Consider the following 60,948-nt stretch of genomic DNA (forward strand, 5'->3'; position numbering starts at 1 on the left):
TCTACTACTTGATTTTCATCAAGTAGTCTAAGAGAGGACCCACAATAATGTATTCTTGTAACTCCAAGATGGGCCAGTGAAATGGCTCAGTGAGAAGAGCCACTTCATCCCAGGACTTATGACAAGACTTCAAGCTCCAGACCCTACAAGGGGGCAGGCAAGAAAAGCAACTCCCTAGAGCTGTCCTCAGAGAGGACAGCTATATCTACACACACACACACACCACACACACACACACACACAGAAACACTACATGGTGATGCTGATGCTGGTCCATCACCACAGTTTGAGTACCAAAGTGCTAGGGCAGAGTCTTCCAACTATGCTTTATGAAAAGTAATGTTTTGCAAATTACCAAGTACCAGCAGCCATTAAATGTTTAATGATACTTTAGTTTTTTAAAAAAATACTGTTGGGCCCTTTCTTTTGCTTTTGGAGAATTTGCTCTTAAATATAAGTACCAGACACTTATGTTTAATAAGATTAATAAATGTACAGTATACAAGCTATATATCATGGGCACTGTCAACACACCCTCTTAATTCAGATGATATCAAAATATGGCAGGAAAGACTGCTTGGTAACGAGCACAAGATGTTTGGCACTGTCCTGGATAAGCAGCACTTAGCAGCTGGCATCTCTGCCAGATTGTCAATTGCAGGGGCTGGCAAACTTTCTCCACAGGGCAGACCATAGGTTTTCTATCCTAACTACTCAGTTCTGCCAGTGCATCACAAAAGCTACCACAGACAACATGTATATGACTGGGCCTAGGAGGCCTAATAGAACCCCTAGTCTACTATACAACATCAGTTAACAATATTGTAGTTTGTCTGAAATTTTCCAGGGTTTTCAGAAATTGTCCTATCTAGGTATAGTGATACAAGCCTATAATTACAGCCTTTGGGAAGCTGTTAAATGTACCTAGATTCTTTATATCATTTATTTTGCCTGTTTTCAATTTCACAAGAGTACTGCCTTGTTCAACCTCAGCTCCCAACACAAGGTAACTTTCTAGCCACTCTGCTCCTTTCTATAAAGGAAAAGTGTGCAGTCTTCATCTGGAATGCACAAATCGGCCTTATCAAGCAAGCAGAATTGCAAGTCTGGAGTCTGAATAATGAGTCACCACCATCTTCTCAAGAAAGAATAATGGACACACTTTAATGCTAACAGCACTTAGGTTTTGAACATAACTATACAACACCAAAAAATATTTTCTTGCTGGCATGGTTAAAACAAGTAATGCTAAAAATGAATCTTGAAGATTTTAGATGTGTAAATGTTTTTATATTTAAAAAGGCAACTATTGTTGAGGTTTCTGTACACACAGCTATGAGCTCAATACACATTAGCTAATATCATGAGGAAACTAGACAGGCTTTGATCTCATTTCTAAAACAAAGAAAATGTTATTTCTAAGGTCCACGTTTAAAATTTCTTTATATTTTTTTCCAAAAAAGCAACAGTTTGGACTTCTAGATGTTCTCTTTTCCAGTTTTCTCCTTCTGATGTTTCCTATTCCAAGGGGGGAAAAATCCAATCCTTACATTATAAGCTGCTCTCACTGAAGTCCAGGGATCTTTTCTAAACCATGTTCACACATGCTTCAGCATATAAAGCACCCGTGCACACCTCCTCCTCCAACCTGAGCTACAGGTGAAGCACACGTGTAAAATGAGTGTACATCACAACACCATATAAACGAGAAAAGCTGGAGCAGGAGAGATGATGACTTTCAAGTTAAGAGCACTGGCTGCTCTTCTAGAGGACCTGGGTTCAATTCCCAGCACTCACATGGTGGCTCACATCCAGATAATCTGATACACTCTTTTGGCCTCTGAGGACACACATGTGGTGCAGACATATATGCAGGTAAAACATCTATAAACATGAAATACATTTTAAATTCACAATATAAAAAACCAAACACCTGACCTGGATCATTATATATAGAAAGAAAAGAGGAATTTTCTTCCCTTTTTTTCTTTCTTGTGTGTGAGTATGCTAAGAACAGACCCAGAGCCTTGTATATAAAAGTAAAGTACTAAACCTCAGAGCAACAAACACCCTCAACCACTAATTCTAGTTTTTCATTTTAAAAAGTCTCATACAATAAATTTTTATATTGTTTTCCCTCCCCAACTCCTCCCAGATTCTCCCCCATCTCTCTACCCATCAAATTAAAAACACCAATAAGACAAAAAAAATACCAAAACAAAGCAAGTACACACACATGCGAAAGAAGGGAGAGAGGGAGAAAGGGAGGGAAGGAAAGATGAAATTCATTTATTCAGGGGGCCTTCCCTGAAGTGTGGTTGAAAATTATTTTTTTTTCGCCCTTAAATAGTTGTTTATTGGCAGTGGGCTGGAAGGGATGGTAGAATTAGCATTCGCAGACAACACCACACCAGTCACAAGGCAGCAAGAGTGATGGATGGGAAAGCCTGAAGGCCCCCTCTTCAAAAGCAAGTGGGTAGGCGGAGGCCTGGAGTGTTGATGGGCAGCCTTGGATCACCTCTGCTTAGTAGGCATGGTTAGAGATGAAGAGAGATTCGCTGGCTGCGGCTCCAGACTGACCACTTGGGGTGTACTTTCCTTGACAAGCAAGGCTGTTGGCCAGGGCTCGCTTGATGAAAATTATTTTTTTATGCTCAGTCATACCACAACAGCATGTGCTCAACTATGTCCATAGCAACATTATTTGTCATAGCCAGATCCTGGAAACAACCTAAATGCCCCTCAACTGAAGAGTTTGGATAAAGATGTGGTATATTTACAAAATGGAGTACTACACAGCAGAAAAAAATGACAACTTGAAATTTGAGGGCAAATGGATGGATCTAAAGAACATCATATTGAGTGAGGTAACCCAGACCCAGAAAGACAAGAAAAGACATAAAGCAAAGAAAACCAGCCTACAATTCACAATCCCAGAGAACCTGGAAAACAAAAAGAACCCTAAGAGAGACACACATGGATCTAATCTACATGGGAAGTAGAAAAAGACAGGATCTCCTGAGTAAACTGGGAGCATGGGCATCATGGAAGAGTGTAGAAAGGGAGGGGGGAGGAAGGGAAAGGAGTGGAGAAAAATACATAATTCAAAAAAATAAAAACTAAAAATTATCATTTTAATGTAAAGTTTCCAATGAAATTAAAAACAAAACTGACAAGAAAAAAAAAGAAAATTATTTTCCATTCCCAGCAGGTATTAATTGAAATAGCTTCTTGATTAAGGTGGAACTTTATGTCCACCTCCCTTCTTAGTGTTGGGACTGTGTCTGGTTTGAATCTATGCGGTCTCGTGTGTGCCTCAGTCTGTCAGTCCTGCTGTGTCTGAAAGCCTCTATCTCTGTGAAGTCACTCATCTCTTACACACGGATCCCTGTGCCTTGAGGAGAGGGGTTTCATAAGGACATCCCATTTAAGGCTGACAGCTCTAAAGTTTCTCACTGCATTGTCCAGTTGTGGATCTGTCTTAATTACCATCTACTTCAAGAAAAGAATCTCTGCCTATATGTGAACTACACATGACGTTTTAAGTTTAGTTCACATTAGACTTTAGCAATGAGGCTTTTTTTTTATCACTTTGTTCTTGAATCTAAGAATATCCTTTCCCAGGATTATTTTTTTTTTTTGTCCTCTGTATGTTCTGGTATTCTAAATTTCCTTATGTAAGTCTACAAGTTTATATCAAATAGCACTCACAATATGCTCCCACCCCCAGGTACCCTCTATCCTGCTTGAGGATCAGGATTTACGTTCCACTGCTCCAGTGCCATGCCTGCCTGCTGCCATACTCCCAGCCATGATCACAGACTGAAAGTCTTCATTTATAAGCTGCCTTCTTCACCATGTCTCTTGCAGCAATAGAAAAGTCAACTAAGACAAGTAAAAATGACTTAGAAACACTTCTCTTGCTATTTCAAATTTGCCATCAGTCATCTGAGACTAACTAGTCTCTGCTGCAAGTCCATCTCTGTACCCTAGCTCATCTACCCTATACTTTAATTCTACCTTGGGCACCTTTCCTAATGCTGATGGCAGCATTCTTAGTGAAGCAGCACTGCTCAACCTGAAATTAAAGGGGAATGCTGCTTTTGTTTGCTTCAAAATGTTATTTTCCTGAATCAAAAAGTATACTCGGGTTTCTTTCTGGCACTGAGTGGCTGCTATGGCTCCTCCAGTTTCCACTTCCCCTGCTATGCCTTCACTCCACAGCCAAACATGTAGTAGAGGTCTCAATTGTGGGTCACACCCTGACCTGGGATGAGGGGACAGGATGGGGACACTAACAGACTCCTATCTATCCAGTCGCACACCTCAACAGATGGGAGCCTACTTCTACTCCTGGACTGCACTACCATTCAGAGAACTATCCCTGTGCAAGGCTTCAGTGAGGCCCTGAAGCAATGCAAATACAACATGGGCAGGGCCCCCTGCCCTGAAGAGTCCTAGGCTCTTACTCCAACCCCTTCACCGACAGACATAAGGAGGTTATTGGAACTGGGAGTAAGGAGAGGACTTAACACCCACAGACTAATGACATAAACATCCAATTAGATTACTTTAGAGTAGAGTGTGTGTTTGTGTGTGTGTGTGTGTGTTTATTCCACCTGCCACCAAGTGAAAGTCACTACCTGAGCTCAATCCCCAGGACCCACAGGGCAGGAGAGAATCAACTTCTATCGAGATCCCTGCTAGTTGCCTCTGACCTCTATATGTATTCTGTTGCAAGCACACAAACAAGCACACACACAATAAAGAAAAATTTTAAAAGCCTTATAAAGTATACAGTTGATATATTTATTGTATTAAAATCATATAAAACACCAATCTATACAGAGGCATTTAACACATAATATATACAATTAACTTTTAAAACTTAAAAATTTACAATGATTGTGAATATAAAATTGACATTGAAACAGTCTCCCAAAGCGATTTATTTGGCTGTTCTTGTTCGAAGTCGTCGTTTGAGAATCTGATGATCACTTTCTTTTACTTTCTGTTCCATTAAAATCTGAAATTAAGTTTTTCAAATGTAAGTAAAAATAATTTCCTTAAGTAATACACTTATGTGCTTAATCACTGACTATAATATATACATTAGAAATTCATTTTTCATCTTCTAAATAAACACATGTAAAAGAATACAGATTTGGGTTTTTTTTAAGAATACAGATTTTTTTTTTTTTTTTTTGGTTTTTCGAGACAGGGTTTCTCTGTGGCTTTGGAGCCTGTCCTGGAACTAGCTCTGTAGACCAGGCTGGTCTCAAACTCACAGAGATCCGCAAGAATACAGATTTTTAAGAGATTCATTCAACATTACCTAATTCAAGAATTAAAACAACCTACAGCCTACTGAATCCAATCCAGATCTAAGCTTGAAATAATTAGCAAAATATTTGTACACAAAATGCTTCAAATCAATTTTAGGAAATCACCATTTACAGCAATAAGGGTCTAACGTGAGAGGGAAGCACACTGTGCTCTAACTCAGCAGAGACACAGGTATCTGTAGATACAGGTATCTTTCTTCAGCCAAGAGGAGAAACCATACACTGCTCAGCTGGTGACATGTAACAGTACATGAAACAGCATGTTCTAACTGACCTGAATGCGTTCCAGCTGCCTTATAGTATCAGCTTAGGTTAGTTAACTACTATTGTGAAAACCAGTCTGTCTCTCTTCTTTCTCTTGGCCACTCTGTTAACATCCTTTAATTCTGTCTCTACTTACACTTTCATCCACTGAGAAAATGAGGACAATGAATCAGAGTGATAACAACCTCCTTTTCTTAAAAAAGCCTTTAATCCCAGATTTGGGAGGCAGTGGCAGGCGAATCTCTTGTGAATTCAAGGCCAGCCTGGTCTACAAGAGCTAGCTCCAGGACAGGCTCCAAAGCTACAGAGAGATCCTGTCTCGAAAAAACAAGGGGGAAAAAAAAGAGCCTAAACGAAGCTAGAGATGTGTGCACACACACCAATGATCCCAGCCAGGCATGTGATAACACACCAATGAGTCCAGCAACAGGGAGGTTGAGGCAAAAGGAATACTAAAAGTTTGAGGTCATCCTGGACTGCATAGTAAGAACGTTTCTCAAAAGTACAAAGAGGACTAGAGAGCCAGCTCAATGATTAAAAACATGAGCTGCGCTCACTACCCTCTAGCTTCAGGGGTTCCAGTGTTCTCTTCTGGCAGCCAAGGGTAGTGCACACATGATGCATATACATACATACATACATATAGACAAAATACTCATACACATTAAATACAAATAAATCTTAAGAAAAGAAAAACCTAGAAGGCTTATAGAGAAAAAGGTGAGAGAAAATGGTGAAATATCAGTTTTGTATTTCTAAAAAAGTACATGGGCTCAGATTTATACAACTCTTGTAATAATAAGAACACAAGAAAGAAAGCTCTTAGAAGTAAATAAATTATTAATTGTGGTATATCTATTGATGGAAATATATTACTCTGTTGAAACTTCAAATGCCACTACATGATATATGTGTGTGCGCACACACGTGCATGCGCATGCATGTGCATGTATACCTATTATCATGGTATTTATATTTAATTACTATAAGGCTAATATAAACCTGAGACCAAAAGTATAGCATCTGTCTTAAGAGAGTTACAGAAAGAAATTAAAATCATGTGTTGAATGGCACAACCATATCGGATAGGAATAGCAAAAGTCACAAAGCCAGCACACCTGCTTCACAAAGAGCAAGCAAAGCTAAACCACATAATGTCCAGCTTGTTTTGGTTTTGACCTCCACCTACTGCATACTTAAGGGACTTTTAATATTTGTACAATTTGGAGATATTGGATTGATGGAAATTTTCTTATGAATCATTTATGCCTTCTCCCAGTAGTACTTCTTCTAAGCTTCTCCAGGACAGTCCTAAGTATATACTACCCCTGCCACTTTTATAAATATCCTTATATACTTGAAGGTCTTCCTTACACCCTGAAGGCTGTGACGCACATAGAGAAGCCAGAGGTCTCTTTACGAGGCTCTGAGATATTCTTGAAACATCTGTCCCTGTACTTACTCAGGAACAAGATAATCAAAATAAAGTAAACTTTAAAAGGTCATGAAGGGTTGGCCACTGATCAGATTGCAAGCATCTTCCCACTATAGATCCAGGCCATTATGTGGCATATAGAGCAACAAAGTTAGATTAGCTGAAGTTACCTTGTCCTACACAGAGACTTATTATATTGATGAGCAAAGAATGAGAATCAAGAATTCCCTTTCTTAGAAAAGTTAGCACACGTAGAGCCATTGTGATGTCACATGAACAAAGAACAACAGAATGACAGGATTACATATATAAGCAAATTCTATAAATAAATGAAGTGCAAACACTGTATTGCACCAGAATTTATAAATTTCAGCAGTTTGGGGCTAAGGACTTTTCTTGGGCAATCTGCCTGGGCTGGCTTGGAGATTTGTTCTGGTCTGGCATCCTTGTAGTCACAAAAGATACTAGCCTGAGAACAAGTTGTCATATGCCTCCAGATTCTTGAAATTTGAGTTATGGGGTTAACGCAAAAAATGGTTATAAAAGATAACTTTATCAATGATAATTAAACTTGAGGGAAAAGATAACTCTGCTCTGTCACAGTTTATCAATAATGACTAAAAGATATGCAAGAGTAAGTAAAACACATGTCTCAAAAATGATACGATTTATGTTTTGGAATAACATGAATCTATCCCTGCTTACTGAATTCTGTATAACTAAATAAACATCTGGCTGCTAGTCAGGCAGGCAGCAGGATTCTCCAGACCACGTTGCCCAACTCACTTCTTCCCTCACCAACACTTTTCTTCTCAGGACCTGTCAACTGCTGCGGCTGCCCCCAGAGCTCGAGAGATGGTTCAAAGGTTAGGAGCACTGCTGCTCTTTCACAGGGCCTGGGTTAAATTCCCAGCACCCACATGAGAGCTCACAAACACCTGTGACTCCAGTTTCACAGGATCCAGCACCCTCTTTATAACTTCCATAGGTACCAGGCATGCATGTGGTGCATAAACGTAATCAAAACACCCATACATGTTAAAAATAAAATGATTTTAAAAAATTATAATCATAAAATTCAAGGTTACAAATACTTTAGAATTAAAAAAAAGTTTTATACTGATGAAAACTAAATAGTAGCTTACCACTTGTCCAGATATGTTGATGGGAGATGAAATCTCATTTCTGAATAATTTCCGTTTGCCTTTTTTTGGCTGAGACACATTTTCTTTACTTACTTCTACAGTTGAGAGCTTTGGAGAACTCATTGTTTCAATTATCTTTTTTGCTGTAAGTAAAAATGTTAATTCTTGTGTTAATTTTCTAACTGCAAAGGATTGAAATTCTTAATGAAGAAAAATAGAAATCAAGAAGAAAAATGTACTATACAATGCTGACAGGGCACGAATAAACAATTGATTAAAAATTCAATTAACATTTAACATGAAGTGGGGGGAAAAAGAAGGAAGTAACAGTGAGACCCTGGCATCTTTAATGGCTTGGAGGTCTCCCCACAGCCGGGTCCATCTGTGGTAAGCCTGCATTAAAAGCCAGGTGGTAAAGCCAGACCTGACACATCCAACCTAGGGTCCTGCTACCTGGGAGTCCTGCACCTGGGAGAAAGGCAGGAAGAGCTCAAGATTCAGACTAGCCTGTGCTGTATTAGGAAAACTGTCTCAAAAACTCAAAACACTAAATAAACCAAATAAATGAATAAAAAAAGTGGTAGATTTACTTTGATACTCATATATCAAGATGTTCATACGACATAATCACAAACCTTTTATATATGTATCTGTGCGTGCGCTGTATGCGAGCACACACACACACCACACACACACACAAAATTGTTAACAGTGGATAGATCTGAATAAGTAGAGACTAAACATTTTTAAATTTCCTGCTGAGACATTAAAGGCACTCAGTCAAGAAAGTCTGACAACCTGCAGTTAGCCTTGACAAAGCACTCTCTGTTTCAATTCAACTATGATTTTAGCCTTCCTTTACTTTCCCATCTCCCCCACTTCTGGTCTCTAATTTATCTTATTGGTGCCACTCAGATAATCCAACAAAACCTCTCCACACACTCTCCTCTACCTAGAATTACATGTATATTTTATACTGTTCTCTATTCTACCAGCATTAAAACTATGCCCTCTAATGAATACACACATCTGCATGTATACAGAAATACATAATACATATTTCAACAAAGACATTATACAACATGTCCACTTTATAGGTCACTGTTACTCCATGGGTCTCTGCATGAGTTCCTGCCCTAACATCCTTCAATGATGTGCTGTGATATCAAATTATAAGTAAATAAACCCTTTCCTCTAAGTTGGTATGATATATATGTGGATAGTTAATATTTACAGGTATGTAAGAAAAAACAAAATCATCACAAGGACACACAATACTAACAGTGATTACTTTCATAGGGTCAAAGGGTACAATTCTATATTTCTATGCCCACATCCCACTTCCTTCCTAAAGTTTCCCAGAATTCCTCATTATTATGATGGGTTTTCTCTCTTCTCCATAGTATCCAACCAGTTTATTTTACCTCTGCCATATTAAACAGCTTGCTCTATCTGAATAATTACTTAAATGTGAGCCTTTGTACTCCAATACATAGTGAACACCTAGGAACATCATCTTTTCATCTGACTTTTCCCACAGTATCTAGGATAAGACAATGGCTGCCTGCTCTAGGCATTAGACGAGAGCACATGCAACTAGGCAATAGAAACACCCTATGTGCATTAAAAAGGCCATTTAACTTTTCCACAAACCTTTGGATTGAAGAATTGTTGGAGAATGTTGCAAGAAGTCTCCAAATTTCTGTAGTGTTCCCTCTCTTTTTTTAGAGGTCATATCTGCACTAACTGTAGGTGCCTGGCTCCGTAAAGAATATGTTTTCTTCGATGATGGATGTAAGGAAACCTAAGAAAAAAACACTTTCTGTCACTAATAATAAAAAACACTACATGGAAACAGTTACTGCCACAGTTAAATAAAGGAACTTGGGATTAAGTTTGTGTGTTAAGATCAAAGGGCTAAGCAACTGCATAGTGAGTCTGATGCTAGAGCAAGCAGAAGTGACACAGGAAGAAATGCCCAAGTGGGCAAATGCTAAAGGTGTATCCAAATGTTAATTCCATGTGTATGAATGGAAGATAAATTGAGTTGTAATTGGACACAACTAAATTTTGGAAAACTACTATCATATCTTACCCCTATACCCCCACTTTATCAAGTAAACTACAGAGACGTTAACTGGAGCAAGGACAAACCTTTTGATCCTTTTTCAAAGAAGAATTGCTATGTTCTGAAGCAGAGAACTGCACATTATTTCTGGGTGTAGAATTCTTCTTATTTTCACATTTCACCAAGTCCTAGAAGTAATAAATTTCAGCACTGTTTACTTTCTTGATAATAATTTCTTTAGACTCCAAAAGATTTGTCTATAAATGCTACATTAGTAATTAGGATAGTTTTTCTTAAACCGAGGCAGTTTGAGGTCAAGAATTAATGCCAATGTTAGAAGATGCAGCATGGAAAGTTGAAGAGTAATCATGGGAAGCAAAAAAAAAAAAAAAAGATGGCAACTGGACCATGTTATTTGGAGAGCGCAGTAAAGAGCTTCTGGGAGTATTTACTGGAACAGAACACAGCACTTTTATAGCACTGCTGAACAGATTTTCCCAATTGCCAAAGGGCAGATTTATTATAACAATGAAGATGTAACAAAATCAGATAACATTTCACATTTCAACATTACAAAACTACAACAATCAGAAAATCTTTTCTGAGATACACATGAAGAATATATACCAGGGAAATAAATAAATTGTATTTCAGCTTTCCCTTCTGAATGCTAGGGAAAAATGTATCAAGAAAAAAAAAATCAATGTAGCTCAGAAGATAATGACATTCAAATATTTTAATCATAATAAAAATATGTCTATAAAATAAATAAGCACACAGATGTCTTCAGAAAGCTACACTAAGACTCAAGGCACTCCAGGTATCACAGAGAAGCTATGCTCACTAATACCCACTCAGGGAATGTATTGCCCGACAGCCAGGAATGGGAACTACTAATTTTGCTCTTCTAGCAGCGTGAAAACATACCACTCTTTAAAGTACAGGAAAGTTGGAGAATTTTTTTTTTTTTGGTCAAACATTTTAAGCTTAAAACAAGTAACTTTAAGGTAAATACCATCTATTATGTGCCTCTAACAGACAGAGAGAAAGCACTCATATGCTACTTTGGAGAGAACTGAGGATCAGAGTGACTCCCCACACCAATGTGGCTAAGATGCAATACCAAGTCTGGCAGCCCTACCACCAAGGAGTTGCACTAACAAGTTATAAACCTTTACCACTACTACATGAAGATCCAAATCCTAATACTGGCTGATGGAAAAAGAATTTATTTTCCAAAACTTCCCATGATCATAGACTTAAGATTTAGTTAAATGGCAAAGACACTGATCAAGCTAGTCTGTCATTTTAATTTCTCTAATTTCTTTATTGAACATTTCCCATCCCACTGAAGGTAACCTAACTAGTATGGTATAAACCAGTATACTAAAGTGTCTGGTAAAATTCACATTATCTGACCTACTACGGATGAAACGAAGTAAGGAACGAAGTAGTAAGCACAGCTTTCTGAGGACTATGAAGCTCTTGCATCATTCCTAAATATCCCTAAGTTGTGATGATGGGTCTCTAGAACAAGCAGCAGACTTAACTATAACAACAACTGAGCCTAATAACAATATTTACTTGCTAAGTTCACCCATCAGGTAACTATACCTCCTCCATTTCATTACTTTTCCTCTTCCGTGCCTTGGGAATCTTAATTGTGACGGGTGTAGCACAGCCAGGGTGCTTCACTGCCATTCTGTTTGGCTGCAAAGGTGTAAACTGAATCTCCAATTCAGGTTTTGGAAATCGCGTGCTTTGCACATTTTCTGTTGACACTTCACAAGAGTCGAGAACTACTGATCCACCCTACCAAAAGGAAAAAAAAAATGGAAAGGGTCATTTATTTTTCTAACATGGATTTATAAATGACAAAGAATTAATTTTCTCAAATTAATTGAAAGTTATTCAAGACAATGACTTGAGAAAGATAAAGGACCATGCATTACCCCAATTTTTATGATCCTAAGAGCTTTATATTTAAAGGATTATTGGATCTTATTACAAAACCTGCCAAGTCAGAAACCTCCAAGGAAGAATTTGATATTTCAAACAAACACTCAAATTACAACAGATTTAACTCTAGCAACAAATTCTTTTTGACTTTTTCCATTTAAAAAGGGAGTCTTTTATTTCTCCTTCTCTTTGATGATTCCCATGGCTACTAGACGTGACAGGAGAACATGATGGTAACGTACAATCACAGGAAGCACTGTCACTTGCATCCTGCTCCCTTGCCCACTTGGCAAGTTTTCAGGATACTTTTCCTATTGAAAATGTCCCAAATCCAAACCCAGCCACTATAGTATAAGCTCAGGCTATAAGCAGAGGTCACACATACTTCTTTTCAATTATCACTATACAAAATGAGTCACTTGGGCTTTCAACCTCATTGACAGATTTCACACAAACAGTAAAACTACACCAAAGAGAAAGTCAAATTTGACTCCTGCAAAACCATGAAATAGACAATAACTGCTACAATTATCAATAGGAAACTAAAACCAAGAGATTTTAGGACAAGTATATAAATTTATAGAGAACGTAATGTTCCATCATAGTAACTGTGAAGGTCTATTCCACCTTAACTGGAGGTCAGAGTTTGAGCTTATTTTTGTTCTTTCAAAGTTGACAACAGGTACTTCTACACACCCTGACCTAGGGTGTGGTTACTTGTTGTTTTGGATATTAAGATGGCCCATAGAGGTGGATCCTCTCCTCCCTGACCAAAGGTCAGAGAATTCAAGCCTATTCCTGCTCCTTCTTTTAAGATAGGAGGTTAGAAATAGGGAGTGGCTGCCTATAGGATACTTGGTCTAGAATGTGTTTGCTGCATATCCTGCCCAAAACATCAAAAGTTTTACTCAGGAAACAATGGTTTTATGTCTCAAGTATTGAAGCAAGCAAATGTTCTGGTTGTCCTTTGTGTTATATAAAGCAATCTTTTGCCTTCTCAGCACCCCCTTTGTATTGGGGTATAAAATAAAAGCATATGAAAATTGGAACATGGGTGGATTCAATATTCAGTATACACTGAGTAGCCCTCTTGGTACTATCCTATGTCTCTGTGTTTCTTTCACATCTCTGTTCATCCTACCTAATGTTTCTAATCCACATGCCCCTACCCTGAAACATATGAGCCCATTGTGGCTGGACCACGACAAAAAGTCACCTCTCCAAATGCTTATGACATGTGACCAGAAAGAGAAGAGCAGAAAGAATGGAAAAGGCTTTTTTGGGGGGGTGGGGGGGTAAGAACAAAGTATAATGATGTCCATGTAGAAATGCCACCACAAAAACAAACTTAAAAAAAAATGGACACTGTCTATACAGGGCTGAATAGGTGTCCAGCAGTTAAGGGTGTTTGTTCTTTCAGAGGGCTCAGGTTTGATGTCCAGTACCCACATGGTGCCTCACAGCTGTAACTAACCCCATTCCAGGGGCTCTTCTAACCTCTGTGGGCACCAGTCATGCACATGGTACACAGATATACACACAGACAAAACACCCATACACATGAAATAAAAAAATAATCTAAAAAATTGCTGTATGGATCAACTTTAAACTGTTTCGCAAACTTTTATTTGTATTAGTCACTAAAATCAAGACTAGAATACAAGAGAAAACCAGCGTGTAATTTTCCGAGAATTAAAATCTCTCCCATTCTCTAGTTACTAAGCTTCATTTCTCCCGCAAGCACAGCATGATACCATGTTCTCTAATCCACCCCCACAATATCCCAGGCAAAACACAATGTACCTTGGGGTTCCTTCTAAGGCTCCCTCATGAGTAACATCACTCTCTAATAGGAACTTGTCTCCAATATTCCTAACTCCTTGCTGATGGCAATTATGTCTCAAAATTCCCAATGCTAAGTAACTGTATTAAGTGTGTAAAGAAGAAATTTTGAAATAATTAAACTATTTTAGGTATCTAGAATATTTATGAATTCAGTAATCTAATCTGAGGAATTCTATCTTAAACACAAAACCCTAAACCCAATAAAAAAAAATGCAGTGAGTTCATGTGGCTAATAGGTTGGTGATATTTACTACAATGGATACAATTTCAAAAGAAAGTTTTGAAATGAAAACAAATAATGACCTTTATTGTATCTTTTATGAGATAGTCTATTTCTGACCATCAATAACACTCTAAAGAGGAATAAAAGCCAGTGAGATGATCTGAGCTTGGTCACCACAGACTACATAAAGGTGGCAAAAGAGAATCAGCTTCACCAAGCTGTTCTCTGACCCCCACATGTGCTGTGTGGCAAGCATACTACCCATCCAAAAAAAGACTTTAAACTAAAAATAATTAAGTAAATAAGATAAATGTAATTTGGGGGTCTAATTTCTCAAGAGCCTCTACATTTCCTTCACATAGCTGAGCATATACATAGCTAATTATGTAGCAAGGTACCTGTTTGATTACATTATACGTGCAAGTGCGGATGAATAGCAGGTAAAGAGAGCAAAGAACTGGTGGTATTATTGATTACCAACCTCTGCTGCATTCCTAGAAATTTCAAAACTTGTTGATTGAGGTTCAGTTTCAACTCCACCAAGATCAAATGAACCATTATGTTCAGGCTTGACATTCGTGGTTTGGTTTTCCTGAAATAAGAAAATCATTTTTAATATGAAAATAAACACGTATCACAGAATTTCAAAAATTAAGACTTGTACAGACTAATTATTAGAAATGCAGACTTCAATAAACCACTTTTCATTTCTTCAACATTTTCACCTTTAGACTAGGGAAAGGCTGGACATCTTACCAGCCTTTTGTGAGTCAGACACAGATGAGATTTGAAAAAATAAATCCACTTGCCATTCTACTTGTTCTGACTGTCTAGCTAAGTTTGAAAGAGTCACTTTTAGCAGGACATAGCACTAAATGGTTGTGATCTGCATTCAGGAGACTGGAACTGGATGATCAAAAGTTCAAGGTCATAGTAAGACCCTACCTCAAAATGCGCAAAAAAAAAAAAAAAAAAAAAAAAACCCAGGCCTGATAGGGTGGTACAGCAGGTGAAAACTACTGCATCTCAGGCCTCATAGCCTAATATCTTTGGAAGCCATGCTAAAAGGAAAGAAATAGGACCCCAAGGGTATCTTCTGACCTATGCAGTAAGGGTGGATTTGTCTCTGCATGGCCTCTATTTTCTGAACAGTGACAGACCTAACTATGTTAAACGGCAGAGACAGAACTTAGCTGGAAATAGACCCTCAATTTTCCATAAAATAATTCTTGAAAAACTATATGGTTTAGCAAGTAAAGACTCATACCACCAAGCCATAACAGACTGACGTTAAGTTTGATCCCATAACCTACACAGTAGAGGGTCCTATGGTTATCCTCTGACCTCCACAAACATACTGTGGTCTGTATGTGCATGTGCATGCACACACAAACACTAAAAAATAAATAAATATCTGTAAAATAAAAAAGTAAAACACCTAGAGGCTACTTAGTAATGCAACCACAGCCTTAAGAATAGAAAGAGAAAATAGTAACAAATCTTTTCCAAAAAGCCATTCTTCATGCCATTTTCCTATAAGATAGGACATATTCCAAAACCTTACTTATGTGACTCCTAAAGAAATATTACATGTTTAGTTTAATAAATGCTCATGCTTATCTTAGCACAGCCATCAGAAGGTCCCATGTCATCTCTTTAGCACTAGCGACTAACAGATTCCACTACATTCACAATGAGGACAGAAACTCACGAGCCAACACTGGCTTCCCGGGTGATACGAACTGTACTAATTTCTTGAGTCTAAGAGACAGTGATCCCTATCTTATTGATTAGTTTATCTATTTTGAGATAGTCTCACTATGCAACCCTGCCAGGCCTGGAGTTTGCTATGTAGACCAGGCTAGCCTCAAACTCACATACATCCACCTCTCCCTGCCCCTTCTCCCCGAGCTCCAGGATTGTGCACCATAACTGGTACATTACTCATTTTAGATAGCTGAGAAATGCTCCAGTATTTCCTACCAGGATCCTATAGTCATAGTTAGTGATTAGCACTCAACACCTAGCTTTTCTAACTTCCTGTTCTGTGTTAATATATTATACAGTATATTATAATATTATATAGCATATTAACATGATACTACCTCTTTTTATAGGAAGGTTTTCTTTCCAAATAATCACTAAGTGATTTAATGCATAACACACATAAACATATACACCACATGCATGAAATCTGGTTCTATAACCCAGGCAAGCCTTGATCTTGCAATCCTTCCACCTCAGTTTCTAAAATGCCAAGAACTCTGGTATGCACAACCATGCCTGACTAGAACAGCAGATTTGCTTGTTCTGCAGTACTTTGAACTAAATCCAGAACTTTGTACACACGCGTCAAGCCTTCCAACACTGAGCTACACATTCCCCAGACTTATTCATTCAGAAAGTCTACCTTCAAATACGCCCTGACTCTGTTTATCAGAATGTCGCTATCCACAAAAGCACAAGCTCTCCAGTTAGGATTTTCAACACCACCTACAACTCACAATGCCTCCCCATCACTAGACTTACTTTAAAAACATTTTGTATCTTCACATACTAAACTAAGAGTTGGCTAGACTGGGTGCATTGGTGGTACATGCCTTTAATCTCAGCAATGATAGGTATATCTCTGAGTTCCAGGACAGCTAAAGCTAAAATGAAACCACCTCAAGTTGGCTTTAATTAATTAAATTTAATTAAGGGTAGGTCCAATTACTTAAGTGTCACTAAAATTTCAAGCTCAACTATATTTCTACAATTCCAGGATGAGGATTAAGATAATCCTAAATTGCAAACTTCCTAACTATTTTAATCTGGGAAGCATGAACAAGCTATTGAGAAAAAAAATGTTATGTTTTGGTCATTGATGAATCAACTATAACGATAAACCTGAAAATTCAAAAACCATGAAAAATGGTATCAAAAATGTTCAAGCTTTTGGTTCTTCCTGATGTAGTGAGTAAATAAGTTGAGAAGTAATTTTAAAGAAGTATCATCTCAACAAGGAAGTATAGAAGGAGTGAGTGCACTGACTGGCCCCGAGCTCTCTGCTGCAGCCCTTTTCAGTTGCTGGATTTCCTCGTCCTTGTGCTTGCTGCTGGAGAGCAGCGCCTTCATCTGCGCCTCAACGGCAGTGACCAGCTGGTCCCGCTCCTCTCTCCACTTCTGAAGGTCACCAGTTTTCTCTGCCAGTTGTGCTGTCAGGGTTTCCTAGTCAACAAGCACAAACAATAGTGAAGTATAATGACGTAGGCAAGAAAATACCAAAAATGGAACCCATCACCTTGGTCCCTAACTTAAAAAATTAATCTAAAACTTTTAACATAAATTTTTATAATGAATCTAAGAATGCTTTTGCATTAAATATAACATGTTGAATATAGAATATACTTTGCATTTGTGTGTAGATAAAATGCTTATAAAATGGGAAGGGGATACCTTACAAAAAGACAACCTGCCCACAAAAAGAATTAGAGTAGCTTTAACAAACCAAGGAAAAAGATAAACTATATTTAAGCATCAGTGCTACCAACCACTTCAATCTGCAGCTTTAAACAGCGCTCCCTGTCTTCAGCATATTTTTTCATTTCTCTATTTCGTAGATTTTCAGCTTCTTTTGCTTGAGTGGTAAGGATGGCCTTTTCTTCTAACCACTTCTTTCTATCAGCTTGATATTTCTCTTCAGATTCCTAAAGTAAAGATGATAAAAGCTATTTTCACATGGCTAAGTAGTAAGTTTCAATATTTTGATGCAATCTACCCATTATTACCATTTTGTTTTTTGTTTTTCGAGACAGGGTTTTTCTGTAGCTTTGGTTCCTGTCCTGGAACTAGCTCTTTGAGACCAGGCTGGCCTCGAACTCACAGAGATCTGCCCACCTCTGCCTTCCGAGTGCTGGGATTAAAGGTGTGTACCACCACACCGCCTGGTAATTCTTTTTTAATATAAGAGGTTTTTTTTTTTATGTATACAATAGTCTGTCTTTGTGTATGCCTGCAGTTCAGAAGAGGGCACCAGACCTTATTATAGATGGTTGTGAGCCACCATGTGGTTGCTGGGAATTGAACTCGGGACCTTTGGAAGAGCAGGCCATGCTCTTAACCACTGAGCCATCTCTCCAGCCCATAATTATAAAATAAGATTTCTTTTATGTAGCATATGGTTATGTTTCAATGTTCAGATATACAACTCTATTCCAATCAGTAATCAAATATGGAAAAAGTTATCAATAATCAAAATAATTCTCCCAATGGCCATCTTCTCCAGTGCAATATTTGCTAGGTAAGAAATGGAATAGGAAATTAGCGACAACTTGAAAATTACATACACATTATCAGGGAGTGGACTAAAGTACTAGCGGCAAAATCCTGTCACCTCAAAGATAGACCTAGAACCCAAGCTTTAAAATAAATATACATGGTGACAGACATCTGCAATCCCAGCACTCCTGTGGCAGAGAGAGAATTAGCACAAACTAATGAAACAGCTAGTCTGAAGAAGCTGCTTAGTAGCCAAAATGAGACTCTGCCTCAACAACTGCTGAAAGTTGTCCTCTGACTTCCACACACGCACAAAGTCAATTACAAATATAAAACATAAAATTGAGGACACAATCACTGTGATTTCTTTGGCTCATAATAAATTATGTCTTGGGAATTTTCCCCAGGATATTTTCAAAGTGCACTGAAAGTTTCTTCTCTATTTTATTACTAAGCACCATGTATTATTTCACCCCACAAAACTAGCTATAAAATACCAAATGCTGAGTTATCTTATCAGAAATACAATGGCCAGAAAAGCGGGGGAGAGAGAAATGTTACTACCTGCAGCTCATCCTGAAGTTTACTGAGCTTCTTCGTAAGTGCGTCTGTGTCCTCCACAGGGTCTTTATTTGACCTTTCACTACTTCTAGCTTCTAGATCTTGGAATTTTTCTTTCCATTTATCCAATTCTAATTTTAAAATACATACAATGTTATGGTATGCAGCAATATGTATGACTGGTCATAAATAAATAAATAAACAAACAAGCAAGCAAGCAAGCAAGCAGAGACCAAACACAGACCAAGACGAGACTAAAATTATTCTAACAGCTGAACTTTAAGCCATCTCACCAAATTCTTTAAGATTATTTTATTTGTCTCTTTTTACATGTACGCATACATGTGTGTATATGTATCACATATGCATGGTGACAAGGAAGTCAGAAGAGAGCATCAGATCCCCTGGACCTAGAGTTACTGATAGTTGTAAGCTACTGTATGGGTACTGGGAACCAAACCCAGGTCCTCGACAAGTACAAAAAATGTTCTTAACATCTGAGCCATCTCTGCAGTTTCCCTCACCAAATCCTTAGTGAAGAGAAACTACAGGGATTTCTCATGTGCCCAAAGATTATTAAGTACTGAGCATACATTTATTTTAATCTGAAATTATGATACAATTCTTCAAGCGCTCAAGAAAGAAAAATTCTATCTATGCAAATGACTAGGAAAGTAGGAGAACTTCATCCACCAGCACACGATCCAAGGGTTCACAGAGTACTCTCACATCATCATAACACTATGTGCAACTACAAACACGCCACATGCCAGTCATTATCAGACTAACATAGCAAATGTACAAAATTACATGTAAAAACTGTCATAAAAATAAGCATATACATTTCTTCCCTTTTGTACCAGACTATAATTAGCTTAATTAGTAAGTATTGTAATTTTCTATACATGCTAGAAAAATGGATGGTGTTAACAATGGAATCAATACTTAGTGAGATTAACAAATTAATGTTAAAAGCTTGCAGATACAAATCAATCAAAGCTTGCTTTTTCTCTGTAGAATTCTTTTTTTATTTTATGTGGATGAGGAGTGATCAAAAGAGGTACTGAATCTCCTGAAACTAAAGATACAGATGGCTGGTTATAAGACACCATGTTGGTGCAAGGAACTGGAACCCTGAAAGAGTTCCAAGTGCTCTTAATCACTGAGTCTTCTCTCCAGTCCCATCACGGAGTATTTTTTTTTTTTTTATGATATACAATTTTACTCAGAAAACAATTTTCATAACAGTGGAAAAGGCAGTCAAAAATAGTGTATTATTATAAACTTTACACTATTTTTGAAAAGGAAAAAAATCAAGGAAAATTAAAGCAAGAAAGTAGGTTTAAGAGCAGTCTCACTTTACCCTTGGCTAGACAAGCAGCTTCCTCTAACGCGGCTTCCAGCACCCGGTCCTGTTCCACCTGAGTTCGTTCTTGCTCTTCTAGTGTCGATCGCATGTCTTCAATCACCTTCTCTTTAGCACTGAGGTCTGTTTGAGAAAAAAAACTGTCAACAGTTCAATTCAAAATATCACAAAGAACTCAAATAATTTTAATAAAGAACAATTCAGAAATGTGTACAATGAAAATACTGAAATTTAAAAACCTAAATACAAAAGTATATCCAACATTAATGAAAGACTTTGTTAAATAGCAGTCTTCCCAACTGGAACAGATTTTACACAATCACAATTGCACATGGCTGTTATATAGATGTGAACAGACTGATCCTAAAACTCATGCGGCAATACGCAGCACCAGAGTCAAAACATTTTCACAAATGAGACACAAAAATGAGTGGCCCCACATTTCCCAATTTGAAAACACATCACAATGTTGCCATAATACTGGCATGCTAACATGAAGACAAATGGATCAAAAATCAGAAATGAAAGACCAGAAAATAAATCATCACATTTACAGTTGATTTATTTTTCAATAATGGTACAAAAATAATGTACTAAAGGAAGGAACAGGAAGCCAGGAAGTGCAGACACATCCCCAACCTGCAGCAGTGCCATCATGTAAAAGACCTGTGCAAAACCAAGTCAGACCGAATCCCAGCACAGAGAGGGAAACTGGGCACAGTGTCCCACCCACAGCTGAAAAGCTACTGGCAACGGTTACCTGCTGGGAAAGAAAGGTCAGCTTTCTCTAAGAGGATCCTATCATCCCTGGGAAGTCTGCTTTGCTCCAGTGGAAGGCCACACATCCAAATATATAGTGGTAGCCCAAACTGGCCTTGGGGAGGGAAGGGAGAGAGAGAGAGAGAGATGGAGATGGAGGGGGGGAGGGGAAAAAGAGGTGGAGAGAGAGAGAGGGAGAGGAGGAGGGAGGGAGAGGGAAGGAGGGACAGAGGGAGGGAGGGAGGGAGGGAGGGAGAGAGAGAGAGAGAGAGAGAGAGAGAGAGAGAGAGAAGGAGGGAGACAAAGACAGAGACACACACAGTTAAGAGGGACATAAAAAGAAAGGTAGGGTGAATCTGAGAATTAGGAGAAGCGTGAAGATAATCAAAACATATGGTATGAAATTCTCAAAGTGCCAATAAAAGTATTTTTTAAGACGCATTGGCCATTACCAAGAAATCAGTGTTGCACTGAATGAATATTACTTATTGCTTTTTTAATAATCAAGTTTAAGTTTAAAATTTAACCAGCAGAAGTAATGCTTTTCATCTTTGAAAACATACCTTTGGCTGCCATCATTTCAACATTTTTAAAGAAAAAATTATTGCAACTATTTAGAAGTCATTTTAATTCTAAAAGGAGGAACCCGGTTCTAACCTTTGCACACTCTCTCATACTGTTGTACTGTTTCTTCCATTTTGTGATTGTTTAACTGCTCCTAAAGAAATTAAGAATACAATTAAAGGCACATATAAACCAATACTTAAAAATAGTTAATAGTAGGTGTTGAAACACAGTCCAGGAACGTTGAGTGCTTCTGAAAATACTCCAAGAAAACAAGACAAGAATCTTGAGATCTGTTTCTTTAAAGCACGGAATTGTTCTTGGAATATGTTTTTGTTTTTGTGCACCTCCCAAGTGAGTTTACTTCAGATTACTGTCTTCTGTTGTTAGTCAATCAAATGTTTAAACTATTCTTTATTTCTCTGGGAAAAACATGGTTTTGCTACATGTGGCTTCTCCTTGTGACTGTACACAGCTTGAACCCATGAGAACTTTACTCATATGGCCTTTCTTAACCTTCAGAGTATAAACTCTGAGGCTCTGAATAAAGATGACTAATGCAGGAGACTTCAGTCCACCTCATTCATGCAAGTTCAACACAATTCTTACTCTCCAATCCCTCTCCAGTTCATCACAATCTCTACAGTCTATTTTACAATGGATCATTACAGATCTGGCTGGAGTGTCTGGATCTTAACAAAACAATCATATGGTACTAAGGTCTGGTGGCTTGAGAAGACATGACTTGCTACGAGGTCAGGATCAAGACTACAAAGTGACACTCTATCACAATGCAAAAGACAAGACCAAATTTTAATACTGTAAAAAAATGAATAAAAAACACACATTCTCAGTCAATAAAATCTAACAGGAGAATGGACCTCAAGCATCATTAACAACATAACTGCTACCTTGAGCTGCTGGATGGTCCGCTGTTTCATCTCTATTTCCTGAGAATACTGGTTTTTCTTTTTCTCCAGTTCATTAATTTTAATCCTCAATAATTTCTCTTCATCACGCATTACAGATACCTACAAAGCAAAATTTATAAGGCAAATTGAACATTTTAAAACTTTTTGCTGTTGTTTAAAATTTATGGCCACATCTTCAGATATGGTGCCCTTGAAACCCACAGAAAAGTACAGACAACGCTAAAGGTAAACACATTACGAAGTGACACAGGTTCAACTACTTTTTCTACTTCTGGTCTAAGCATGCTTTCCCTAATACTTTGTTCTTCCTTACTCTTTCTTCAGAGTTTCTTCTCCCCAGCAAGTGGCTTCCTGTAACACATGGACAATCTCCCTCTTAACTCAAGCAGTATTACTTTTTCCCCTCTTCTCTTTAGGTAGCTGTCAAGATGTATAGCTTGCCTGCTAAGTAAAGGAGAGGGGTGGGAGAGAAGGGAAGGGGAGAGGAAAGAAAGAGTCTTAAGATGTTTACAATTTTTTTTATTTTTTCTTTCTCTCTCTCTCTTTTTTCCCTTGCTCTTTTGGATTTGAAGATAGGATTTCTCTGTGTAACAACCCTGGCTGTCCTGGAACTCACTCTGTAGATCAGTCTGGCCTTGAACTCAGAGATTCACCTGCTTCTGTCTCTCAATTCATAGAAAGATACAGGGGGTAAAAAATATAGAGCAAAAAAAAGTGGACAGCAAAAATATGTAACTGGTTACATGTACTAACTTCAAAGAAAATGACTAGGAGAAATGGAATGGATTTTTCCCCTTCCTAACTACTTCTTTGTATGTTACACATTTGAATTGTGTAACTAAATTCTCTATTTTGAAATTATGGTCATCTACAGTCATACCACAATCAAGGTACCAAATCCCATCTAAATTAAATTATAATGAAAATTTAAGTCACTCTTTATAACCTAAATATGAAATAGAAATAAAACTACTTTCTGTTTTTAGAGAAACATGAATTTTACACTTTTTAAGGAAATAAGGAAAAGATTCCAGTCCTGTATCTAAAGAGTATATATTTTTACATACATGCATGCACAAACCTTCATATGGAGAAAGGTTCACTACCTGCAGCTGGCGAGGATCATTTCCAAAGCCATGATATCCACATATTTTTTCATCATGCTATCCTTCAGTTTATTTAAGGTGGCTGCATATTTTCTAAATTAATGGCAGTCATCATTTTTAGAAAAATTTAAGTTCACAGATTTCAGTCTAATCCTAAACTTGAAACCTAGGGGAGAAAATCTATACCACACTAAATTGCCAAAGGACTTTTCATAAAACCTACCTCCTTCTGTACCTGTTCAATCTGCTTTTTGGCATCAGTGAGTTTCTCTTTCAGCTCAGCATAATCTTCCTCCTTCCTCTGAAGATCTGCTTGGAGATTCTGAGTAAGAACATGGTTTGCAGCAAGCTCCTCCTTCAATCTAAAAGGGAGTAAGAATCACAAAATACTTGTCTAAGGTGAGGCAACATGGGCTGCTTAGGATCCCTGTGTGAAATGGGAACAAGTGGTACAGATTTTCACATGTAGACTGTGTAAACTAGCAATGAGTGCCTCAGAGGGTGTCATGTGGGCTCTTAGGAGTATAATTTTCACATACAACTTTAGTTTCTAGAGGTTTATGTGAACCAAGTTCAAGGGCTTCACTCATCATCTATTCTATAGTCTGCCAATTAATACGTCCTCTAATTCTTCAAATTTATGGAGAAAAATGAATGTTTGGAGCCAGCAAGATGACAGTGAACAGAGGCATTTGCTGCCAAGTCTGATGACCTGAGTTCAATACCTGGGGCCCACATGCTACAGGGAACAGGCTATCTCCCACAGGCTGTTGTTTGACCTTTGCAAACACGGGCACATGCACACAAACACACGAACAGACACACACACAGAATGTGAAATATTTTATATTTTAGATAGTTAAAGACTCAGCTCACTTTTCTGTTTCTTGTCTGCTAGTTTCTCTTTCTTCTTCCTTTAACTGAAGTGACTGTTTCATATCATGCAAATTATTTGTCAACTGTGTGATTTCTTCCTTCAACTTGATTTCCTTTTCATTTAAATCTTTGGTGCTTTTGATGTGATCCTGGTGATTTGCTTCCAATTCCTTCAGACTTGCTTCTAGCTTTAAGATGGCAGATTCCTTCTCTAAAATGCCTTGCTCTAATTTGGCTAAGCGCCTACACTCATCTTTCTGGGTCTCTACCATCATTTCAAGTTCCTTTAGTTTTGCCTTATACCACGCAACATCCCGAGTAAGCTCTGAAAGAGATTGCTCTCTTTCGGCTACAAGCTGTACTTGAACACCAAGACTAACACATTTTTCTTGCAGTTCTTCTCTGAGCTGCTGTATAAGACTTTCTTTCTCTTCCAGCTGGTGAACTTTATGCTTATCCTCACTCTCCTTAGCTTGCAACTCATTGTTCTCATCCCTGTAGCCTTTTACTTCCACCTGTAACTTTTCAATTTTCTCTTCCAGTTCCTGAATCTGGTAAGACTTTTTGGAGGAGGCCTTCACAATCTCTTTACATACTTCCCAGATGGCTTCAATACTAGAGTGGAAGGAACTTTCCCTACTGAGCTCCTGAATATGATAGTCTTTAACCCCTTTGCTTGACAAGTCATTACTTGGAAGATGTAGTGATGTGTTCAGCAAATTATCCCCTTCAGGACCATTTGACAGATCCTGGAGATAAAGTAAATCTATTTTTGAAATATGAGAAGGTGAATCAAGCGACCGTAGTTGATCTATTTTTGTTTGCATTAGCTGTATCTGTGAAACATTGCTTGTGATGCTTCTTGTAGCAGTTTCCATCTTCTGTGACAATTTCAGGATCCTTTCCTCCTGCTCTTGGTTCACAGCTCTCTGTGTGTGTAACTCAGCAACCGTACTGTCATAACTGGCCTGGATTTGCTCCACCTTGGTCCTCAGAGACAAGTTCTTTTCTTCAGCGAAACAAAGCTGCTGCTGCAAACTCACAACCTGTTCATTTAATTCTGTTTTTTCAACCTTTTCACTTTTGAGTTCATTCTCACCAATAATTAAAAGTCTTTTTAACTCTTCGTTCTTTTCTTGTAAAATTCTAATGCCTACCCCACTCTCTGAAAAAGACTGTTCTATTTCTTCACTTTTCTTTTGATCTTCAGTGACAGGTGAACTAACAAGGATAAGCCCTTAAAGAGAACATTGATACCAATTTTATTAATCTAGCAAAACATAACAAAGCAACAGTGGCATATAAACCAACATTTGCAACACCAGAAACATCAAACTTCTAATGAAAAACTGAAAAGAACTTTTAAAAGAAAACGTATACAACTTAACCCACTTATATTAAAAAGTATAGCTCCAGGTCTGAGTTGACAAAAGAAGTGTAACAAAACAAGGGTTGTTACTTCTGAGTACTCCCTTTCTTATCATTTCTAGTATTTATTATCTAACTTTATTCCACATAGCTTTATCAAACACCAAGTCAGCACAGAAGAGAAAAAATTTCAGTGACATTCTTCCTCCCCCTCCCCCCACCCAGACAAGGTTTATTGGTATAGGTTTGGTGACTGTCCTGGAACTAGCTCTTGTAGACCAGGCTAGCCTCAAACTAAGAGATCCGCCAGCCTCTGCCTCTCAAGTGCTGGGATTAAAGGGGTGTGCCACCACTGCCCAGCCTCAGTGACATTCTTTCTAGCAACCAACTATATCCAAAAGAACAGTTTCAAATTACAGTTACTATGCAATTGATTTACAAATTGAGCACCTTATTCAATTGCTTCATAGATCAAAGTATGAGAGAACTGAAACTGAGAAGTCATTCAAAATCAGAAGTTAGGACATATGGCCTCACCTTTCACTCATGAGTAAACTGCTAAATCCTGAGTATTTCCTCAGATGGAAAAAGGAACAAGTGCTAATGGCTCCCAAGTTGTAGATATAAAGATCAAGGTAAGTGCTGTGCTTTAGAGATAAGACAGCTATTAACATAATATGGAAAAAAAAACACAGAGCTCAACTAATTAAACATGAATGCATGGCGTGTTTGCAGGCGCAATGTTTACATCTCTAGGGTAAGGATAACTCTGCTGGCCCTTACTTTAAGACTAGTGCTAACAGGCTTAAATGATAGACTCAGCTGGTCAAGTGTTGGCGATGTAATCAAGAGGGCCCAAGATCAACCAAGAAAAAAAGCTGGGTTTCTTGGCACACACATAAAATCCCAGCACTGGGAAGGCTTACTGACTAGTTAGTCTAACCTCATCTATGATGCTAATCCTTCTGTACACTGTGAAAATGTGTTACTCTCATTAATAAAAAGTTGACTTGGCTGAAAGCTAGGCAGGATTTTCGGAGCAGAGAGAGTGTCAGGAAGGAGGAGTCAGAGGAGTCTAACCAGACTTAATAAGGACAAAACAAGCTTTGTGAACAACAGCATTTATCTCTGCTTGCTAACTGTAGATGAATGTGAACACGTGAGTCACGCTCTGGCAGTCATTCCTTCTTCACCATGATAAAGTAGACCCTTAAACAATGAACCAAAATAAACCCCTCCTTCCTGAAGTTGCTTTGTCATAGCAGTAACTAATATAGGTCAATATAACCTTATTCCATTACATTAGACCAAGGTCTACTTCATTTAACATGGCCTAACTTGGGATACAGTTTTAATTAGTTATACAATTTTAAGTTTATAATTTCTGGAGCTGGGTAGATGGTTCTTCATGGACAGCCAGGTTCAGTTCCCAGCATCCAGATGGTGGCTTAAGACTACCTGTAACTACAGTTTCAAGGGACCTATTGCCCTCTTCTGACCAGTTAAGGCACCAAACAGACATGTGGAGCACATACATACGAGCAGAAGGAATATCCATACACATAAAATAAATCATTAAAAAAAATAAAAATATTTATAATGTATATTCTCTAACTTTAAAAAAAGAGGTAAAATTTTGGTATTGCCTGCTGGACAGTCCCTCTGTATCTCTTTTGATGCTGTTCTGCTGACAGTCTTGATATGTATTTCTTGTATTCAAGAAATTCTCAAACTCACAGACCTATGCCTGAGCATTCCTAGGTCTAGGATTACAGGCACACACCTCAACATCCAGCTGCTAACCCCACTTTCTTAAAAATTGTTGAACCTATTTTCAAAATTTTTCCTATGTTTGCAATTGATTGCAATTGATACTTTCTTAATTATTTCTCAAAGAACCAATTTACCCTAAAGAGTCTAGCAACTCTACGATCTTGGGATTTGCTTCCCCTGCCCCATTTTTTTAAACCAATTTGACCTTTCTTAAGTATTTCAAAAAAAAAAAAAATCAATTTACATTATTTTCAACGAACTTTCTTCTAGCATTTTAAAATATAATTCAAGCACAATTTTTGTTAGTAACATTTGACTCAAAGTCTGTCAAACATCCCCTTTTTGTCCAAATGAATAAAAATGTAAAGTCAGGAAAAGAATGAGCAAAGGTTTAAGCAAAAACACATACTTGTTTTGAAAGTGAATTTTACCTACTAACAGCACAGAATGAAATATCAGAGAATGATAAAAGCTCAGTATCTAAAACCTTATTGACTAAATGAAAGACAATTTCATGTACACACATTCCCTGATAGATTAGATCATGGTATCTAGGTTTCCCTAAAGTATGTTCTTGGTCAGGCCATTTCCTGCTTGTGAAGCACCCCTGCAGGAGGCTGAGGTATCACTATTACCTTTCTTTGCTGGTGGTTCACCTTGCTGAAGTCCATCTTCATTTAATCTTTTCCTTCCTGGATGTGTCTGTGTTCTGCTGTCCTTGGGCATTGCAACTGTTTCATTACAAGTTGATTTACTGATGATTAAAGATGTATCAACCTAAAACAAAACAATTAAAATTAGATTCTAAAGTAGAATGTTACAACAAACACAGGAACTACTCACACTACCTCTCATCCATTGATTCACAAATTTGATGAAACTCTTTGTAAGTTGCTTCTTAAGTTTCACCCTAAATAACTGAGGACTCTGGCAACAGAGAGGATTTAGATAAGTATCACTAACGTCACACTCAAAACGTGCTTCAGATGCAATGGGAAAAGCTGTCGCCAGCTACTTAGGAGAATGTGGGAGGACTGTTCCAGTACACAAGTTCAAGACTAGTTACATACATACACTTTTATTCATCTATTTCCAGTAACCTAGCATGATAATTGGTAGATGGCAGAAGATGGTTTTGCCTGGAAAAAAAAGGGTTCCAGCCTTAAAAAAACCTAACACCTCATGTTCAGATAATCCAGGGAATGGTGACATTCAACATTTTAAAACACCCGACAATTTAAGATAAACAATATCACATTCTACTAAAAGAATATAACCTAGTATGTAATGACAGAATTAATTCCAAGATTGTCCAATAAAACTAAAAGACATAATCCCATTTGTACTAACACTTTAAGGAATGGAAGCTCTATATATGCATAAATCTATAAGTCTTGAAAAAACTGACTATGATTAAACAATGGTAAACAGATGAAGTGACTGTTGACTTGCTTTTAAACATTTATTTTTAGTTACAAGTGTGTGCACACGTGTGCCTGTGCACACATACACTAAGTGCAAGTGCCGAGAAGCCAAAGGCTGAGTCCTCTGGAACTCCTGTACTGGCCTATGTCTCCAATTCCAACATCTGCATTCTTTGCAACACATTCATTTATTGTGGATTTTTTTAAAGTACGTTTTTAAATAAGCATAGAGCCATGATTTACACCCTTTCATTAATCCATTAAATTCTTACCACGACAAAGTAAAGCTTACATTACCTGACTTGATGTCTTGAGCCCTTGAACTAAAGAGTCTGATTCTGTGAAGAGAAAGAACATTAATAAGAAAATTCTAAGTCTCTAAAAATAAAAAGCAATGAATGAATCACAGGCTACTAAATTATGTTAAATTCGGGAAAAGAAATTTGACACTGCAAATATTAAATTAAAAGACAATGATGCTTTTGAACAAACTGATGAACAGAAGCCATTTAGTAGAAACACAGTAGCGTCCATAAAAAAATAAAGAAAAAAGAAAAAGAAAAAATTTAACTCCTTTACGATTGGTCTTTAAGATTTCCTATAAATTAAGACTCTTGCTTTAGTTCTGGGTTGATTTTCTGTTTGTTTGCTCTCATTTTTGGGAGGTTTTCTCGAAAAATACTGACATAAAAACTAATAAATGTTTTAAAACTATTTATTTAGTTGTTTTTATTTGTGTGTGCACGTACGCACATGTGCACACACATGTGGGGCAGGTACATCTGTATACCTGAATAAAGCAGAAATCAGCCTTGAGTGTACATCCTTAGGCATTGTCCACCTTGTTCTTTTATAGACAATCTCTATACCCTCAATTACGCTAGGCTGGCTACTCACAAGTTCCAAGGGACTGTCTCTGTCCACATCACCAGCAGTGGAATTACAAAACCATGCCACCACACAAAGCTTGTTTTGTATAAGGCCTGGGTATCAAACTCGGGTCTTTATGCTTTCTACATGGCACCAACATTACTGAGCTATCTGTCAGCCCTAAAAACTATTTTTAGGCCAGGACTGGTGGCACACACCTTTAACCCCAGCACGCAGGAGGCAAAGGCAGGCAGACTTCTGTGAGTTAGAGGCCAGTGTGGTCTACAAAGCGAGTTTCAGGACAGCTAGGGCTGTTATACAGAGAAACCCTGTCTCAACAAGCAAAAACAAAACAAAACAAACACACACACACACACACACATATATATGTACATATATATACACACACATATATTTATGTATTTTTTATAGTAAATCACCATACAAATGATAAAAATGTTAAGATTTTTATATAGCTTAAAACATTTTCTAGTCACAAAGGTTTAAAAAAATGCACAACTCTCTATACTCCATTTTTTAATGTATTTGTAAAATGCAAATAAGGGTAAAACACATACACTTACCATTCTTTCTACTTTTTAGCTCTTCCTGGGCTTTAACTAATTCTTCTTTAGTTTGGGCTAATTCCTCTTTAACTTGATTAAATTTTAGCTGCAAACAAGCAATAGCTTCCTGGGGATCAGCAAGAGATGTAATATATAAATGAGCAAGTTCAGCCTGTTTCTTAATATCAGTGACATCATCTTGAAGAGAATCAATAATATCTTCAACTTCTACATAATTACGAGCTTCCTAAAAATAGCAGAAACCATACATCTACCATTAACAGTGGATTCATTTCATGTGGTAATACCTTAGACAGTTTTCAAACAGCAAAAACTCACAACTTAAAAAGTTACATGAAACCCCCAAATTCTCAAAATTTGTGTTTTAGTATTCACTTTCTAAAATATATAACATGAAGTTTATTTCCTCAGGAGTATATCACAAATCTTACTATAAGTTATTACAGAACAATTTTGATTACCTAGTTCAAGTATACCTTCAATCACATTGATTCTTACATGGTATTTTACAGTAACCCTAGAAATTAGTCTCTGTTCTCATGCAAAAGACCACATCACAAACCAAGCACACATTACAACATGATGGAATGCCCTTGAGAGTCTGGAGATCTCTGTCCCAGACCACTGAATCCAGTGGCTGAAGAACAAAGCATGTATCCCCAGAGAAAACCAAACAATCCCTCCAAAAATCCCTCTCAGCTTCAGTGGGGGCAGCAAAAATTAATCAGCTTTCCTTGAGGCAACCCATAGTACTTTTCCAACAAGGCAAGCCTTTCTATATATAAATAAATGTTTCTGTTCTGATCAAAACAATTAAGTGAGTGACCCTTTATATCTTTTTCTTCACAAATTTTAAGACATTTCCGAAAGGGGTATTCTGTAATCCAACAAAAATGACTGCCACTGCCTACAAGCAATGACTCAAAAAAAAAAAAAAAAGAAATGGAAACAAATGCCACACACACACACACACACACACACAAAGCTTTTCCAAAAATTAAAGTTTATTAAACTATTTGTGTCTAGCAAGGTGTAAGGAAGCCATGGAAAGAAGACTGTGGAGTTCCAGACCAGCTTGGGTTATATAGTGAGGCCCTGTCTCAGAAATACAACCCCAAAACACCACCTATTTATCTATATATTTCCAGTAATACATGCTTCATTACAATAAAGGCAAATAGTACTGTTTTAATTTTAAACATGATTTCTAACATTTCTCATCACTGACGTGGGGTATTAAATCCTGGTACCAAAAACTTCACTGATTCTTAATATTTTCAATAACATACTTCAGTTCCAACTTTCATGGCACAAATTGTATTTGTTGGTTCATCTTGGGTGTCACATTTTCCAACCAGGTCTTTGAAGATTGCCAGGCGACGTTCAGCATTTTCTTCTAATGTCTCTCGTTCCTGAAGAAGTGTCTCCCTTTAAAACATAAATTCTATTAAGGAAGCAATTTAAAGACGGGCGGTGGTGGTGCACGCCTTTAACCCCAGCACTCTCGGGAGGCAGATTTCTGTGAGTTCTAGGCCAGCCTTGTCTACAAAAGCTAGTTCCAGGACAGGAACCAAAAGCTACGGAGAAACCCTGTCTCGAAAAATCAAAAAAAAAAAAAAAAAAAAAGCAATTTAAATGCTCAAATGTAACAACTGTCTGTATAAAGAAGCCATCATATTCAAAAGTCACCTAATATAAATTAAGAAATGGCTATAAAATAAACAAATGAATAAATCTCAATTCTTACTAGCTCATGAAGAAATAACTTACTTAAAATCTGCTTCCCGTTGAGTCAAATACTGAGTGAACTCCTGTGTAACTTCTTCTCGAATTTTAAGTTCCAATGTTAACTTTTCCTTTTTTTCATGTATTAGCCTTTTTTTCAAGTCTTCTATTAAATCCAACAGTTTCTAAAATAAGAACATATACTTTACAGAAAAGGGTAAGTTCCAAGAGAAATATAGACTGTTCAAAGATAGCTTTAAAGTTTAGTCTATTATAATCGTGTCCTATTCACTGGGCCCATGCCCAGTGAATACTCCAAGATTTTAACAGCACAACTCAGAAGGAAAGGGCAGGTGGATCTTCTGCAAAATCCAGGCCAGACTGGGCTACAGAGTGAGACTGTACATGAAAATAGAAAAAGTATTCTGTTAGAGAAAGGGATATATGATTCACTGTAGCACAAGCTCAGACTCACACATATTACAATCATGTGTGCATGCGCACACACACACACATACACACACACTCATAATGACACAAACTCTACACAGTATTCTATCAAAATCTGAACCCCACATATGGTACAGAGCATAGAAACTGCTACAAATGTCGACCTTCCAAAATACCTAAGGAAACAGATAATTTTGTCGTCTTAGGCTTTTTACTATACATATATTGATGTGGGAGTGTCATATATCAATCTGTTGATTTCATTGGTTAAGCAATAAAGAAACTGCTTGGCCCTGATAGGTTAAAACATAGGTGGGAGGAGTAAACAGAACAGAATGCTGGGAGGAAGAGGAAGTGAGCTCAGAGACGCCATGCTCCCCTCTCCGGGGCAGACGCGATAGCTCTGCTCTCTGAGGCACACGAGATGAAGCTCCGACCCAGGATGGACGTAGGCTAGAATCTTCCAGGTAGGCGCACCTCGGTGCTACACATTATTAGAAATAGGCTTTTTTTTTTAACTGATTCTGAAGATAACTCAGTTACTCATGCTCAGGTAGCAAGTACTTATCAAATGAACTCTCTCCTTACTATCCCAATAACTTATTCTTACTGTTTTTTAACATCAAATAATGTCTTGACTTTTTTTTTTTTTGGATTTTCTAGACAGGGTTTCTCCGTAGTTTTTGGTTCCTGTCCTGGAACTAGCTCTTGTAGACCAGGCTGGCCTCGAACTCACAGAGATCCACCTGCCTCTGCCTCCCGAGTGCTGGGATTAAAGGCGTGCGTCACCACCGCCAGGCAATGTCTTGATTTTTTTTAAAAAAAATCCTTGTTGGCTATTCTAACTAAATAAATTCTAAGTATAAATAAACACGCTACTACCAACAAATTTTATTATAATTTTAAGGTATCTATCATCTAATTAAAATGCAATTTATGTTCACTGAGTAAAAAGGTAGTATACTTCAAATTGATCCAAGAGTAGGAAGCCTCATTTCTATTTTTGAAAATCAAGTATTAGCACTGAGGACGTATCCCAGGGCTAGAGTGTGCCTAGCACGTGCAAAGCTCCATAACATTTTTTTAAAAAGTATTTAACAAAATATTGGTGAATTTTTTTCTTGAAAATACCTACTATTGCCTTCAGTAAGCTACACCATTAAATCCTTTTCCTTAATATTTAGACTTTCTGCCCTCCCCCACTAGAATCAGAAACTTTAATAACAAGTTGACCCAACTATGACCCAACAAGATAAACTAAAACAAGACTATCAACAGGCATGTCATCACTGAGGAAGACTATTACAGAGAAAACAAGGTCTAAGGCTGGAAAGACAGTTCAAACAGTTAAGAACACACTTCTTTTCCAGAGGACCTGAATTCAATTCCCAGCATCCATGCCAGGCAACTCATACCTGCCTGGTAACTCCTGAAGTCACAGATATATTTATTTACACAATAAAAAAAAAATGTGTAAAATAGCAATGCCTTGGAAATGATCTGTCTTCTAGCTATTCTCAAGAACACAATATTTTATAAAAAGAGAGAGAAAGAAAATAAGGTCTGATCACATGGTAAATGGCATCTTAAACTCTCACTACTTCCCAACATGAGAGCTTTCTAGGACAATGATGCTAATTATTCAAATGAGAACATTTAACTTAATACATCATTCATCTACGTGCATGCAAGCACTGTAACATATATTATGCAAACACATTAAATTACACCCAGAAACACAGCTAATCAGTTTACAGTTTACTACAAAAGCCCTGTTATTAAGACAAGGGTATGAGGACTCTATATATAGTAGAGGAACAGCTCATGATCCAAAGTTTAGAATGAACACAATTTAATGCATGAACTGTATGTGAATACAATCCTCCCAAAAATTATTAAACTTTATGTACTTAGCAAGATTTTTTTTTTTTGAAGAAACAGAATCCCTGGGGTTAATCAAGATGGCTCAGTAGGTAAAGGTGTTTGGTGACAAGCCTGACAACCTGAGCCCAGCCTCCAGAACCCCCATGCTGGAAGAAGAGGGCTGACTGTCATGAGTTGTCTTCTGACTTACACACCCACTCTTTCCAAGCATATGCTGTGCATATGCTCAGTACAGCACTTAACTAGCAGATGTAAAACCTTGAGTTCAATTCCAGCACTACTTAGGAAGAAAAATCAAGTGTGGTCGAGTGCACCTGTAACATCTTCACATGGGAGATAGGAACAAGAGGATGAGGGCAGTTCTGGGGCCAGAGTGGACAACAATGCATGCTCTAAGCCAACCAGGGCCCCAGAGCAAGACCCTATCTCGAAATCCAAAACAGAGGAGTAGGCTGAAATACTTATTTGTAAAGTAGTCTCATATACTCATTTTGAATTAAAAATCCCAGGCACCCACATAAGCTAAGCACAGCACACATGTGTAAATTCCAGCAGTGGTGGGGAGACAGGCAGATCCCAGGAAGTAAAGAATCTACTCCACAAAGATGTTCTCTGACCCCCCACACACATTTGATATCGATCTGATCTCTACATGCACACAATCAAATAATCACACACATACACAAAAAGAGTCTCAAGAATGAAGCCTAATTTCAGAAAAAAATAGCCAAGCACAGAGATCTTAACACATACCTCGTTCTGGTTACTTTTGAAGATTCTATATTCCTCTAACGTTTTATCTATATCTTCATCAGTAAGTTCAGTTTCCATGTTCTGTGTTTCTTCACTTTTTTCTAAATCCTCAACCAAATCTTCATTTTCAACCAGATCTTCTAGACTATTTTCCCATGAAACAGTGGTTCTTCTAACATTTAGTATTTTACTATCCAAATTATTGTCTACTGATACATCTTGAGAAGATTTGATGGACTCAAAAGATTTCTCTTGAGAAGAACTTAAAGCACCTGGAACATACACCTGTTAAAATATCCAATGTGGCGTTTACAAGTGGAAAGACAAGAACGTTTTCTCTAAAGTAATTGTTTGAGACAGGTTCTCTCTGTTTAGCACCAGTCTGCCTCGAATTTAAGAGACCACCTGCCTCTCTGCCTCCAAATGCTGGGGTTATAGGCACCACTTCACCCAACCAAATAAAAACAACTTTATAAATTAGTAAAATTGGCTGGGTGGAGATGGTGCATGCCTTTAATCCCAGCACTCAGGAGGCAGAGGCAGGTGGATCTCTGTGAGTTCGAGGCCAATCTGGTCTACACAGCAAGTGCCAGGACAGGCTCCAAAAGCTACAAAGAAACCCAGTCTCGAAAAACCAATACACCAATAAATAAATAAATTAGTCAAGTTGTACCAGTTATCTGATTATTCTTTATCAATAAAAACTTGGGAGCCAGATATTAGGGTAAGAACCTAAATGATCGGAGAAGCAACCAGTGACCTCCTCTCTCTCTCTTTCTATGCAAATAAACATTTGATAAAAAAAATTACTAAATGAACTTTCTGGGAAGAAAAGTCTACTTTTCATGCAATCTACAGGTCAACGTGCCTACCTGCATTTTTTAAACCGTCTATAGCAAAGGCTTTCTGAAGACCATCACTCCTAAGTCAGATGAACAGTACAGTGGACAATTCATTCCAAAATTACTATGATCTATAATTTATGCTTATAATCAATATTTAGTATTAAATGCCATTTTACTCCTTTAGGAACAACATTAAATTTTTTCTATGTCTTTCTAGTTAGTTAAAGTATTATAATTTTATCTTCAAATATTTCCTAGGCTTACAGTAACATACAAAACATTACTTATTTCACAGAACCATTACTCAGGCACAGTAGCACACACTTGTAGTTTCACACTGAAAAAGCAAAGGCAGGGGAATGCTGCAACTGCAAGGCCAGGCTGGGCTACAGAGAGCTTATCTCAAAAACTAAAAGGCAAAGTAAACAAAACAAAACCCAAACACTTGCTCTTTCAAGGAAAGTGGTTAATAGTCTATGAGATATTCATAAGCTTAGCATCAATCCAAATACATTTACCTTTTGAGCTATGGTTGAGAACTTCAATACATTGAGTGTTTCATCATACGCAGAACAACACTGACTAATATTGATGATCATACATATTTTCCCTTTGCCATTGAAAAAACTTTGGAAATAGTGGGTCAGTTTACTTTCCCGGAAAGGCACATGCTGTTGAAACCTATGAGAAAATTTGAAAACACGGTAAGTTAGGATAAATTTCATGTATGACTAGAAATACGGCTCAGCATTAGTTCTCTGCCTACATGGGCTGGGCCCCAAAATTGACTTCCCATACTAAAGAAACAAATACTTTAGTTGGGCTGCTAATAAAATTTGTTTACTTACCCTTATAATAGTCTTTCTATTTTAAGAAATACTGCTAAGAATAATACAATAATCTACTAGGCAAAATGTAAAAGCCACAACTAACTGAATGGTACTCCCTATAATATAATAATTCTATGGCACACATCATAAAATACCTTGACTAAAGTTGTGAAGGCTAATTAATCTATCATTTAATCAGCTTAAAAAGATATGCTGTAAACTGTCACATCTACAAGAATGCATGCAATCTATCACTTAAAAATAAAGTGGTTACACACTGGGGTGTAGCTCGGCTAACAGAGTGGCTACCTAGCTCGCACACACAAGGCTCTGAGTTTACAAATATGGAATCGCACATGAGAAGTGAAAAGCAGAAGGACCACATGTTGAGGGTCATCCTCAGTGCACACTGAGTTCAAGGCTAGCCTGGGCTACAGGAGACCTTGTCTCAAGGACACACACAAAGAAGCTTGAGATGCTGGCTGAATCAACATCACAGAGACATGTTTTCTAAAGCATCAGTGTATACATGCTGTAGAAAATAATCATTACAGACACTGTGTAACAAACAGGTTTTCAGAAAGTACTTTCTAAAAAAAGCAAATTTTAAAATTTTTAAATTTTAAATCTTTAGAGTTTGATATTTATACTAATGACACTTACTTTGACTTTTCACTGTTCTTCAAAACACTGATACACTTTCCCAGAGTCAATAAGGAAGTGTTGATATTCCCAGCCTCTCTTAACCTTTCCCCTTCATTTTGTGTCTTCATGCTTCGTTCTGAACCAGCAAGATCACATAAAGACAATCTAAATTAAACCCCAAAAAAAGGTTACTATAAAATTTTTCAAAATGATTCAAAATAACTGCAATTTAAAGAATGTTCAACTTACTCACTAACTCGAGTTACACGGGGCATTTCAGAATCTTCTATCTGCAATATTCTAATAGTAAATATGCTGTGACTAAAAGAAGAAACAAAGACCAAGTATTATTGCTCCATTCCAACGCATGCATTCTACAGGAGACAAGCACCTAAATGGACAAGTTCAATCTATCATCTACCAGGGATACATTTTACAACTAGCTGCCAGATATGCCAGCCCTCTACTGCACTGTCACCTACACTTGCCCAATTGTCTAGTGTCACTGTATCACTTGCCAAACCCCAAATCCCTCAAACCTTCCCCTTTTAGGACTCCATTTCTATTAATAAAATCATGTGTAATAACGACTCAGTATGCAGCTATTAGTCAGGAGAAAGCAAAAAGATCTAAAGTTCAAGGCCAGCCTGGGCTACTAAGTGAGACCTTGTTTAAAAAATAAAAAGTAAAAAGATGGTTGGAGATGGATGTAAGTCAGGAGTAGAGTACCTGGCTAGCACACATGAGATCCTGGGGTCAATCTCCATGACTTTGGGGGAAAATAAGAATTTTCTTGCAGAGATCATACTATTAGTGAGAACATTGTGGTGAACAGATATAGTTTTTGAAAATATAAAAGAAAAACATAAATCTGCCTATACACAGGCTGCTGTAGATCACAGTACCACCCCACAACCATCTCACCTTTCCTCCTTAAGACAAAGTACTTTAAACATCTCCCTGCCAAAGCTCGTTCTGTCTCTGACCCCAATCCCACTCATCACAAACATTCTTCCTTAACAATTTGAGAGTATGACCTGAATAATTTTTCAAAAAGTACATATGCCAGGGAAAGATAGAGAGAAAGACTACTTTAAGCAGCTGGGAAAATAATCCAGGGCACTGACATAAAGGAAGAGTAAAAATAATACCTCAAAAACATCCTGCAAATTGGGAAACCTACTGTTCAAATAAGTGTCTAGTCCTTTTATCATGCCTACGAATTCACAGAACATCTCTGAGAACCTACTGGCCACATCTACCTAAAATCAGCTACTACATTTGCACAGACTACTGTCCTTGCCTGGGATTGTCCCTGAGGGCCCACTACTTACCTTCTACTAGAAGCATTGTTCAGTTTTGTGAAGGCAACACTCTGATGCTTCACTCCTAGTTTTAAAAGTCTGTATGCTTCTTTAGAATCAGATACCTGGATCCACTGCAGATCTTTAATAAAGAAGATATGCACTAGTTTATAAAAATGTAACATTTGTACTACAGTATGATCATTGCAAAGTATTTACCTAGTACCATATAAAATCTTTCTGTTGGTCACCCATCCTAGAGTCAACTAAGCTACTCCTTACTCCACAAGACATGTAAACATAAGGCAAGACATTTATATTTAAGTTATGTAAGCTCACGTTAGACTAGTAATATTTTAAAGTTCCAAATACAAAATAGAATAATAAGTATTGGAACAACCTGCATTTACACCAACAATGTAATTAACATTCAAGCAAACACAGTATCAAGCCAGACCCCCCCTACTCAATTATAATAAACATAAAAAATATTTCCAAAGCACAAACTCATTTTCTTGATGTTAAAAATGGATAAAAAATATTTCATTTCTGTTGCCTATCTATAGCTATCACAAAATTAGAAGTGAACTTTGAAACAATAAAATTAAAACAATGTTTGCTAATGTACCTTTAATAAAAGAATAGCCCTTTACATCTTGGGAAAGGCGTAGCATCTTTCTCTTTTGGAATTTAGATGATACAGGAACAAACAAATCATAAATACTTTCATTGTAAATCTCAAAAAAGGAAACCCACACAGAATATTTTATATTGTCCACATTCAGGCTAGATTGGTCACAATTGTTCATGGATTCTTCAAATTCTGGGATAGTCAAAGAGTTTGTTAAACTTCCTATAACAAAAAAAAAAAAGCATGAAATTAAGACCCTGACTTAAAAAAAAAAACAAAAATATAGAACTTAATATAACACCTAGACTCTTTCATTTCTTTACCATCTACATTAAAACATTTTAGGGAGGAAAGGAACAACTATTTATGGCAATTAAAGTTTAGTTCCTTTTAATCTTACCTTTTTATTTTGAAGGAATCAAATACAAATTAATGCAAAAGACAAAGAAAATAGGAACAATTCACAATTTCAATATTAGAGTCAAGGAATACATCTGTGATACTGAACTCAAATGAAACTTTGCATCTATGCACAGTTCATATAGCTTTCTAACACTTTGTAGAAACCACATTGTCAAAAATTAACACTAGGAGAGATTTTGATATTAAAACCTGCCAAATATATTTCATGATGAGCAAATTAACAAGGTGAGAAAAGAATCCTTACCACAAAGAATGTCATAACTGTCATTATGTATGGTAACCTAGAAAAGAAAGAGTTTTAAAGCATTTTTGTTGAAGTTAAATAACTGAGATATTAATTACCTATCCAACTAAGCCACCAACTAATTATAATCTTTCAACTACATAATTCAATGATTCCTGCTTACAGCTTACTTCCTAACTGAACAATAGAATCTCATAAGAAATTTGGCAAAGTATCAAATAAGAATATCTTGTATTATCTATTACAACCAGAAATATCTGCAAATATATATACGTATGCTCATTTAATTATTTTCCCTACACTTAATTAAGATAAGTTGCTTCTATGTGTAAAGATTACTTATAAAAATGTGATAAATAAGCCGGGCGGTGGTAGTGCATGCCTTTCTTTAATCCCAGCACTTGAGAGGCAGAAGCAGGTGAATTTCTCTGAGTTCGAGGCCAGCCTGGTCTACTAGAGCTAGCTCCAGGACAACAGGACAGGCTTCTAAAACTACAACGAAATCCTATCTCGAAAAACCAAAAAAATAAAAGTGATAAATGTTTAACACAGACATAAAATGACTTAACTATTCCTTTACTAGTAAACAGATGGCTAGTAACAAAATTTTGCCTGTACAAAGTAATACTAAAAGAACATCCTTATATATTTCATTCTAATTACTTTCATAAAATATATAACAAAAAAATGAACTGGTTGACATGGTAGGGCCAAACTGCCTTCTATAAATATTTCACAAGCAAAGCATGAAGAGAACACCTTCATGTTTAGATTTTTATAGATTATTGTTTTTAAGTAGATAATACATTTAGAAACTAACCAATGATTTTATTTTTCTTTATGAATTATGCAATTACCCACAGACCTCCATAATTTGCTAAAATACCATTTTATGAGACCATACTTTAAACTCCACTGATCAAATAAACCTTCCCTATTTCATCTTTAAATTTTTAAAATTATGCGCAGATGTGTGTACACGAGTTTGTACACTGAATACAATAACAGAAGAGGGCTTACAAAATACAGTAACAGAATTTTCCTGGAACTAGGGCTATTCTACAAAAATCAATCATTCTTTATTGCTGAGCCATATCTCAAGTTCCATCTTTCATTTTTCATTTGCTATGGTTGACCTGAAACATACAACCTTCCAACCTCAGCCAACCAAATGCGAATCACTTATTGTTAATATTACTATTACTATTATTATATATTATTTAAAATTTGGTTTCTAATATTTAAGATTTATTTTTTTTCTGTGTACGAATATTTTACCTGAGCTTAATGTACGTACGCAATGTGTATGCCTTGTGCCCCAGGATATCAGAAGAGATCTCAAATCTGGAACTGGAGTTATAGATGGTTTGTGAGCACCACGTAGATGCTGGGAATTGAACCTCAGATCCTCTGCAAGAGCAGCAAGTGCTCTTACCCTGAGCCATCTCCCTAGACACACTAATTTGGCGCATGGCGGGAGGGGCAAGACTTATAAAGATGAAGCCCAGGCTGGCTTCAAAGTTGCTACATCCTATCCTATATTCTTAGGATAGGATGTCCTTGAAATTCTGATGTGCCTGCTTATACCTCCGAGCTGCCAGAACTTCAGGGATGTGCTACGTTCTAGTTGTATGCAGTGCTAGGGCATGAATCTAGAGCTGTGTGGACGCTAGACAAACACTAACAAAGGGACCACATCTCCAGCCCGTAAATGTGGTTTTATTTCTTTCAATTCCAATTTGTGCTATCCATATCCTTTTGGATGTAGGGCCATCCAATTAAGCATGATTGACTGGCCAGGAACCCCACCCTTAATGAAAGCTAACTTTCCTTCCCCTAAAGACATCAATTTTCCACAGTTCCCAAGTTAGGGCTGGAGGCTCATGAATTCCCTTTCCCACTCATGCTAGACACTAAATTAATATTGTCCAGGCCACCACAAATGATGTGAATTCAAAAATAGAGAGATCCTGTCATATCCACAAGACACTGTTTCATTCTGGTCTCTACAAACTTTGGCTCTTACAGTCTTTCTGTTCCCTCTTTCAAAGCAGGTCCTGGGCCTTGGAGAGGGAGGTGTGATATAGATGCTTCATTCATGGCTGAGTACCCCACTGATACTGGCCTGTGTGGGCACCAGGCAAGGACATGTTATACATACATACATACATACATACATACATTCACGCATACATATAACACTAATACATAAAATAAAAAACAAGTCTTTAAAAAGATAGAAGTGAAGGAGGATCTCATATGTTTTCAAGGGTGGCACCAAATACCTGGACTTAAGAAATCCTCCTGCCCCAGAATATGGAATAATTTGGAACTACAGCACATGCTACCAGACCTAATACATGACTGTTCTTCTCAAAGTCTTAATGAGGAAAATCATTAATATTTTGAAAGTAATAATTAAAACAAATTAATACCTTTTATATCTTTAACAATAAAAATATCTGAAAACAGGGACTGGAGAGATGGCTCAGTGATTAAGAGCACCGCCTGCTCTTCCAAAGGTCCTGAGTTCAATTCCCAGCAACCACATGGTGGCTCACAACCATCTGTAATGAGATCTGGTGCCCTCTTCTGGCCTGCAGGCAGAGTACTGAGAATACTGTATACATAATAAAAAAATAAATCTTAAAAAAAAATAAAATCTGAAAACATAAAACTCAGGTTAGATGGTAAACTCATTTTAAAATTCTTTAAAACTAAAATAGTACTATCTTACATAAAATAGCATCCCTCCATAGCATACTATGTATTTTTCTATTTGTCAGTGTATTATGGTTTGAATGTTCCCACTAAAGTTTATGTTGAAACATAACACCACTGAGAATTATTAAGAGTTGATAGGCCAGGATCAGTAATTGGCTCCTTTACTTTCAATACTGACAGGTAGAGTTCAAGGCAAGGCTGCCTGGTCCACATAGTAAGTTCCAGGCTAGAGCTGCAGTGAGAACCCTGTCTCAATTTAGAGGGGGAAAAGGAGGTGATTAGATCACAACTGCTTTGACCTCGTGAATTAATTTATCCATTAATCAGTGAATTAATGGGTTATTTCAGGAACTGATGTGCTAAAAAAGCCTGTTTGGCTCTATACCTTGGCTCTTGTACACCCCGCCTGCCATGTGATGCCCTGGATCACCTTGAAACTCTGTACTACCTCCCTACCAACAAGAAATCCCTCAGCAGCTGAAAATTTTGATCTTACAACTTCCTGTCTTCAAGGTCAGTAAAATGGTTCAGAGGGTACAAGCACTTGCTGCTAAGCCTAAGAACCTAATCCAAATAGCAGAGAAAACAGACTTAAGTTTTCCTACAACTTCGACAAACAGACATACTGATGGACACATACACAGACACACATGCGCAAGCACGCACGCATATATTTAACTTTTAAAAAATTCCTGGCTGCAGAACCATGGACTAATTATAACTTTATAAACCACCCAGAAGTACTTAACTATAACAACTATAATAGTCTCCACAATGGCAATACCATATGACCTAAACATCGGAAATGTTGCTAGATCAGAGTACATTAATAAAAATTACATACTAACTGAATATTGAAAAACAAATAGAGGCCAGCGAGATGGCTCAACAGGTACAGTGCTTGCCATGTAAACCTGATGCTCCGATTTTGGTTCCCAAAACCAACAGAAGAAACAATAAACTTTCCCAAGTTGTCCTTTGACCTTCAACCTTTTACCTGGGCACCATATACTTGCATTCTCACATATGCAAACACATAAAAACTTTGTGTGTATATGTGTGTACATATTTAAAGAAAAGCAAAATAAACAAGAAAGTGAACAACAGTTTGGAAAATTTATAAGCTATTAATGCATCTAGCTTTTTTGTGTTTTGCTTGACTGAACTGTGTTTTATATATGCTATGCTAAAATTCTACCAAACACACTAAATCTACAGCCCTTATGACTTACATTTTAACAAATGAGTTCTTAAAAACAAAAAGTATAAATCAAATGGCAAATGACACCTGAAAACTCAGAGAAAAAATTCTAAGATGCCCTAAACACCTCATTTATAAAGAAACAAACTAAAGCTGAGTTGAGACCATTGTTAAGTGACTATCTGTACACTAGTAAATAACTCCCAGGTCCCAGGGTTGGGGCACATGCTTGTGACCCTAGCACCAGGGAGCTAAGGCAGAAGACTGAGAGAAAAGGACTAGCCAAGACTACATAGTGAAACTGTGTCCACAGAAGAAAAATAAAGTACCCACTGTTAAACTCAGTCTGGAGAAAGTAACAGAAAATACACCTGAAATAGAACATTTCCTCACTGAAGCAAAGCACTGCTTATAATAAGTTCAACAATATACAATTAGTTTTCAAGATGATTTTTTTTAAAGGAAGTAAGTAAAACACACTGACCTAACTGCTAATAGACACCAATGATTTAGCATACTAAGAGTGTGAATAAATATATATATATATATACCACTGTGATTAGTTTAATACAGAAGCTGACTGGCCAATAACTAACAAGACCTACCCCTGGCTACTACAATCCCTTCTCCTTTCTTCAGGACTCCTGAAACTTGGCCCAGTGCTTGTCTATGGATCTGCTTCAGTTACTGGATGAAGGCTCTCTGATAACACTTAAAGTAGTCACCAATCTGATTATAGTAGATGGCTAGTTCAGTCACCCTCTCTACTGTTGCTAGAAGTCTTAGCTGGGATCATTCTTGTGGATTCCTGGGAGTTTCCCTGGCAACAGGTTTCTCCCTAACCCCAAAATACCCACCCATATCAAATGTCTTTCTTTATTCCCACCCCAACCTGCCTCCAGTGCCCAGCCAGTCCAACTGCTTGCCCAATAGCTCCCTCAAATTTCCATCTCCCCTACCCCCTCTACTCCCAGCCCCTGGTTAACCCAGAAGACCTCTTCTAATTCCCCTTCCCAGAGAAATCCATCCATCCATCCCTCTTTGGGCCCCCCTTGTTCTCTAGCCTCTCTGGGACTGCGGATTTGTAAGTTGGTTATCCTGTATGTTATTCCTAGTATCCACTTATGACTGAGTACATACTGTGTTTGTCTTTCTGGGTCTGGGTTACCTCACTCAGGATGATTTTTTTCCTAGTCCCATCCATTTGCCTACAAATTTCATGAGGTCATTGTTTACAGTTGAGTAGTACTCTGGTGTGGGAGGTCTTTCTGTATGTGCTGCATTTATTGGTTAATGACCAAATAAACTGCCTTGGCAGCATAGACCTAGGCAGGAAAAACTAAACTGAATGCTGGGAGAAAGAAGGAGGAGTCAGGAGAAGCCAAGTACCTTCTCCAGAAGGCACAGACGGAACCTTGCATAAGCAACAGCCACATGGTGATATACAGACTGATAGAAATGGGTTAAATTAAGATGTAAGAGCTAGCCAATAAGAAGCTAGAGCTAATAGGCCAAGCAGTGATTTAATTAACACAGTTTCTGTGTGGTTATTTCGGGAGTCTGGGTGGCCAGGAAACAAACAAGCAGCCTCCTACAACAGTACTCTCCATTGTGCAAATGTAACACATTCTCCCCATCCTTTCTTTAGCTGAGGGGCATTAGGTTTTTTCCAGGCTATTGTGAATAGTACGGCTAGGAACATAGCTGAGCAAGTGTCCTTGTGGTATGATTGAGAACCCTTTGGGTATATGTCTAAGAGTGGTATAGCTGGGTCCTGAAGCAGATTTGAGAGAAACTGCCATACTGATTTCCAAAGTAGCTGTACCAATTTGCACTCCCATAAGCAATAAAACTGTTCCCTTTCTCTACATCCTCTCCAATATAAGCTGTCATTAGTGTTTTGATCTTAGCCATCCTGACAGGTGTAAAATGGTACCTCAGAGTCACTTCGATTTGCATTTCACTGATGACTACAGATGTTGAACAATTCTTTAAGTGTATCTTGACCATTTGAGAGTCTTCTGTTGAGAATTCTGTTTGGATCTGTACCCCATTTTTTTAATTGGATTATTTGGTATTTTGATGTTTAGTGAGAAATTAGGTTATTTTAAAAAGAATAAGATTTCACTACTGATTAAAAGAAAAAAACTGTAATCTATATATAACAAAGAGGGAGCAAAAGTGTAGGTCAATGAGAGTGCCTGCCTAGCATACATGAGACCTGGATCTAACCAGTATCAGAAAAATCAAATGTGAAAGTAACTACATATGACTGTGTATATCCATTCAGAAACAGAAACCCTCTGCATGTGACAGGTATGAGGTGCACTCAGTAAATATAGCACTCAGGAGGCAAAGGCAGGAAGATTGCAAAGGTGAGATCTGATGAACTAAACAGGGAGTCTCTCAAGAAATCAAACTGTCCCAAATATTCACTTTTCCTTTCCTACATTATTTTTAAAATTTTTCGTTTTTATTATTTTATGTTTTATAAATATTTTAAGCATAATACTAATTCTATAACAAAAAAGACCACTATAGTTTACATTTCTATTTAGTATTGTAATCTGCTGCCTTAAATATTAAAAAAAAAAAAACACCATGACCAAACACAGACAAACAAGCTAAAATTATCATGAAAGTTTTCAAAAAATTTCCATGATTTTGCTATTTTTGTACTAAAATCCTGGTGTACCTCTTTAACTTGCCGCAGCAATGCGCTTTTGTTAGCACCTTCCTCTTTCTCTTGGTCAGATGATAGCCTTAAGTAGTCTCTACATCTATGTGGCTTGAAGTTCATCTTCATATAAAGTCGTTCCTGAAGACTATCAAACAATACATTCAGTGTTCTAGGAAGAATGCCAATGTTTTCCTCTGTGCCTATAAAAAGATAGTAAAAGGGCAATGTTTTTGAATTTAAAAAACACCTTTGATACCAATAATAAAGTTAAAAAAGGGAAAATGCAAGAAGTTAAGGAATTATTAGTTTTCTATCATTTTAGTTTTTAGTTTATTATCAACATATTCTGATTCAATATCCTGAAATTTTACATTCAGATCTAGTCTTAATATTTATTTCCTATCACCCATAGTTATAAAATGAAATGTTTATTCCAGGCTTAATTCTCTAGAATATATATTAATTCTTAACAATATTTCCCTCTCTATCATGTATAAAATAATTTTATACATATATCTGAATTTAAAACTATCAGCTATATATATGACATGTTTAAAAAACTGAAGGGATACCAAGAAAAGATGACTAGCTAGTTTTCCCTGTGTGTCCAAGAAGAGTTTGAACAAGAAAAGAATAGAATACAGCTCGGGGAGTGCCGGAAGCAAAGACCTGTATTTTGTTTATGCCATCTTCAGTTCACAAGTAAAATATTCACCTCTATCACCTCTGCAGGGTAAGTTCTGGGTCTAAGAAATCTTGTCTCCCTATAAGACCTGCAGGCTCCAGGCTTTAGAAGCAATTAGCATTTCATTTGTTAGTTAATATCTCTTTCTCTCAGCCAGAGACCTTCCATACCTGAATTCCAACAGACTGGACTTTCCTGACACCCTATCTTCTCCCCTGCCTGTTTGCTATATGAGAAAAAATAAAATTTGCAGCTTGATCAGAAAGCCTGTCTTGCTGTCATTTCTCGTGTCTCTTGCCCTTCCATTCCTCCCCTCCAGGTTTATCAGGGACCCCCATTCGTGTCCCGCTGGCCAGGATAGGGAAGAGAGTACAATTTGAAAGTGCTTGCCAAGCAACAAAGTAAACAGACCTGAATACCAGTGTGTTGGGGAAATAAGTCAAATGCAGAAACTATTTCCTCTCATATGCAGAATCTAGATTTAAACTGAGAAAGACAGAGGGAGAACATAACTAAAGGAGGAAGAGGAGAAGCGATACTAAGGGAAGGCAAAAAGAGCAGTCTATGAAACGTGGTGTGTGGGTGTGTGTTTTCTATACATAATAAATATGTATATACATATGTGTGTGTATGTGGGTATGTATATATATACAATATGCAGCCAGAAGGAAAGACTATTTTGCAAGGAGGAAGAGGACCAGAAGAGGAAGGATTGGGGGAGTGGAGAACTGAAATAGGGGAAATGAAAAGAACAAATTATAATGACATATATGTACAAGCATGGCATAATTAAACCAATACTTTGATTTTGTTTTTGCTTTCTGAGATAAGGTCTCATCATGTCGCTCTGACTTAGAGTAGAACTCACTATGTAGATCAGACTATCCTGCCTCTGAACTCCTAAATGATGGGATTACACCAACACCTCCAGCTCTGGTACTTTTTAATATTAATTTTTTAAAGCCCTAAAAATATATACATATGCCTGATGGTGGTGGTGCACACCTTTAACACCAGCACTCAGGAGGCAGAGGCAGGCGAATCACTGTGAATTTGAACTACAAGAGCTAGTTCTAGGACAGGCTCCAAAGCTACAAAAAAACCTTTTGTCAAAAAAATAAAATAAAAAAATAAAAATATTTTAAAAAGACATATACATTTATGCAATAGTTAACAGATTCAGAAGGCTATATTAATAATAAAGAGGCAATGAATTTGAGAAGGCACAGTAGAGGTGATATAAAAGGAGTTGGAGGAGGAAGAAATAATGTGATTATATATTTTAATGAAAAAATAGTAAAATAAAAAATGTGGACTAGATGATGGAACTATAACAACATGTAATTATGAAAATACTGAATGAATATTAATGGTTTATTTTTCTAGTCAAAATAAGCAATATTTACCTTGAAATGTATACGTTTTTCCAGAATTGGTCAGTCCATATGTAAAGATCAGCCGACTGTGTCCTTTCAAGAGGTCTTTTACTGGCTGCATAATGCAACCCAGAAAGAACTCTTTTTGGGAAGTTTCAGGTCCAAAAACCTAAGGAAACATTTTTAAGATAAGACTTTTAAGGAAATTCATATTAAAAATTATTAAATATTTATTTTGAAATATTAATTCAAAATAAGTACCATATCTCTACCACCAGTATTTATAAATTTTTAGGATAAAAACTTCAAAACTGGCAAGGGCTCAGTGGGTAAAGGTCCCTGCCAGCAAGGCTGCCAACCTGATTTAAATCCCTGAGAACCACATGGTGGAAAGAGGAGGAAAGCCTCCTGCAAGGTCTTCTACATGCACAGCATGGCAGGCACACACAAGTAATCAAAAAAATAACTAAAAAAATTTCACACACCCAATCAATTGTTCATGAGTTTTAAAAAATACTTTTAATTAGAATAAAAAGGTCAATTCAGTGACTTACTCACTTCAAATTATATATTTACAGACCTCAGCTTAACTTCAGGGGGGAAAAAGTATATATCTCAGCACCAAAGACTGAAGTTCTTTGAGCATAAAACATGCACTCTACTGTACACAATTATACAATTGAGCCCATGTCAAGTCTTGCCCTATTTAAAAAAAATAAATAAGAAAAAAGGAAAAAGAAAAAAGAAACTATGACTTTGAAATAGAGCAAGAAGAGGGAGCTGGGGTGTTCTTTAGGGATAGAATATGAGCTTTACATGTCCACGATATAGCTCCCTCACACCACACAGACACAACCACACACACACACACACACAAACAAATCCCTGTTTCCCAGAGAACTCACTTACCCTAGAAAAACTAAATTTCTGTGCCATCTGTGCAGAGCCCTTCTCATTTAGCTGGCCAAGGATGCTTTGGGGATCTTTCAGCAGAACATTTTGTGAGTCCAGAACTTGTACACAGCCCTAGAAAACAGGCACACAATAATAAGAGTAGCATTTATTGAATGAAAACAAAATATTAAAATCTAAGTAAATTCAACACAAACCTCAGTCTCATGTCCTTTTTCTGACTGTGTGAATGGTCTTATTCGAAGGCAAACTTGGAGGTAATTTTTAGATCCCAAACGGTTTGCCTAAAAAAAAAAGAAATTAAAAATATAATTTTTAAGAGATTAACTGTCTTCGTATGATTATTTACACTTGTACTAGAAATAGCTCTACCCAGTGCAATTTGTAAAAAGACAGAGAAAACACACCTAAATTAGGAATGAAGACACCTTCTCACATACACAACCATCTACCTACAAAATCTAACAGTTACTAAAACCATTAGAGGTCAACATGCAGCATGATACAAATTAATATGCAAAATCAATTACTGATCTATCTGCAATTTATTTAAAAGATTTATTTTAAAAAGCAACACCATTCACAAGAGTATAGAAAATTCCAAAATAGGAATATACAAGAAAAGGCCTATAGACTGAAAGATACAAAACACTGCTAAAAAAAAAAATTAAAGAACCAACCCTAATAAAGAAGACACATCTTGCTCAGAATTTGGAAGATTCAATCCTGTTATGATGAATGTTCCCCAAACCGATACACAGATTCATGCATTCTTAATTAAGCATTTTCTTCCCAAGAGCTTTTATGAAGAAACTGATAAACTGATTAAAGTATAAATTACATAGAACAGCGAATAACTGTGAAAAGTTGGAGCACTGACACTACCTGACTTCAATATTTACTGTTCATGCTTCACAAACTCAGTTTCCTACTGTCAGGAAGATCTACTGGCATACAGGTTGGAAATCTTCAGCTCAAGATTTCTGTGACCCTGCTTTTATATGATCATATCAGTTATTTACTTAATTAGAAGCATTTTGGAACTTTTGCATACAATGGATGTTGTAGGAATTTAGCAGTCACTGTATGGGGTAGACATTAGAATGAGCAGATGTTTTTAGAAGTACTTTGGCCTTGAAGAACCCTTGTGGGAAAATGATTGTTTTCTGTGATTTATAGACTTGTTTTGTGCCCATCCCACGTCTTTAATCACAAGAAGCCTCAGGCACACCTGAGGCTCCTGTATTATTGTGTATTGCAAATGACACATATTAAAGGACTAGAGCCTTGGGGGCATGTGATGCTCTCCTTCAGTAGGACATGTACATTAGATTAGGGACCTCGTTATGAGAAATAATTTGCATTAACAATAAATAACCTTTGCACGGCTATTTGGGGTTAAGCCCATCAGAAAGGCTGAATCTTCCTGCTGCCACATAGGCCTTAAAATTTCATCCTGGATTGCCTTTCTTCAGGGGATCCATGCCACACACAGTGCACTCTGACAACGAAGACACTGCAGGTTCTTTCCAGAACAGCACAATAAAGCAAGCGCCACAATAAAGCAGAGCACATGAATATTCCACCAGTTAGTTTAAATACCAAAGGATAAAACCTGAAAATGCTTTTGCTTCAGATGGCTACCAAGTTAGGATACAGGTACCCACTGTCTAAAAATGAACTGTTGCCGGATGGTGGCGGCACAGGCCTTTAAACCCAGCATGTGGGAGGCAGAGGCAGGAGGAACTCAGTTGGAGGTCAGCCTTGTCTACCAAGGAAGTTCTAGGACAGCCAGGGCTGTTAAACAAAGCAACCCTATCTTGAAAAACGGAAGGAAGGAAGGAAGGAAGGAAGGAAGGAAGGAAATGAACAAATTATGTATTTCTGTTATGTATTTCTCTTGGTACAGGGCTCCATTGAAAACCCAGGATACAAGTCTGCTTTAAATATAGGAAGTTTATGGAAACTTTGCGAAATAAACACGTTTTCCCTGGAGCACAATAAACAGGATTTTCCTAACACTGTACTTACCCCAGGGTTTGCAGCAACTAAGGAAAACTCATGAGAGAGATCAAGCTTAATGCCATCAAAATTTATTTCCGAAGGTCTTGCAATTGGGTCAGCACTAAAAACATAAGATGGTCTAGGCAATCCATCTTGATTCAAATGAGATTCCATTCTGAAAGAAGAGCAGTAACCTCTTTAGACAAGTGTAATACATCGGTCTATGAGTCACCCACAATTTGAAGTCTACACTCCAGGGAACTTCGATGTAGTTCAGTTAGTATACTACTTTGCTAGCATGCACAAAGTCCTGGGTTCCATCCCTAGCACAATAAACAGGGTGTGGTGGCATGGGTCTACAATTTCAGCACCAGAATGGAGCAAGAAAATAAGAAGTTTCAGGTCATCTTAGCTATACAGGTGATCCAAGGTCAGTCTAGGCTAAGCCAAAGATCTCTTCTCAAAGAACAAAAATAAATATAATAAATAAATAAATAAATAAATGGTTGGGAATGATGGCCTAAGCCCAGTTCCCACACCCCTCCAAGGACAAAGCAGGTGGATCTCTGAGTTTGAAGCAAGCTTGATCAATATAATAAAGCCCTATCTCAAATCAACTGATTACTTAATATAAAAACTAAAGTTTTCTACTTCCCCCATCAAATAAATTGGATATCAGAGAAAAAAATTAGAGTGTTTCATTTACACTAACAACAAACTATGAAAAGACAAAAGGCCAAAGTATATTGACAGATTCCAAATATACTAATATTGACCACTACCTACAACTATTCATACGATCCAATTCTTAGGTAGATTCATCCAAAGACAAGCCATGAACAAATGCAATTAGTGAAAGAAGAGTATGAAATATTCATACCACCTGAAATCCTCATCTCATTAATCAAACAGCAAAGAGAATATGGGTTGAATCAAGGTCTTGGGTTATTTTCATTACTAAGTATCTTCTCAAGAATGCTGTAAACCAAATATTAACACTCAGGGCTGGAACTCGGTTATTTGCAAAATGGCTTTCAATTTGATTCTTCCAACTTTAAGTAAAAAGTGAAATAATGCATATAAACTTTACATTTAAAATAGAGGACTGAGCCGGGCGGTGGTGGCGCACGCCTTTAATCCCAGCACTTGGGAGGCAGAGGCAGGCGGATCTCTGTGAGTTCGAGATCAGCCTGGTCTACAAGAGCTAGTTCCAGGACAGACTCCAAAACCACAGAGAAACCCTGTCTCGAAAAACAAAAAAATAAATAAATAAAATAGAGGACTGGGCCGGGCAATAGTGGTACACACCTTTAATACTAGCACTCGGGAGGCAGAGGCAGGTGGATCTCTGTGAGTTCGAGGCCAGCCTGGTCTACAAGAGCTAGTTCCAGGACTGGCTCCAAAGCTACAGAAAAACTGCATCGGAAAAAAAAAAAAAAAAGGAAGGAAGGAAGGAAAGAAGGAAGGAAGAGAAATAGAGGATTGGATTGTAACCAGAGAAATTCTGGGTACCTGGGGCTCTGGAGTCCATGGGAAAGAAAGAAAGAGAGAAAGAGAGAAAAGAAAGAGAAATAGAGGATTGGATTTTAACCAGAGAAATTCTGAGTACCTGAGGCTCTGGAGTCCATGGCCAGGACAACTGCCTCCCCACGATAGATAGATAGATAGATAGATAGATAGATAGATAGATAGATCAGAAAAAAATCAGGAACTGGCAGACACAAATCTTAAACTGAACATGGAATAAAGCTATCATTTAAGTATTAAATCTGAACTGAACATGAAATCACTACAGGGTAAACCTGACCCCCCCTCCCCCCCAAAAAATGAAATATTTTTAAGAATCAACCAGATGTACCAAGTAGTGATGGCCTCACTCCTTTAATCCCAACACTCAACACTCCAGAGGCTGAGGCCAGCCAGTCCACAGAGTGAGTTCCGGGGCAGCCAAGGCTACACAGAATAACCCTATTTCAAACAAAAACAAAACAAACAAAAATCTACCAGATGAACAATACCAGAGGGGAAAAGGCTGCCTCTCTCCCATCTCTTTGCTTGTTTGTTTGTTTTGTGTTTTTTAAGAAACAACAATCTAAAACATCTACACGGAGATTCCCAATTTGGAAATGGTCATCCACCTACATTTGTTTACGGCTTCAAAATACCTGTCAACACAAGTGCCCAAATAAAACTGGCCCACTTCCATTTTCTTTATATACACATAAAACCCAAATAAGCTTATTTTCTAGCGTGACATAAAAGTGGCGTGACATAAAAGACTGACCTGGGGGGGGGGGGGGTGGCTGGAGAGATGCTCAGTGGTTAAGAGCATTGACTGCTCTTCCAGAGGTCCTGAGTTCAACCATATGGTGGCTCACAACCACCGGTAATAAGATCTGGTGCCAACTTCTGTCTGCAGGGACACATGCAGGCAGACCATTGCATACATAATAAATAAATTAAAAAAAAAAAAAAAGACTGGCCTGTGCCCAGAAAGAGACCTTGTCACGGGACGAAACTGCTCACCTCCAAAATTCAGAGAGCTAGATGTGGCAAAAAGTCTTTTCCTGTCCTAGGAAAGTATTAATGTCTTTAAATATAACCCGCATCTCCTTTAACAGAGCGGGAAGCCAAGGCCCAGAGAGATTGAAGTCTTGCGTGTCTGAACTACCTAAAGTTGCGGCTCAGCCCCCCCCCCCCCACCTGCAGCAGCCCCGCTCCCAGACCACGGGCGTGCGTGACGAGCCCGGCCCACGCTGACACTGCCGCGGTGTCGCAGCCTCAGCGCTGTGCAAGCAGTCACCCTCCTAAGCGTCAGCTCCTCACCTGCAGCATCCCCGGCCTCCGCCAACCCCGCGAGCCGAGCCAGCACCACTCCGTTTTCAAATTCAAACAATGGCGGCCAGCAGCGCACTGAACCCTGGGAGCGGGCGGGGCTTCCCGAGAGCCCTAGGAGCTGGGCTAGCGCGCGGGGGACTTTTGCTGGGGCTTCCGGAAAAGGCTTTCAAATCTGGGGGCGGGACTTGCTGGCTGGGCGACCAATGGGCGGCCTGGCTCGGGCTCCTTCTCCGGGTTTCTCCCGACCGCGAGTGGTGTGGTTTTTTTCCAGATTCGGTCCTTAAACCCTGGGAGGTGACTGTCCCGAGCTGAGGCCGCGGCCGCCACACTTAGGCCCGAGATGCGCCCAGGCGGGGACGAAAGGCGGACTAGTCACCTCCGAGTCGTGTCATTCCGGGGCCAGAAAGGACTTGCGAACCTGCACCAGGGTCACTTCAACGTGATCCTACCTGTTGTGGACGAGACAGATTTTTTTCCCTCAAAATGCATTTTAGAAGCATTTCCTTTATGTTTTCTGTTGTCGAGGATGAGACAGATTTTTTTTTCCCTCAAAATGCGTTTTAGAAACATTTCCTTTATCTTTTCCTTTTCCTTTAGGCTTCTCTGAAAGTATTAAACCAGCTACCGCTGCGAGGCGTTGTACTGTGACAGTTTTACCTTAGGCACGGTGTTTGCAGTGCCCAATTTTGGGTAAGTGCCCTGCATACTTCTCTGCTTTGAGTGAGGTACTAATTTACTAATACATTCATGTGACAAGGATTTACTACTGAGGTTAGACTTCGCTTTGAATAACGTAAATTTGAGCATTTACCTTACTCGTCCTCTGGCACTAAATTTATGAAAAGGTCATATTTTATTGTCAGGTCAAGAGAGCACCTTTTAAGACAGGTATTGCTATCGTCCCTTTTTATACATTCTAAAATACGTAATGGGCACAAAGGCAAATGGAACCGACATTCAAATTTAGCTGAAGAGTTTTGTGGCCCCGCTTTCCTGTAGTCCTAGTTCCGCCTATTTTCTTGCTTGAAAGCATTCACGCTTGCTTGACAGTGTTTTCCACCCTTGATACAGCATTTATATCTCCCACGGACTTCTCACTGTCTCATTCAATTTACCCACTCCACCACACCCCCTGCTGTATAAAATTTGACAACTAGTTTGGAATAGAAAAGTAGATACAAGGCCAAAAGGAAAAATGAACAAAGAAAAGTAAATGTAAAAGGAGAAAAGATCAAATTACAAACTTTTCCTTTCCAAGCTGGGATTTAAGCTTTTTTTTTATTTTATTTTTTTTATTTATTTATTTTTTTCTGAAACAGGGTTTTTCTGTGTAACATAGCTGTCCCGGAACTCTCCCTGTAGACTAGGCCTACCTCAAACTCACAGAAATTCTCCTGCCTCTGTCGCCCTTGTACTGGGATTAAAGGTGTGTGCTACCACCACCCAGCTCCTTTTTTGTTTGATTTTTTTTTTGTTTGTTTTTGTTTTTAACAAAAGGTTCTTCTAGGTAGCTCTGGCTGGCCTCAAGTTCCGTACCTTTCTACCTCAGCTTCTTTTCAATGCTGAAATCATAGAAGCATTCCAGTACCGCCCAGCTGAATGTCAATCTTTAGTGGACTTTGCTAATTTTCATTGCGCCGGCAGATAACGTCTTGTTCCCTGGATCGAAATTGTCTACCATACCTCACAGTGCCGTGTTGCTTTTGCTAGTTATTTCCAGTCCTTCATGTGGCACCTTTAAGTACTGGTTTGGCAAACATCTGTGGAAATTTTACAATATTCTGAGGTTTAGGGTGACAGAGACGCTAGGTGAGAAGGGTGAACACAAAAACAATGCCTCCTAAGGAAAGATTCTGATGGGGCAACAGTCAAGTCAAAAATTAAATAAATGAAACGATGCTAAGTGGTCTAAAGGGAATTGTCTTGGGGCTACTAGACTGTGATGGGGAAACCAGAGCAAATGTTTGATCTGTATCATCAAGGATCATTAGGAATTAACTAGGTAAGAAATGCAAACATTCCAGGCAAAGAAAAAACATGATACCAGGCACAAAGGGACAGAGAGAAACAAAATCCAGTGGATCACCTTTTATTTGATTCTTATTCTCTGCAGCATTTCCAAGTTTCATGCTTGAAACACTTCCCTGGGTTACTCGGGTCAGCCCTCTCCCTTTGCCCCTCTGATCTCAACCGTCACAGAGTCTGCTTTCTCTTTTACCCCAGCTCTAAAAAAGAACATCGAGTCCTGAGACCCCTGCTTTCTCTACTGTCTAGTTAGCTTTCTACTTGACAAGTTCATCAACTCTTATAAACAACATACAGCTGGTAAATTATTCTCAGACCTTATGTCAGCGATCTAACTACATGAAAATATTCTACTACCCACTTAATGAAGTGTGACAGATTCCTACATAACATGAGCAGTGTAAGAGTTCCACTGTGGTATCCTAATTTTTTTTCTCCGTGGTTTCTTCCGTCTTGTAAATGACTCCATTGAAAACCAGGGACTCATCATTGTGTTCTTTCCCTTAGCACTCAGTACATAACCAGTTCTACATCCTGGCACGTTGTTTTGTTTTGGTTTTTGAGAAAATATCTCATTCTCTAATGCAAACTAGCCTGGATCCCAACAGTCCTGCCTCATCCTTTCCACTGTTGGGATTATAGGTATGAGCCACTAAGACTGGCCACCTTGGAGTGATTTTTATAAATTTTTTTATTTTTCATACATTTTTTATTGATATTTATTGAGCTCTACATTTTTCTCTACTCCCCTCCCTCCTTCAGTCCTCCCCCAAGGTCCCCATGCTTGCAATTTACTTAAATGATCTTGTCTGTTTTAACTTTCTACTTCCCATGTAGATTAAATCTATGTAGGTCTCTCTTAGTGTCCGCATTGTTGTCTAAGTTTTCTGGAATTATGGTTTGTAGGTTGGCTTTCTTTGCTTAATGTTTAAAAACCACCTATGAGTGAGTACATGTGATAATTGTCTTTGTGTCTGGGTTACCTCACTCAATATGTCTTCTAGCTCCATCCATTTTCCTGCAAAATTCAAGCTGTCGTTATTTTTTTCTGCTGTGTAGTACTCCATTGTGTAAATGTACCACATTTTCCTTATCCATTCTTCAGTTAAGGGGCATTTAGGTTGTTTCCAGGTTCTGGCTATAACAAACAATGCTACTATGAACACAGTTGAGCACATGTCCTTGTGGTACGATTGAGCATCCTTTGAGTATATACCCAAAAGTGGTAGTGTTGGGTCTTGAGGAAGGTTGTTTCCTAATTTTCTGAGAAATCACCACACTGGCATCCAAAGGGGTTGTACCAGCTTGCATTCCCACCAGCAATACAAGAGTGTTCCCTTTTCCCCACAACCTCTCCAGGATAAATTGTCATCAGTGTTTTTGATCTTGGCCATTCTTACAGGTGTAAGATGGAATCTTAGAGTTGTTTTGTTTTGCATTTCTCTGATGTCTAAAGATGTTGAGCATTTCCGCAAGTATCTTTCAGCCATTTTAGATTCCTCTGTTGAGAGTTCTCTGTTTAGGTCTGTACTCCATTTTTTAATTGGATTATGTGATCTTTTGATGTCCAGTTTCTTGAATTCTTTGTATATTTTGGAGATCAGACCTCTGTCTGATGTGGGGCTAGCAAAGATATTTTCCATTCTGTACGCTGTCATTTTGTCTTGTTGACCTTGTCCTTTGCTTTACAGAAGCTTTTCAGTTTCAGGAGGTCCCATTTATTAATTGTTTCTCTCAGTGTCTGTGCTGCTAGGATTATATTTAGGAAGTGGTTCCTTGTTCCAATGCGTTCAAGTGTACTTCACATTTTCTCTTCTATGAGGTTCAGTGTGGCTGGCTTTTTGTTGAGGTCTTTGATCCATTTGGACTTGAGTTTTGTGCATGGTGATAGATATGGGTCTATTTTCATTCTTCTACATGTTGCTATCCACTTATGCCAGGACCACTTGTTAAATGTGCTTTCTTTTTTCCATTTGATATTTTTTGCTTCTTTATCAAAGATCAAGTGTTCAAAGATGTGTGGATTGATATCCGGGTCTTCTATTTGGTTCCATTGGTCCTCTTTTCTGTTCTTATGCCAATACTAGGCTGTTTCCAGTACTGTAGCTCTGTAGTAGAGTTTGAAGTCAGGAATTGTGATGCCTCCAGAAGTTCTTTTATTGTACAGGAATTTTTGGCTATCCTGGGTTTTTTGCTTTTTCATATGAAGTTGAGTACCAGTTCTTTCTAAGTCTTTGAAGAATTTTGCTGGGATTTTGATGGGCATTGCGTTGAATCTGTCCTTGGAGTAATTTTTAATTTTAAGATTTGTGTTTGTTTATGTTCATGTATGTTGCCCTGCATGTATGTATGTGCAGCTCTTGTGGCTTCACTTCCCACTGTGTCATATAAACTGTAAAAGATGGCTTGAGGCTTCACTACTAGCCAAGAACCATATCTGTGCAAGGTTCTCTGCCCTTCCCTACCAGTTTTTTCAAGTTGTTGGTTTGAACATTGACTATTTCTTTGCCTTTGTATCAATGATAAAATAAAAATCTCAGTTCAAAGTCAATGAAGATGATTCTGACTATGAAGACGGACACAAGAAAGGAAACACAGTGCTGACATTTCAAGGCCTTCCCTCACTGCTCATAATCTGTCAAATACACAAAACCATACCACCCAATGGAAGGTTCTATTTGGGATTACCAAAATGCAACTGCATAAGATCTAAATGGAAATGCTTACAGAGATCACATGTGGCATTGGGTTGGAAACAGCACAAGGTGGTGCTAATAGACTTTACACAGTGTCCGTGGCAACCATCACAGGCCTGCTGCTGACCTCTAGCTTCCTTTAGAAACAGTAGGATCTATGCCTAGGTGACCCTTTTAATTTAGAAAATGTTTGAATATGCGTTTTTGATACTTCAGTTACCCAAGAAAAGATGTCTTAGATAACTTATTAATTAATGGGAGCTACCGAATTGATATAATTAATTGCTGAATTAATTAAGACTAAAAGTTGGGTGCAGTCGTTCTCGCCTTCAGTCCCAGCACTTGAAAGGCAAAGGCAGGCAGATCTCTGTAAGTTAGAGGCTAGCCTGGTCAACATAGTGCGTTCCAGAACATCCAGAGTTACACAAAACTCTGACTCAAACAAAAACAGACTGATTTCAGTAAAATTGTAAAATTTGATGTGTGTAAATAAGGCCTTTATAACATTAGGAATAAAGAATAATAAAAGGGAGGGAGGAAGGAAAATGAGAAAAAAAGGAAAAAGACATGGGTTTTTTTTGTTTTTTTTTTATTGGTTCTTTGGGTCTTTTTTTTTGTTTTTTTGGGGGCGTGTGGTTTTTTTGGTTTTTTTTTTTTTTTTTTTTTTTTTTAGTTTTTCAAAACAAGGTTTCTCTGTAGCTTTGGAGCCCATCCTGGAACTAGCTCTAGTAGACCAGGCTGGCCTCGAACTCACAGAGATTCACCTGCCTCTGCCTCCAGAGTGCTGGGATTAAAGGCGTGTGCCACTACCACCTGGCATGGGTTGTTTTTTTGTTTGAAACAGTGTCAAACCATGTAGCCCAGGATAGCCTGAAGCTCACTATGTGGCCCAGGCTGGTCTCAAACTTAACCCTTCAGTCTCTACTTACTAATTCTGGGTTTATAGGCATGAGACACCACACCTGGCCAAATAAAAGTGCATTTATTTTGCTTACAGTCATCTAATGACTTAGCCTTGCATCACAGAAATAGACTGTGAGGGCCTACATGCTAAATATGATGGCACATGTCTATAACACCAACATTCAGAGACAGAAATGTTATGAGGTCAAGGCCAGTTTTATCTAGGCAGTTAGCTTCCAGCCAGCTGAGCCTGCATAATAAAACCATGTCTTATTATAATAAAAAAGAAGGTTGGGGATATTTCTCAGTCATAGTGCACTTGCCACATAGTGCATGTGCAAGGCCCTGGCTCCAGTCCCAGGAGAGATGAAAAGGAGCGAGAGTAAGGAGGGAGAAACTACATGTGATCTCTCATTTCTTAGAGTCAAAATAAAAGGATC

At 37.9% G+C, this 60,948-nt stretch overlaps 1 protein-coding gene across 5 annotated transcripts; it reads right to left on the reverse strand.

The window, feature by feature from the left end:
• Positions 1 to 4,795: 4,795 nt before the first annotated feature.
• On the reverse strand, positions 4,796 to 54,955 carry Kif20b (kinesin family member 20B). 5 transcript variants are annotated; one of them, XM_041662084.1, is made up of 33 exons: positions 54,873 to 54,955; positions 52,074 to 52,221; positions 50,240 to 50,326; positions 50,040 to 50,156; positions 49,161 to 49,299; positions 47,085 to 47,269; positions 40,465 to 40,501; positions 39,795 to 40,019; positions 39,197 to 39,308; positions 38,112 to 38,183; positions 37,881 to 38,027; positions 36,906 to 37,068; positions 35,543 to 35,827; positions 32,501 to 32,640; positions 32,020 to 32,158; positions 30,728 to 30,836; positions 29,571 to 29,611; positions 28,485 to 28,626; positions 24,709 to 25,945; positions 24,056 to 24,194; positions 22,706 to 22,825; positions 21,888 to 21,948; positions 21,232 to 21,345; positions 20,469 to 20,594; positions 19,109 to 19,236; positions 17,818 to 17,973; positions 17,318 to 17,494; positions 14,766 to 14,876; positions 11,872 to 12,069; positions 10,344 to 10,445; positions 9,843 to 9,993; positions 8,190 to 8,332; positions 4,796 to 5,026 (listed from the first exon to the last, which is right to left on the reverse strand). In XM_041662084.1, the coding sequence occupies exons 2-33, from the start codon at positions 52,218 to 52,220 to the stop codon at positions 4,949 to 4,951; spliced, it is 5,328 nt and encodes a 1,775-aa protein (XP_041518018.1). In that variant the 5' UTR covers position 52,221; positions 54,873 to 54,955; the 3' UTR covers positions 4,796 to 4,948. The 5 variants fall into 5 exon arrangements, with proteins under 5 accessions (XP_041518018.1, XP_041518016.1, XP_041518015.1 ...); XM_041662082.1 differs by having other exon boundaries at positions 24,068 to 24,194; positions 30,728 to 30,956; XM_041662081.1 differs by having other exon boundaries at positions 30,728 to 30,956.
• Positions 54,956 to 60,948: the final 5,993 nt, after the last annotated feature.

The sequence above is a fragment of the Microtus oregoni genome, unplaced genomic scaffold, assembly GCF_018167655.1.
Source record: "Microtus oregoni isolate MIOR12 unplaced genomic scaffold, Mior012 000012F_ref0000307, whole genome shotgun sequence".
Classification (NCBI taxonomy): domain Eukaryota; kingdom Metazoa; phylum Chordata; class Mammalia; order Rodentia; family Cricetidae; genus Microtus; species Microtus oregoni.

Excerpts from the sequence above, each read along its gene's own strand:
- Kif20b (XM_041662081.1), bottom strand. The coding sequence starts at position 52,220 with ATGGAATCTCATTTGAATCAAGATGGATTGCCTAGACCATCTTATGTT. Across the intron at positions 28,627-29,570 it reads GGCTCAAGACATCAAGTCAG|GTTGATACATCTTTAATCAT; the intron begins GTAATGTAAGCT and ends GTTTTGTTTTAG. Across the intron at positions 9,994-10,343 it reads CTTTGAAAAAGGATCAAAAG|GTTTCCTTACATCCATCATC; the intron begins GTTTGTCCTTGC and ends TTTTTTTCTTAG.